We start from the raw sequence: 72,089 nt of genomic DNA on the forward strand, positions 1-72,089 counted from the left end.
AAAACCATATACTACACCCATTAACCCCTTTACCAAATAAACACCCAAAACAACAAAACATAAACATTCCCCATGTCACACCCTGACCTAACTAAAATAATAAAGAAAACAAAGAATAATAAGGCCAGGGCGTGACAGGAAACACATTGAAGGTTGTGTAAATGTGAAAGTAATGTAGGAGAATATAACACATTAGATCTGGTAATACATTAATGCAAAGAAAAAACATGAATAGGCGCAATTCAGATTTTGGCCAGCAGTGTATGTGCAAAGTTTTAGACTTATCCAATGAACCATTGCGTTTCTGTTCAAAATGTTGTGTCAAGTCTGCCCAAATGTGCTTAATTGATTTATTAATACATTTTTCAAGTTCATAACTGTGCACTCTCCTCAAACAATAGCATCGTGTTCCTTCACTGTAATAGCTACTGTGAATTGAACAGCGCAGTTAGATTAACAAGAATTTAAGCTTTTCTGCCAATATCAGATATGTCTATGTCCTGGGAAATGTTCTTGTTACTTACAACCTCATGCTAATCACATTAGCGCACATTAGCTCAACCGTCCCACGGGGGAGGACACCGATCCAGTAACTGAGGAGGGGCTTCCGTTTGGCCACTCTACCATAAAGGCCTGATCGGTGGAGTGCTGCAGAGATGATTGTCCTTCTGGAAGGTTCTCCCATCTCCACAGAGGAACTCTGGAGCTTCTTCGTTATCTCCCTGACCGAGGCCTTTCTCCTCCGAATGCTCAGTTTGGCCGGGCGGTCAGCTCTAGGAAGAGTCTTGGTGGTTCCAAACTTCTTCCATTTAAGAATGATGGAGGCCACTGTGTTCTTGGGGACCTTCAAAGCTGCAGAAATATTTTGGTACCCTTCCCCAGATCTGTGCCTCGACACAATCTTGTCTCGGGGGGCTCCATGGACAATTCCTTCAACCTCATGGCTTGGTTTTTGCTCTGACATGCACTGTCAACTGTGGGACTTTATATAGACAGGTGTGTGCTTTTCCAAATCACGTCCAATCAATTGAATTTACCACAGGTGGACTCCAATCAAGTTGTAGAAACATTCTTAAGGATGATCAATGGAAACAGGATGCACTTGAGCTCAATTTCGAGTCTCATGGAAAAGGGTCTGAATACTAATTTAAATAAGATATTTCTGTTTTTTATTTTAAAACATTTGATAAAATGTCTAAAATCTTTGTCATTATGGGTTATTGTGTGTAGATTGACGAGGAAAACATTTAATTTAATCCATTTTAGAATAAGTCTGGAACATAACAAAATGTGGAAAAAGGGAAGGGGTCTGAATTTTCCGAATACACTGTAGATCAAATTTGTTTAACAACTTATATGTGATGACTGAGCAACTCCACGAATGTAACCCAGTCATTGGTAGGCCTAGTCCTAGTCCTACTCCCAGTCTCAGTTCAGTGACAACACTTTCCCATGCCGAGCTCCATCGCCACACCGGTGTTAGGGGTTATCCTGAGGTTCTCCCGGTCTCAGAGGAGGTTATATATAAGATGTCATCCCAGCAGACCACTCTTCACTGAGTGCTGCAGCAAAGACATGCTGATGTGCTGCTCCCAATGATGTATATAAACCCGGAATTGCTGATGCTATGCATTGGCCAATGACAGTCTTTGAAACCACCAGTCGGCCATATTGGCACTACCCAGAAGAAGCAGTTCTCTGTAGGATGAATTGAATCCTATTAAATGTTAGGATAAAATGACATGTATTTAACTTTTATTTTATTGTTGTGTACTTTAAAGGCCAATGCAGCAGTTTTTTTTCCTCAATATAAAATTATTTCTGGGCAACAATTAGGTACCTTTAAACAATGTGATTGTTTCAATTCAAATGGTGAAAAATAAACAAAAATGACTATTTCTCAAGCAATAATTTTTCTAACACGGTCTGGTAGTGGTCTGAGTTGGGAGGGGCAAACTGAAAACTAGCTGTTATTGGCAGAGACCCACCTCAGAGGAAGTTGCAGCACCTATTTAGAGTAATTTCTCTCCTAAAGAGGTAATTCTCATTTAGGTTCCACCTCGAAGACTGAAGCAGGCTGCTAATACATATTCATGAATTGGGGGTGGGGAATGATGTGGTGATTTCCAAGGGTATCAAAGAAATAACAACAAATAGAGCACTGACTGACAGCTGTCAGTGTAACAAATTAGCATGCTAAGCTAACCGTAGCCAGCTAATGAAAGTTATTTGACCACCATTTCAATTAAGACAGGCATACCGTAAATCAGGTGAACATTTTTAGTTCAGAAAAAGAATACCTCAGCTGAATCCTGTCTGTAGTAGCTGTTGTCATGTTGAGGGTTGCCGTTTGTCTGACTGTAGTAGCTGTTGTCATGTTGAGGGTTGCCGTTTGTCTGACTCTGTAGTAGCTGTTGTCATGTTGAGGGTTGCCGTTTGTCTGACTCTGTAGTAGCTGTTGTCATGTTGAGGGTTGCCGTTTGTCTGACTGTAGTAGCTGTTGTCATGTTGAGGGTTGCCGTTTGTCTGACTCTGTAGTAGCTGTTGTCATGTTGAGGGTTGCCGTTTGTCTGACTCTGTAGTAGCTGTTGTCATGTTGAGGGTTGCCGTTTGTCTGACTGTAGTAGCTGTTGTCATGTTGAGGGTTGCCGTTTGTCTGACTCTGTAGTAGCTGTTGTCATGTTGAGGGTTGCCGTTTGTCTGACTCTGTAGTAGCTGTTGTCATGTTGAGGGTTGCCGTTTGTCTGACTGCAGTAGCTGTTGTCATGTTGAGGGTTGCCGTTTGTCTGACTCTGTAGTAGCTGTTGTCGTGTTGAGGGTTGCCGTTTGTCTGACTGTAGTAGCTGTTGTCATGTTGAGGGTTAACGTTTGTCTGACTCTGTAGTAGCTGTTGTCATGTTGAGGGTTGCCGTTTGTCTGACTCTGTAGTAGCTGTTGTCGTGTTGAGGGTTAACGTTTGTCTGACTCTGTAGTAGCTGTTGTCATGTTGAGGGTTGCCGTTTGTCTGACTCTGTAGTAGCTGTTGTCATGTTGAGGGTTACCGTTTGTCTGACTGTAGTAGCTGTTGTCATGTTGAGGGTTGCCGTTTGTCTGACTCTGTAGTAGCTGTTGTCATGTTGAGGGTTAACGTTTGTCTGACTGTAGTAGCTGTTGTCATGTTGAGGGTTGCCGTTTGTCTGACTCTGTAGTAGCTGTTGTCATGTTGAGGGTTGCCGTTTGTCTGACTGTAGTAGCTGTTGTCATGTTGAGGGTTGCCGTTTGTCTGACTCTGTAGTAGCTGTTGTCATGTTGAGGGTTAACGTTTGTTTGACTGTAGTAGCTGTTGTCATGTTGAGGGTTGCCGTTTGTCTGACTGTAGTAGCTGTTGTCATGTTGAGGGTTGCCGTTTGTCTGACTCTGTAGTAGCTGTTGTCATGTTGAGGGTTGCCGTTTGTCTGTCTGTAGTAGCTGTTGTCATGTTGAGGGTTGCCGTTTGTCTGACTCTGTAGTAGCTGTTGTCATGTTGAGGGTTGCCGTTTGTCTGACTGTAGTAGCTGTTGTCATGTTGAGGGTTGCCGTTTGTCTGTCTGTAGTAGCTGTTGTCATGTTGAGGGTTGCCGTTTGTCTGACTCTGTAGTAGCTGTTGTCATGTTGAGGGTTGCCGTTTGTCTGACTGTAGTAGCTGTTGTCATGTTGAGGGTTGCCGTTTGTCTGTCTGTAGTAGCTGTTGTCATGTTGAGGGTTGTCGTTTGTCTGTCTGTAGTAGCTGTTGTCATGTTGAGGGTTGTCGTTTGTCTGTCTGTAGTAGCTGTTGTCATGTTGAGGGTTACCGTTTGTCTGACTCTGTAGTAGCTGTTGTCATGTTGAGGGTTGCCGTTTGTCTGACTGTAGTAGCTGTTGTCATGTTGAGGGTTGTCGTTTGTCTGACTCTGTAGTAGCTGTTGTCATGTTGAGGGTTGCCGTTTGTCTGACTGTAGTAGCTGTTGTCATGTTGAGGGTTGCCGTTTGTCTGACTCTTGCCACTTGATAATTCCAGTGAAACCGTGTCGGATTCCAGACATCCTTCATGCACACGGACATTATCAAATGGCTATATTGTTAGTTCTCTCTGTTATAATTTCAGCAAGCTAGATGGCTATACATCACTGCATTACATAGATTACGCAGCGATACATTAATCCATTATCTAAATTGTTCAGTTATATATTAACACTTGATCTAAATTGCAAATCCACCATAGACAGAATGTTGAACGGTTTAGACTGAAACGTATTGAATTACATCGTTGTACAACATCATGGTTCTGGCCATCATCTTTCAGCTCAAAAAAACAGGATTTCTACTTGTGTGGGTGTTTAAGGAAAATGTTTATATATATATTATTATTTATTATTTTTCTTTGTTTAGCTAACATAATTTAACATAATGCATACTTTAAAATTATATTAAGTTGTCTGTAATAGAATAAACATGGAAAAAAACGAATGTAGACATTAATAAATGCATTTCCGTACCTTCCAAAATATTTTTATATGATGTGGGGGAGGGCCAAGATGGAGGCGCGGAGGCTTCAAAACAGCATCCCATGGGTCTCACCTAGCATACATAAATTGTTGGCTGCGTCCATCTCGCCTGGGTGGAGAGTGCTGACACCATATTTTGCGCTTCGGGCTGAAGAATGTGTATAATTGTGAAATTATTGTCTACAAGTCGGAATCCTTAACACTTTGCATTCTACGCCGATATAATATCCTGCAACCTGCGAACAAATATAGAGGGCGTCGCAGTGGTGAAAGTTGCGCGGTCGTAGCAAGTTTTGGTGCTGTCGCAGCAAGTTTTCTGGCTCATGTTTCTCACGCGGTTGGGGACCAAGTGGAGTGAGGGAGGGGGGAGGGGAGGGGGGTGCTAACCCTTCAGTTCGATCGTTTCAACTCACTGGCGCACTTCAACCCACCCGCGCGCATTAACACATTGTTCTCTTTCCATGGGTGTGAAGGACAGGGAATCCTACGACACGACCGCCTGCTGTGCGCAGGCAGTGATAGTCACGGTGAAAAGCTATGATCATGCTCGCTTATAATGATCAGATAACTCTTGCACGTGCTTTCATATCTGGCTGGCTCAGTTCCAACATTAATACAAGATTACGCTTTGCTTAGACTTAAGTGACTTGATAATAAGCAAAACTGACATAGTTTCCTTCTGCACCCTGCCATCAATAGTTGCGGACTCCTCGTAAAATGCAGTTGAAAGGCATATTTTTACTCCTGTCTTTAGGAGCGTTCACCTCTTATTATGTTTACCAGCCCATTCCAGACAAGATAGAGGAGAGATGGAAACTCATGTTGACCGACTGTTTCTTCAGAAGTCTCAGCCACCTGGTAAGAATAATGCAAGAATGGATTTTACAATGCGCTAGAATATTAGTTTTTGATTCAGAAAATATTTGATGCAGACTTATCCTGTTGATGTGTTTAAATATTGTTGTGAAGTTACTATTATAGAGGGATCGTACGCAAAACTGGGTTTCTCGGGTGTGCGTGGGAGTCATGCCTAAAATATCTTTATTGGCATAATTACATGTATGGTTTTAAGATGTTATTGTTTGACTAGAATTACGTGGTTATTGGCCAGTCCTTTGGCACGGTAAATAGACTTGGTAAATAGCCTAGTAGGCTATAGCCTAGTAAATGGATTCCGCTGAGATTGATGTGTACATGCAGACATGCTGAATGACAGTTACACCAGATTATGTCAAACGCTAATCCAGGTATTGTAATCTTACTCACCAGTTCTAATTATAGACCCTATTAAGAAAAGCGCTGGTGTATTTATGAACGGAAGAATACCAAACTGTTTATACCCCAGCATGCATGACACCAGAGGTGTTTATCGATTTAGATATGATATAATTCAACATTGTATTTATTATTTCAAATGATAAAATATAAAAAATGTGTTGAAACCAGGCTAAATTTCTTCTAACTAGAATTATTCATTATTATTGTTTTGTGGAAAAATGCTCAATATCCCCATTGTAACTGCTTATTAAGCAGACAATATTGCACTCAGTTCAGGTTAAGTGAGAGAAGTGAAACAAATGTATTTTGATCATGGGGGGTCAAGGGGTGAACTTCCCCTGGTATTCAGTCACCTATTTGTATTACATTTTGACAACTTAATTATCCACGGTCATACCTGTCTCTGTCCAAGAGCAAGGACCATGCCTTTTCTGGTGCATATTTGTCCGGTGCATGGCACGCATATAAATACAGTACCAACAGGCAGTGGTGGATTTAGGGATAGGCGACATGGGCAGCCGCCCAGGGCGGCACCTTGCCGGGGGGCAGCATGGGGCGCCCGCACAAAAAAATCGTAATGGTGACATTTATGTGATTGGTTTTCTATCACTCATTTGCACGTCAGGTCAATGATATCATGTCACCGTGTGGGACTGTGGGTATATTAACCTTGTTGGAGTGGGCGCCCTGATTCTAGTTTGTGAGCTAGCCAGGCTACTGCCTGGGAAGGTCTCCCACTCAGAAGTACGAGATGGGGAGGGGGGCGGGCGTAGGTTGACCTTGGGTCTCCCCACTGGAAGCCCGATGTAGGGGGAGTGGGGGAATCTATCAAATAGTGTACCTCTAACTTTGTACAATGCAATTTTTACTGATGCAATTAGTAAAAACAGTCACACTACGAAATGCTACCAAATGAACCACAATTCATTCATAATATTGTAAATATATAGTTTCACAGACATAATGTTGCATTTTTTTATGGTTTGTGCGAATAAGAATAATATACACCCAGTCTGCACACCACCAAGGTGAATTGGTTTAGTCTTGACTTGGTTGACGGTGTTGGTGGATGTGTAATGCATTGATGCTCGAGTGCCAAATCAACACAAATTAGTTTCTATTTGTCTTTGCTACTTCTTTTTGATATTTATATTTATATCGTTTTAAATGTTATGATCATTTATTTCTGTTGTTCTAAATGTTTGAATAAAAATTACAGTTACAGTTTTTTTGGGGTGGAGGGGGTGCTGAAGGGGGGGTTCGCCCAGGGAGCCATACAAGCTAGAACCGCCACTGCCAACAGGGAACCTTGACTGAATGGATTTATGAGGAAAAGTAGTATAACAACTCAGATAAGGCAAATGTCATTTGAAATCATCTACCCAGGTTTACTGGGACCTGGTTGCATGGATAGACGCGTAAGACCCTTTCTCCTCCTATACATGCTATAGTGGTCTCAGAGAATAGGTCAGCTCTGAGACCACCGTCTGTCTAGAGAGTTACAACGTTACGCTAGACACGGAGCTAGCAGCTTACCCCTCCCCAAACCCTGATACATAAGGAGGCAACACAACACTTTAAGATCAGTGGATTTAGGGGGCGACATCATCCTACTCTGGGGAGCACAGAGAGTGGATGAGGAGATCTCAGTAGGCAGCTGATTGGCCCCAGTCAACTCCTTGCCATTTTTCTATTGGTATCGGAATCATAAAGAATCCTATAAGACAAAACCATATAGGATAGAATCTCATAGAGTCCAATAGGACTGGTTCCAAAATCTGATAGAACCTTTCTATTGGATTCTAATTGGAATCAAATTGGATTTTTGTTTCGGAATCCTATAGGTTCCTATCAGATGTCAATGTTTTTTTTTTTCTCCTATAGGATTTCTATTAATGTTGTCAATGGGAATCGTATAGATAGATATTTACATTATATTCTACAGGATTTATCTTCTAAACTTGGCTATACATTATAGTTAACTTGGCTGCTTAAAATATGAAAAACCCACCCTCCAAACCTCTTAGACAATTATTCATGAAGGTGAAACTTGAACTATAATAACATCATAAGCAACCAATATTGTACTGCCACCCTTGCAACTTGTAATGGTGACCATATAGTGGGGAACCGCCGGCAATGTCCCCTCTACCCTCCCTCCAAGGTCCAGAGGGGAGACAGGAGGGGAGGGAGACAGGATGGTACAACCCTGGAAGGGAGTGAGGGACAGAGGGGCGGGGGACGGTGTGGTACACTCCTGGAAGGGAGGAAGGGAGTGAGAGACAGAGGGGCGGGGGACGGGGTGGTACACCCCTGGAAGGGAGAAAGGGAGTGGGGGACAAGGCGGAGGCAGGAGGGGAGGGAGGGAGACGGGGTGGTACACCCCTGGAAGGGAGGAAGAGAGTGGGGGACGGAGGGGGAGGAGGCGGGATGGTACAACCCTGGGTATGAAGGAGTGGGGGGGGGGGGTCCATTATCTTTGGGTTTTATTTCCTCTCCCAACATAAAGAGAGTCAAGGTAACATTCTCTGTCCCTCTCCCTACATAAAGAGAATCAAGGTAACATTCTCTGGTCCTCTCCCTACATAAAGAGAATCAAAGTAGCATTCTCTGTTCCTCTCCCTACATAAAGAGAGTCAAGGTTGCATTCTCTGTTCCTCTCCCAACATAAAGAGAGTAAAGGTAGCATTCTCTGGTCCTCTCCCTACATAAAGAGAATCAAGGTAACATTCTCTGGTCCTCTCCCTACATAAAAAGAGTAAAGGTAACATTCTCTGTTCCTCTCCCTACATAAAGAGAGTAAAGGTAGCATTCTCTGTTCCTCTCCCTACATAAAGAGAGTAAAGGTAACATTCTCTGTCCCTCTCCCAACATAAAGATAGTAAAGGTAGCATTCTCTATTCCTCTCCCAACATAAAGGTAACATTCTCTGTTCCTCTCCCAACATAAAAAGAGTTAAGGTAACATTCTCTGTCCCTCTCCCTACTTAAAGAGAATCAAGGTAACATTCTCTGTTCCTCTCCCTACATAAAGAGAATCAAAGTAGCATTCTCTCTTCCTCTCCCTACATAAAGAGAGTAAAGGTAGCATTCTCTGGTCCTTTCCCTACGCGAAGAGAGTAAAGGTAACATTCTCTGTTCCTCTCCCAACATAAAAAGAGTAAAGGTAACATTCTCTGTTCCTCTCCCTACATAAAGAGAGTAAAGGTAACATTCCCTGTCCCTCTCCCTACATAAATAGAGTAAGGTAACATTCTCTGGTCCTCTCCCAACATAAAGGTAACATTCTCTGGTCCTCTCCCTACATAAAAAGAGTAAAGGTAACATTCTCTGTTCCTCTCCCTACATAAAGAGAGTGAAGGTAACATTCTCTGTCCCTCTCCCAACATAAAGATGGTAAAGGTAGCATTCTCTGTTCCTCTCCCTACATAAAAAGAGTAAAGGTAACATTATCTGGCCCTCTCCCAACATAATGATAGTAAAGGTAGCCTTCTCTGTTCCTCTCCCTACATAACAAGAGTAAAGGTAACATTCTCGGTGCCTCTCCCAACATAATGATAGTAAAGGTAGCCTTCTCTGTTCCTCTCCCTACATAACAAGAGTCAGGTAACATTCTCAGTCCCTCTCCCAACATAATGATAGTTAAGGTAGCATTCTCTGGTCCTCTCCCAACCTAAAGAGAGTAAAGGTAACATTCTCAGTGCCTCTCCCAACCCAAAGAGAGTAAAGGTAACATTCCCTGTCCCTCTCCCAACCTAAAGAGAGTAAAGGTAACATTCTCAGTGCCTCTCCCAACCTAAAGAGAGTAAAGCTAACATTCTCTGGTCCTCTCCCAACCTAAAGAGAGTAAAGGTAACATTCTCTGTCCCTCTCCCTACATAAAGAGAATCAAGGTAACATTCTCTGGTCCTCTCCCTACATAAAGAGAATCAAAGTAGCATTCTCTGTTCCTCTCCCTACATAAAGAGAGTCAAGGTTGCATTCTCTGTTCCTCTCCCAACATAAAGAGAGTAAAGGTAGCATTCTCTGGTCCTCTCCCTACATAAAGAGAATCAAGGTAACATTCTCTGGTCCTCTCCCTACATAAAAAGAGTAAAGGTAACATTCTCTGTTCCTCTCCCTACATAAAGAGAGTAAAGGTAGCATTCTCTGTTCCTCTCCCTACATAAAGAGAGTAAAGGTAACATTCTCTGTCCCTCTCCCAACATAAAGATAGTAAAGGTAGCATTCTCTATTCCTCTCCCAACATAAAGGTAACATTCTCTGTTCCTCTCCCAACATAAAAAGAGTTAAGGTAACATTCTCTGTCCCTCTCCCTACTTAAAGAGAATCAAGGTAACATTCTCTGTTCCTCTCCCTACATAAAGAGAATCAAAGTAGCATTCTCTCTTCCTCTCCCTACATAAAGAGAGTAAAGGTAGCATTCTCTGGTCCTTTCCCTACGCGAAGAGAGTAAAGGTAACATTCTCTGTTCCTCTCCCAACATAAAAAGAGTAAAGGTAACATTCTCTGTTCCTCTCCCTACATAAAGAGAGTAAAGGTAACATTCCCTGTCCCTCTCCCTACATAAATAGAGTAAGGTAACATTCTCTGGTCCTCTCCCAACATAAAGGTAACATTCTCTGTTCCTCTCCCTACATAAAAAGAGTAAAGGTAACATTCTCTGTTCCTCTCCCTACATAAAGAGAGTGAAGGTAACATTCTCTGTCCCTCTCCCAACATAAAGATGGTAAAGGTAGCATTCTCTGTTCCTCTCCCTACATAAAAAGAGTAAAGGTAACATTCTCTGGCCCTCTCCCAACATAATGATAGTAAAGGTAGCCTTCTCTGTTCCTCTCCCTACATAACAAGAGTAAAGGTAACATTCTCGGTGCCTCTCCCAACATAATGATAGTAAAGGTAGCCTTCTCTGTTCCTCTCCCTACATAACAAGAGTCAGGTAACATTCTCAGTCCCTCTCCCAACATAATGATAGTTAAGGTAGCATTCTCTGGTCCTCTCCCAACCTAAAGAGAGTAAAGGTAACATTCTCAGTGCCTCTCCCAACCCAAAGAGAGTAAAGGTAACATTCCCTGTCCCTCTCCCAACCTAAAGAGAGTAAAGGTAACATTCTCAGTGCCTCTCCCAACCTAAAGAGAGTAAAGCTAACATTCTCTGGTCCTCTCCCAACCTAAAGAGAGTAAAGGTAACATTCTCAGTGCCTCTCCCAACCTAAAGAGAGTAAAGGTAACATTCTCAGGTCCTCTCCCAACATAAAAAGAGTAAAGGTAACATTCTCTGTCCCTCTCCCAACATAAAGATAGTAAAGGTAGCATTCTCTGTTCCTCTCCCTACATAACAAGAGTAAAGGTAGCCTTCTATGTTCCTCTCCCTACCTAAAGAGAGTAAAGATAACATTTTCTGTCCCTCTCCCAACCTAAAGAGAGTAAAGGTAACATTCTCTGCTCCTCGCCCTACATAAAGAGAATCAAAGTAGCATTCTCTCTTCCTCTCCCTACATAAAGAGAGTAAAGGTAGCATTCTCTGGTCCTTTCCCTACACGAAGAGAGTAAAGGTAACATTCTCTGTTCCTCTCCCAACATAAAAAGAGTAAAGGTAACATTCTCTGTTCCTCTCCCTACATAAAGAGAGTAAAGGTAACATTCCCTGTCCCTCTCCCTACATAAATAGAGTAAGGTAACATTCTCTGGTCCTCTCCCAACATAAAGGTAACATTCTCTGTTCCTCTCCCTACATAAAAAGAGTAAAGGTAACATTCTCTCTTCCTCTCCCTACATAAAGAGAGTGAAGGTAACATTCTCTGTCCCTCTCCCAACATAAAGATGGTAAAGGTAGCATTCTCTGGTCCTCTCCCTACATAAAAAGAGTAAAGGTAACATTCTCTGGCCCTCTCCCAACATAATGATAGTAAAGGTAGCCTTCTCTGTTCCTCTCCCTACATAACAAGAGTAAAGGTAACATTCTCAGTGCCTCTCCCAACATAATGATAGTAAAGGTAGCCTTCTCTGTTCCTCTCCCTACATAACAAGAGTCAGGTAACATTCTCAGTCCCTCTCCCAACATAATGATAGTTAAGGTAGCATTCTCTGGTCCTCTCCCAACCTAAAGAGAGTAAAGGTAACATTCTCAGTGCCTCTCCCAACCCAAAGAGAGTAAAGGTAACATTCCCTGTCCCTCTCCCAACCTAAAGAGAGTAAAGGTAACATTCTCAGTGCCTCTCCCAACCTAAAGAGAGTAAAGCTAACATTCTCTGGTCCTCTCCCAACCTAAAGAGAGAAAAGGTAACATTCTCAGTGCCTCTCCCAACCTAAAGAGAGTAAAGGTAACATTCTCAGGTCCTCTCCCAACATAAAAAGAGTAAAGGTAACATTCTCTGTCCCTCTCCCAACATAAAGATAGTAAAGGTAGCATTCTCTGTTCCTCTCCCTACATAACAAGAGTAAAGGTAGCCTTCTATGTTCCTCTCCCTACCTAAAGAGAGTAAAGATAACATTTTCTGTCCCTCTCCCAACCTAAAGAGAGTAAAGGTAACATTCTCTGCTCCTCGCCCTACATAAAGAGAGTAAAGGTAACATTTCTCTGTTCCTCTCCCTACATAAAGAGAGTAAAGGTAACATTCCCTGTCCCTCTCCCTACATAAAGAGAGTGAAGGTAACATTCTCTGTTCCTCTCCCTACATAAAGAGAATAAAGGTAACATTCTCTGTTCCTCTCCCTACATAAAGAGAGTAAAGGTAACATTCTCTGGTCCTCTCCCTACATAAAGAGAGTAAAGGTAACATTCTCAGTTCCTCTCCCTACATAAAGAGAGTAAAGGTAACATTCTCTGGTCCTCTCCCTACATAAAGAGAGTAAAGGTAACATTCTCTGGTCCTCTCCCTACATAAAGAGAATCAAGGTAACATTCTCTGGTCCTCTCCCTACATAAAGAGAGTAAAGGTAACATTCTCTGTTCCTCTCCCAACATAAAAAGAGTAAAGGTAACATTCTCTGGTCCTCTCCCTACATAAAGAGAGTGAAGGTAACATTCTCTGTTCCTCTCCCTACATAAAGAGAGTAAAGGTAACATTCTATGGTCCTCTCCCTACATAAAGATAGTAAAGGTAGCATTCTCTATTCCTCTCCCAACATAAAGGTAACATTCTCTGTTCCTCTCCCAACATAAAGAGAGTGAAGGTAACATTCTCTGTTCCTCTCCCTACATAAAGAGAATCAAGGTAACATTCTCTCTTCCTCTCCCTACATAAAGAGAGTAAAGGTAACATTCTCTGTCCCTCTCCCTACTTAAAGAGAATCAAGGTAACATTCTCTGGTCCTCTCCCTACATAAAGAGAATCAAAGTAGCATTCTCTCTTCCTCTCCCTACATAAAGAGAGTAAAGGTAGCATTCTCTGGTCCTTTCCCTACACGAAGAGAGTAAAGGTAACATTCTCTGGTCCTCTCCCAACATAAAAAGAGTAAAGGTAACATTCTCTGTACCTCTCCCTACATAAAGAGAGTAAAGGTAACATTCCCTGTCCCTCTCCCTACATAAAGAGAGTAAGGTAACATTCTCTCTTCCTCTCCCTACATAAAAAGAGTAAAGGTAACATTCTCTGTTCCTCTCCCTACATAAAGAGAGTGAAGGTAACATTCTCTGTCCCTCTCCCAACATAAAGATGGTAAAGGTAGCATTCTCTGTTCCTCTCCCTACATAAAAAGAGTAAAGGTAACATTCTCTGGCCCTCTCCCAACATAATGATAGTAAAGGTAGCCTTCTCTGTTCCTCTCCCTACATAACAAGAGTAAAGGTAACATTCTCGGTGCCTCTCCCAACATAATGATAGTAAAGGTAGCCTTCTCTGTTCCTCTCCCTACATAACAAGAGTCAGGTAACATTCTCAGTCCCAATCCCAACATAATGATAGTTAAGGTAGCATTCTCTGGTCCTCTCCCAACCTAAAGAGAGTAAAGGTAACATTCTCAGTGCCTCTCCCAACCTAAAGAGAGTAAAGGTAACATTCTCAGTGCCTCTCCCAACCTAAAGAGAGTAAAGCTAACATTCTCTGGTCCTCTCCCAACCTAAAGAGAGTAAAGGTAACATTCTCAGTGCCTCTCCCAACCTAAAGAGAGTAAAGGTAACATTCTCAGGTCCTCTCCCAACATAAAAAGAGTAAAGGTAACATTCTCTGTCCCTCTCCCAACATAAAGATAGTAAAGGTAGCATTCTCTGTTCCTCTCCCTACATAACAAGAGTAAAGGTAGCCTTCTATGTTCCTCTCCCTACCTAAAGAGAGTAAAGATAACATTTTCTGTCCCTCTCCCAACCTAAAGAGAGTAAAGGTAACATTCTCTGTCCCTCTCCCTACATAACAAGAGTAAAGGTAACATTCTCTGTTCCTCTCCCTACCTAAAGAGAGTAAAGGTAGCATTCTCTGTCCCTCTCCCAACCTAAAGTGAGTAAAGGTAACATTCTCTGTTCCTCTCCCTACATAAAGAGAGTAAAGGTAACATTCTCTGTTCCTCTCCCTACATAAAGAGAGTAAAGGTAACATTCTCTGGTCCTCTCCCTACATAAAGAGAGTAAAGGTAACATTCTCAGTTCCTCTCCCTACATAAAGAGAGTAAAGGTAACATTCCCTGTCCCTCTCCCTACATAAAGAGAGTAAAGGTAACATTCTCTGGTCCTCTCCCTACATAAAGATAGTGAAGGTAACATTCTCTGGTCCTCTCCCTACATAAAGAGAATCAAGGTAACATTCCCTGTCCCTCTCCCTACATAAAGAGAGTGAAGGTAATATTCTCAGGTCCTCTCCCTATTCATCCCCCTCCATTTGTTTTGTACACTGCTGCTACTCACTGTTTATTATCTATGCATAGTCACTAAGGCCCTACCTACATGTACAAATGACCTATAACCTGTACCCCAGCACACTGACTCGGTACCGGTATCCCCTGTATATAGCCTCGTTATTGTTATGTTATTGTTATGTTATTGTTATTATTTTACTTTAGTTCATTTTGTAAATATTTTTTTAACTCTTCTTGAACTGCACTGTTGGTTAAGGGCCTTTAAGTTAGCGTTTCACGGTAAAGTCTACACTTGTTGTATTTGAGCGCATATGACAAATAGCGTTTGATTTGATTATCCTAACATAAAGAGGGTAAAGAGGACATCCTCTTCTTTTCTATGCATAGTTGACTATTATATATTTGTCACGTTCCTGACCTGTTTTCTCTTGTTTTTGTATGTTTTTAGTTGGTCAGGGCGTGAGTTGGGGTGGGCATTCTATGTTTTGTGTTTCTATGTTTAGGTCAGTGGTAATTAGCCTTATATGGTTCTCAATCAGGGACAGGTGTTTGACGTTTCCTCTGATTGAGAACCATATAAAGGTAGGCTGTTCACACTGTTTGTTTGTGGGTGGGTGTCTTCCGTGTTTGTGTCTGTGCACCACACGGGACTGTTTTGTTTGTTCGTTCGTTTGTTGTAGTCTGTACCTGTTCGTGCTTTCTTCGTGTTTTATGTAAGTTCTCATAGTTCAGGTCTGTCTACGTTCGTTTTGTTATTTTGTAATCATTTCAAGTGTTCTTCGTGTTTCGTCTTTTCTTTAATAAACGTAATTATAGATTCAACATATGCTGCGCTTTGGTCCAATCCCTACTCCTCCTCTTCGGACGAAGAGGAGGAGGACAACCGTTACAATATTAAATGAAATAAATGGCTATATCTTTTTTTTACTGTACCTAAAAACATGTTTAGTTATAGGCAATGTAAAGATGCTGTGCATTCAAAATATTGTGTTATTTTAACATTGATTCCGTTGAGGTTGATGTGTACATGCAGACATGCTGAATGACAGTTACAGCAGATTATGTCAAACGCTAATCCAGGTATTGTAATCCTGCTGATCTGTTCTAATTATAGACCCTATTAAGAAAATCGATGCTGTATTTATGGACGGAAGACCACCAAATTTAGACTGCTGTTTATACGCCAGCATGACACCAGAGATGTTTTATTTATGTGGACACGATATACATTTAACACTTTCTGATGTGACCATCTCATATCGTGTTAAAAAAAAAAATAATACTTTTCAAAGTGTTGATAAACTAGGATGTTGAAGTATGGGGTTGTCAAATAAAAAGCTATGTATTTTCAAAAAGAATGAAACATTTTTATGATAAAACTTTCACTTAGGCAGGCAGGCACTTGGTGAAGGCTACAGGACTGAAAGCCATTTGAATGTAATAATTATGTCTCTGTCACTAGCAAACACAGTCATGGGTGGTACTGGCACCTCTGAAAATGGTGGTACTGGCACCCTTTTAAATACATATGCAAATAAGGCTTTACACGCTACAGTGTTTAACAATACCCCCCAAAAAATCAAATTACTGTGACACCACAGGTGTTAATTCCCTAACACTGAAATCTGCAAGTCACAATATGCTGGCTTGCAAAGTGTTATATAATTCCAATTGGAATCCAGCCAGAGACAGGATAGCCAACAATTTGAACTTTTAATCAACCGCAACTGCAGTTAGAGTGACTGTCAAAGTGGGGAAGGTTGATAAAGGAGACTTCTTAACCATCTAAACTGGAACAACCATTTCAATTACGTGTGGAAAAAGTCCAACCAGTTACAGATAGATTTAGTTTAGAAAAATTTATATTATTTATCATTGTGTAGTATAATATCAATGAATCAATGTGCATGCAGACACCTATATATTAAAACCAACTGTTGTAAAAATCAACCTGCAGCAAAGGATGCTGAGAAATATGATAATGAGGCCCCTCCCCTGTCTTTATCACTCTGAGTTAACAGGAAATGAACTCGACACAGTCGAGTAACAACAACACCACACGGTGGGGATTGTACTGCCATTCAAGTAACACTTCATTTATTCCTCGAAGGTGGTGTAAATTACCATCCAACTGGTATTAATCCAACTAGACTCAACACTCAGATAGTACAGTGGTGTGAACCCCTCTAGACTCAACACTCAGATATAACACTGGTGTTAACCCCTCTAGACTCAACACTCAGATATGACACTGGTGTGACCCCCTCTAGACTCAACACTCAGATATAACACTGGTGTGAACCCCTCTAGACTCAACACTCAGATATGACACTGGTGTGACCCCCTCTAGACTCAACACTCAGATATAACACTGGTTTGAACCCCTCTAGACTCAACACTCAGATAGTACAGTGGTGTGAACCCCACTAGACTCAACACTCAGATATGACACTGGGGTGAGCCCCACTAGACTCAACACTCAGATATGACACTGGTGTGACCCCCTCTAGACTCAACACTCAGATATAACACTGGTTTGAACCCCTCTAGACTCAACACTCAGATAGTACAGTGGTGTGAACCCCACTAGACTCAACACTCAGATAGTACAGTGGTGTGAACCCCACTAGACTCAACACTCAGATAGTACACTGGTGTGACCCCCTCTAGACTCAACACTCAGATATGACACTGGTGTGAATCCAACTAGACTCAACACTCAGATATTACACTGGTTTGACCCCCTCTAGACTCAACACTCAGATATAACACTGGTTTGAACCCCTCTAGACTCAACACTCAGATAGTACACTGGTGTGAACCCCTCTAGACTCAACACTCAGATATTACAGTGGTGTGAACCCCACTAGACTCAACACTCAGATATGACACTGGTGTGAGCCCCACTAGACTCAACACTCAGATATGACACTGGTGTGAACCCAACTAGACTCAACACTCAGCTATGACACTGGTGTGAACCCCTCTAGACTCAACACTCAGATATTACAGTGGTGTGAGCCCCACTAGACTCAACACTCAGATATGACACTGGTGTGAACCCGTCTAGACTCAACACTCAGATATGACACTCATAATACTTTTTATCTCAACACCGAGATTTTAACACCCGCAAATTTGCTTTAGGAGGAGAAAGGGTCTGTGCCACCTGGTTTGGGTAGATGATTTCAAGTTACATTTGTTTTGTTTTTTCTGAGTTCTTGTGCTACCTTTCCAAGCGCTGAGCGATTAACCAACATTTCTGTTATTTTTCATTTTTTTAAACAACTAATTGACCATGTCGGTTCAATTATTTGAATTCCATTTCGTTCTGTTTTTTTCTTTGAGCTCTATACGCTGTTTCTCTAGAGATAAATCGGATCAAGGCCGAACTGTGCAATGTAGTTGGAAGTTGTAGTTTCCAACAGGCCAATATTCTACATAGTTTAGCTCAGAAAATTTGGTGATTAACTACAATGACCATAATCCATTACGCGCCTACTTGTCCGGTCTGTATGCGGTAGACCAGCGAGGGAGATAAGAACTCATGAGTGGGATAGAGAGGAATTGCTTCGCGAGGTATTTCTACCTGAAAATACATGATCTAAGTGACTGATAGTTGGCATTCAGCAGTCATAAAAGTATGTCTTATTTACATTGAAGAACAACAACAAATAGTGGTTTTGTCAGACAGCAGCTCTATAGAGATCAGATGATGACTCAGACAGCATCTCTATAGAGATCAGATGATGACTCAGACAGCAGCTCTATAGAGATCAGATGATGAGACAGCAGCTCTATAGAGATCAGATGACAGGCAGCAGCTCTATAGAGATCAGATGATGACTCAGACAGCAGCTCTATAGAGATCAGATGATGACTCAGACAGCAGCTCTATAGAGATCAGATGACAGGCAGCAGCTCTATAGAGATCAGATGGTGACTCAGACAGCAGCTCTATAGAGATCAGATGATGATTCAGACAGCAGCTCTATAGAGATCAGATGATGATTCAGACAGCAGCTCTATAGAGATCAGATGACAGACAGCAGCTCTATAGAGATCAGATGACAGACAGCAGCTCTATAGAGATCAGACGATGACTTGGAATGAAATAATAAAGTCATCAAATAAAACTAATGTAATATACACAACGCTGAAGTATTTAATTAAAGTGATGTGAATAAAGGAAGGTTAATAAGTGATAAGCAGTTATGGACAGTCCCTACCATCATGGGACTTGTATTAATAGTTTTAGTCTGTGTTGTTACAACATTCAACCCAAATAATTCATAGTGGATTTTATGTCAATAAAAATAAATTCTCTATATTTTTTTTTATAATGGAACCGAAACCGGACCGACCTTCATAAAGCACAAATCATGAACGTTTCTTTCAAAATCAATCCAATCAACATTCTCTGTTGATATTTATATGGGTGCCATTCACCGGCCAAAATGTGTCAGAAAAGGCTTGACCTTCTGCGAGACAGGCATGACCGTGGATAATGAAGTTGTCGAGATTTAATACAAATCGCTGACTGAATACCTGACGAAGTTTACCCCATGCTACACATGATAAAAAATCTATTTAGGTCAATTCTCTCACTCAAACGGGACGGAGTGAAATATTGTCCTGCTTTATACTGTATAATCATTTGGAGATAATATTTGAGTTGATTCTTCTAGACTGGACAACATTTTTATCTGGACCCTGTTCAATGGGGATATTGAGCATTAAACAATTATAATAATGATTAATAATTCTAGTTGCAAGCTTACAGCAGAATAGGTCAGCTCTGAGACCACCGTCTGGCTAGAAAATTACAACGTTACGCTAGACACGGAGCTAGCAGCTTACCCTCCCCAAACCCTGATACATAAGGAGGTAACACAACACTTTAAGATCAGTGGATTTAGGGGGCGACATCATCCTTCTCTGGGGAGCACAGAGAGTGGATGAGGAGATCTCAGTAGGCAGCTGATTGGCCCCAGTCAACTCCTTGCCCAGCCCTGAGCCCAGTTGAATAACACAGCTGAACTGTTTCTCTTAAGGTTTAACCTTAAGGAATAATGATCCCTTACCTAAGAGAATAGCTGAAAGACGTGTTATGCAACTGGGTCCTTAGCCTCCCCACCACAGCATGTTATGACTGGGCCACTGGTGGACAGCTGGGGCCTCTGTTGGACAGCTGGGGCCACTGGTGGACAGCTGGGGCCACTGGTGGACAGCTGGAGGCTTCTGGTGGACAGCTGGAGGCTTCTGGTGGACAGCTGGAACCCTCTGCTGTAGATTCTCTCTGGTGGACAGCTGGAACCCTCTGCCGACAGATTCTCCCTGGTGGACAGCTGGAACCCTCTGCTGTAGATTCTCTCTGGTGGACAGCTGGAACCCTCTGCTGTAGATTCTCTCTGGTGGACAGCTGGAACCCTCTGCTGTAGATTCTCTCTGGTGGACAGCTGGAACCCTCTGCTGTAGATTCTCTGGTGGACAGCTGGAACCCTCTGCTGTAGATTCTCTCTGGTGGACAGCTGGAACCCTCTACTGTAGATTCTCTCTGGTGGACAGCTGGAACCCTCTGCCGACAGATTCTCCCTGGTGGACAGCTGGAACCCTCTGCTGTAGATTATCTCTGGTGGACAGCTGGAACCCTCTGCTGTAGATTCTCTGGTGGACAGCTGGAACCCTCTACTGTAGATTCTCTCTGGTGGACAGCTGGAACCCTCTGCTGTAGATTCTCCCTGGTGGACAGCTGGAACCCTCTGCTGTAGATTCTCTTTGGTGGGCAGCTGGAACCCTTTGCTGTCGATTCTCTCTGGTGGACAGCTGGAACCCTCTACTGTAGATTCTCTCTGGTGGACAGCTGGAACCCTTTGCTGTCGATTCTCTCTGGCGGACAGCTGGAACCCTCTACTGTAGATTCTCTCTGGTGGACAGCTGGAACCCTTTGCTGTAGATTATCCCTGGTGGACAGCTGGAACCCTCTACTGTAGATTCTCTCTGGCGGACAGCTGGAACCCTCTACTGTAGATTCTCTCTGGTGGACAGCTGGAACCCTCTGCTGTAGATTCTCCCTGGTGGACAGCTGGAACCCTCTACTGTAGATTCTCTCTGGTGGACAGCTGGAACCCTCTGCCGACAGATTCTCCCTGGTGGACAGCTGGAACCCTCTGCTGTAGATTATCTCTGATGGACAGCTGGAACCCTCTGCTGTAGATTCTCTGGTGGACAGCTGGAACCCTCTACTGTAGATTCTCTCTGGTGGACAGCTGGAACCCTCTACTGTAGATTCTCTCTGGTGGACAGCTGGAACCCTCTACTGTAGATTCTCTCTGGTGGACAGCTGGAACCCTCTGCTGTAGATTCTCTCTGGTGGATAGCTGGAACCCTCTACTGTAGATTCTCTCTGGTGGACAGCTGGAACCCTCTGCTGTAGATTCCCTCTGGTGGACAGCTGGAACCCTCTACTGTAGATTCCCTCTGGTGGACAGCTGGAACCCTCTACTGTAGATTCTCTCTGGTGGACAGCTGGAACCCTCTACTGTAGATTCTCCCTGGTGGACAGCTGGAACCCTCTGCTGTAGATTCTCCCTGGTGGACAGCTGGAACCCTCTACTGTAGATTCTCCCTGGTGGACAGCTGGAACCCTCTGCTGTAGATTCTCTGGTGGACAGCTGGAACCCTCTACTGTAGATTCTCTCTGGTGGACAGCTGGAACCCTCTACTGTAGATTCTCTCTGGTGGACAGCTGGAACCCTCTACTGTAGATTCTCTCTGGTGGACAGCTGGAACCCTCTGCTGTAGATTCTCTCTGGTGGATAGCTGGAACCCTCTACTGTAGATTCTCTCTGCTGGACAGCTGGAACCCTCTGCTGTAGATTCCCTCTGGTGGACAGCTGGAACCCTCTACTGTAGATTCCCTCTGGTGGACAGCTGGAACCCTCTACTGTAGATTCTCTCTGGTGGACAGCTGGAACCCTCTACTGTAGATTCTCCCTGGTGGACAGCTGGAACCCTCTGCTGTAGATTCTCCCTGGTGGACAGCTGGAACCCTCTACTGTAGATTCTCCCTGGTGGACAGCTGGAACCCTCTACTGTAGATTCTCCCTGGTGGACAGCTGGAACCCTCTGCTGTAGATTCTCCCTGGTGGACAGCTGGAACCCTCTACTGTAGATTCTCCCTGGTGGACAGCTGGAACCCTCTACTGTAGATTCTCCCTGGTGGACAGCTGGAACCCTCTGCTGTAGATTCTCTCTGGTGGACAGCTGGAACCCTCTACTGTAGATTCTCCCTGGTGGACAGCTGGAACCCTCTACTGTAGATTCTCCCTGGTGGACAGCTGGAACCCTCTACTGTAGATTCTCCCTGGTGGACAGCTGGAACCCTCTGCTGTAGATTCTCTCTGAAGCTCACATGACTCAGGGGAAAGCCCTTTAATCCCCTGCTTGTTCTTCTCCTGTTTAGATTGCATGGTTATGTAATGATCATCTGATTCCCTCAGATTTGAAACAGACTCCTTTTTCTTTATTTTTATCGATACAAATCTCTCTTTCTCTCTCTCTCCCTCTGTTTTTGTCCACCCTCACATCATCCCTCATAACTGTATGCCATTTTCTTTCTCTCTATCTCTGCATCTCTCTCTACCTCTCTGCTCCATCATGTCTCTGCATCTCTCTACCTCTCTGCTCCATCATGTCTCTGCATCTCTCTCTATCTCTCTGCTCCATCATGTCTCTGCATCTCTCTACCTCTCTGCTCCAACATGTCTCTGCATCTCTCTACCTCTCTGCTCCATCATGTCTCTGCATCTCTCTCAACCTCTCTGCTCCAACATGCCTCTGCATCTCTCTCTACCTCTCTGCTCCATCATGTCTCTGCATCTCTCTCTACCTCTCTGCTCCATCATGTCTCTGCATCTCTCTACCTCTCTGCTCCAACATGTCTCTGCATCTCTCTACCTCTCTGCTCCTTCATGTCTCTGCATCTCTCTACCTCTCTGCTCCATCATGTCTCTGCATCTCTCTACCTCTCTGCTCCAACATGTCTCTGCATCTCTCTACCTCTCTGCTCCTTCATGTCTCTGCATCTCTCTACCTCTCTGCTCCATCATGTCTCTGCATCTCTCTACCTCTCTGCTCCAACATGTCTCTGCATCTCTCTACCTCTCTGCTCCATCATGTCTCTGCATCTCTCTACCTCTCTGCTCCAACATGTCTCTGCATCTCTCTACCTCTCTGCTCCATCATGTCTCTGCATCTCTCTCTACCTCTCTGCTCCATCATGTCTCTGCATCTCTCTACCTCTCTGCTCCAACATGTCTCTGCATCTCTCTACCTCTCTGCTCCTTCATGTCTCTGCATCTCTCTACCTCTCTGCTCCAACATGCCTCTGCATCTCTCTCTACCTCTCTGCTCCAACATGTCTCTACATCTCTCTACCTCTCTGCTCCATCATGTCTCTGCATCTCTCTCTACCTCTCTGCTCCATCATGTCTCTGCATCTCTCTCTACCTCTCTGCTCCATCATGTCTCTGCATCTCTCTCTACCTCTCTGCTCCATCATGTCTCTGCATCTCTCTCTACCTCTCTGCTCCATCATGTCTCTGCATCTCTCTACCTCTCTGCTCCAACATGTCTCTGCATCTCTCTACCTCTCTGCTCCATCATGTCTCTGCATCTCTCTCAACCTCTCTGCTCCATCATGTCTCTACATCTCTCTCTACCTCTGCTCCATCATGTCTCTGCATCTCTCTCTACCTCTCTGCTCCATCATGTCTCTGCATCTCTCTCTACCTCTCTGCTCCAACATGTCTCTGCATCTCTCTCTACCTCTCTGCTCCAACATGTCTCTGCATCTCTCTCAACCTCTCTGCTCCATCATGTCTCTACATCTCTCTCTACCTCTGCTCCATCATGTCTCTGCATCTCTCTCTACCTCTCTGCTCCAACATGTCTCTGCATCTCTCTACCTCTCTGCTCCATCATGTCTCTGCATCTCTCTACCTCTCTGCTCCATCATGTCTCTGCATCTCTCTACCTCTCTGCTCCATCATGTCTCTGCATCTCTCTCTACCTCTCTGCTCCATCATGTCTCTGCATCTCTCTACCTCTCTGCTCCAACATGTCTCTGCATCTCTCTACCTCTCTGCTCCATCATGTCTCTGCATCTCTCTCAACCTCTCTGCTCCATCATGTCTCTACATCTCTCTCTACCTCTGCTCCATCATGTCTCTGCATCTCTCTCTACCTCTCTGCTCCATCATGTCTCTGCATCTCTCTCTACCTCTCTGCTCCATCATGTCTCTGCATCTCTCTCAACCTCTCTGCTCCATCATGTCTCTACATCTCTCTCTACCTCTGCTCCATCATGTCTCTGCATCTCTCTCTACCTCTCTGCTCCATCATGTCTCTGCATCTCTCTCTACCTCTCTGCTCCAACATGTCTCTGCATCTCTCTCTACCTCTCTGCTCCAACATGTCTCTGCATCTCTCTCTACCTCTCTGCTCCAACATGTCTCTGCATCTCTCTCTACCTCTCTGCTCCAACATGTCTCTGCATCTCTCTCTACCTCTCTGCTCCATCATGTCTCTACATCTCTCTCTACCTCTCTGCTCCAACATGTCTCTGCATCTCTCTACCTCTCTGCTCCATCATGTCTCTGCATCTCTCTACCTCTCTGCTCCAACATGTCTCTACATCTCTCTCTACCTCTCTGCTCCAACATGTCTCTGCATCTCTCTCTATCTCTCTGCTCCATCATGTCTCTACATCTCTCTCTACCTCTCTGCTCCAACATGTCTCTACATCTCTCTCTACCTCTCTGCTCCAACATGTCTCTGCATCTCTCTCTACATCTCTGCTCCAACATGTCTCTGCATCTCTCTCTACCTCTCTGCTCCATCATGTCTCTGCATCTCTCTCTATCTCTCTGCTCCAACATGTCTCTGTATCTCTCTACCTCTCTGCTCCAACATGTCTCTGCATCTCTCTCTATCTCTCTGCTCCAACATGTCTCTGCATCTCTCTCTGCAGGCAGACTTCAGTGAGCTGCTGGGGTTGAAGGACTACATGGGGGTGATGATGTTCATCACGTTCGCTGAGCGGGTGTTGCCCGTGTCAGACCAACGTGTGCACGTTACAGAGGAGCTGTTCGATGGGGTGGAGGTGGTGGTGTACCAGCCCAAACGGCAGGGTGGCGACACCGAGCTGAGGAGAGCAGTCATATACCTGCACGGAGGAGGATGGTGCCTGGGCAGTGCCAGTGAGTAGCCATTAGGTTCTTGGTAATTCATCCATCTACCAAGCAAGCAATTAGTCAAGGCGTATATCTATACAGTATATCCATCCATCCACTGATCCATTCACCCACATCCATCCATCCACTCATTGCTGCGGGTGATTCTTTGATCCACCTCTACGCAGACGACACCATTCTGTATACATCTGGCCCTTCTTTGGACACTGTGTTAACTAACCTCCAAACAAGCTTCAATGCCATCCAACACTCCTTCCGTGGCCTCCAACTGCTCTTAAATGCAAGTAAAACTAAATGCATGCTCTTCAACCGTTTGCTGCCCGCACCCCCCCACTTGCCCGCCTAGCATCACCTCTCAGGACGGTTCTGACTTAGAGTATGTCTACAACTACAAATACCAAGGTGTCTGGCTAGACGGCAAACTCTCCTTCCAGACTCATATTAAGCATCTCCAATCCAAAATGAAATATAGGATCGGCTTCCTATTTCGTAACAAAGCCTTCTTCACTCATGCTGCCAAATATACCCTCGTAAAACGGACTATCCTACCGATCCTTGACCTCGGCAATGTAATTTACAAAATAGCCTCCAACAATCTACTCAGCAAATTGGATTCAGTCTATCACAGTGCCATCTGTTTTGTCACCAAAGCCCCATATACTACCCACCACTGCGACCCACCACTGTGACCTGTATGCTCTCGTTGGCTGGCCCTTGCTTCATATTCGTTGCCAGACCCACTGGCTCCAGGTCATCTATAAGTCTTTGTTAGGTAAAGCTCCGCCTTATCTCAGCTCACTGGTCACCATAGCAACACCCACCCGTAGCACACGCTCCAGCAGGTATATTTCACTGGTCTTCCCCAAAGCAAACACATCTCCTTTGGCCGCCTTTCCTTCCAGTTCTCTGCTGCCAATGACTGGAACGAAATGCAAAAATCATTGAAGTTGGAGACTTATATCTCCCTCACTATCTTTAAGTATCAGCTGTCAGAGCAGCTTACCGATCACTGCAGCTGTACACAGCCCATCTGTAAATAGCCCATCCAATCTACCTACTTCATCCCCATATTGTTTTTATTTACTTTTCTGCTCTTTTGCACCCCAGTATCTCTACTTGCACATCATCATCTGCACATCTATCACTCCAGTGTTAATTTGATAAATTGTAATTACTTCGCTACTATGGCCTATTTATTGCCTTACCTTCTCTAGCCATTTGTACACACTGTATACAGATGTTTCTATTGTTTTATTGACAGTACGCTTGTTTACTCCATGTGTAACCCTGTTGTTTTGGTCGCACTGCTTTGCTTTATCTTGGCCAGGTCGCAGTTGTAAATGAGAACTTGTCCTCAACTGGCCTACCTGGTTAAATAAAAGTGAAATAAAACTATGAATTCATCCATGCACCCACCCGTCCACAATGTAATGTCGGAGAGGTTCATTGGGCTGATTGTCAGCACTGGGTATCCAGACAAGAAATAACCAGAGGCCCAAGCGATATGGGGGAAGGGAATGGGCCGGGTATATGCAAATTAAAGCTGCAATATGTCACTTTTTGCGCGACCTGACCAAATTCAGATAGAAATGTACGTTATAGATCTGTCATTCTTATTGAAAGCAAGTCTAATAAGCGGTACATCTGTCCTATGTGCTCTATTAGCACCACGTCTGTAGCCATGGAGTGCTTTGAAAGGCGGGTCATGGCTCACATCAACACCATCATCCCGGAAGCCCTAGACTCACTCGAATTCGCATACCGCACCAACAGATCCACAGATGACGGAATCTCAATTGCACTCCTCACTGCTCACCTGGACAAGAGGAACACCCACAGTATGTATAGAATGCTATTCATTGACTACAGATCAGCGTTCAACACCATAGTGCCCTCAAAGCTCATCACTAAGCTAAGGACCCTGGGACTAAACACCTCCCTCTGCAACTGGATCCGGGACTTCCTGACGGGCCGCCCCCAGGTGGTGAGGGTAGGCAACAACACATCTGCCAAGCTGATCCTCAACACGGGGGCCCCTTAGGGGTGTGTGCTCAGTCTCCTCCTGTACTCCCTGTTCACCCATGACTGCATGGCCAAGCAAAACTCCAACACCATCATTAAGTTTGCTGAGGACACAACAGTGGTAGTCCTGATCACCGACAACGATGAGACAGCCTATAGGGAGGAGGTCAGAGACCTGGCAGTGTGGGGCCAGGACAACAACCTCTCCCTCAACGTCAGCAAGACAAAGGAGTTGATCGTGGACTACAGGAAAAGATGGACCGAATAGGCCCCCATTCACATCAATCAATCAATCAAGTTTATTTTATATAGCCCTTCGTACATCAGCTAATGTCTCGAAGTGCTGTACAGAGACCCAGCCTAAAACCCCAAACAGCTAGATTGCAGGTGTAGCACGGTGGCTAGGAAAAACTCCCTAGAAAGGCCAAAAACTAGGAAGAAACCTAGAGAGGAACCAGGCTATGAGGGGTGGCCAGTCCTTTTCTGGCTGTGCCGGGTGGAGATTATAACACAACTATGCCAAGATGTTCAAAAATGTTCATAAGTGACAAGCATGGTCAAATAATAATCATGAATAATATTCAATTGGCTTTTCATAGCCGATCATTAAGAGTTGAAAAACAACAGGTCTGGGACAGGTGGCGGTTCCATAACCGCAGGCAGAACAGCAGCAAGGCCAGGCGGACTGGGGACAGCAAGGAGCCACCACGCCCGGCAGCCCCGACGTATGGTCCCAGGGCTCAGGTCCTCCGAGAGAAAGAAAGAGAGAAGAAGAAAATTAGAGAGAGCCAAGATTTTCAAAATGTTCATAAATGACAAGCATGGTCAAATAATAATCAGGAATAAATCTGTTGGCATCAACAGGGCTGTAGTAGAGCGGGTTGAGAGATTCAAGTTCCTTGGTGTCCACATCACCAACAAACTATCATGATCCAAACACACCAAGACAGTCGTGAAGAGGGCACGCCAACACCTTTTCCCCCTCAGGAGACTGAAAATATTTTGCATGGGTCCCATGATCCTCAAAAGGTTTTACAGCTGCACCATCGAGAGCATCCTGACAGGTTGCATCACTGCCTAGTATGGCAACTGCAAGGCATCTGACCGGAATGCTCTACAGAGGGTAGTAATACAATATTTTTACCTACAGTACCGGTCAAGTTTTAGAACACGTACTTATTCAAGGGTTTTTCTATATTTTTACTATTTTCTACATTGTAGATTAATAGTGAAGACATCAACACTATGAAATAACACATGGAATCATGTAGTAACCAAAAAAGTGTTAAACAAAATATATTTTATATTTGAGATTCTTCAAATAGTCACCCTTTGCCTTGATGATAGCTTTGTACACTCTTGGCATTCTCTCAACCAGCTTCAACTGGAATGCCTTTTCAGAAGTCTTGAAGGAGTTCCCACACTTGTTGGCTGCTTTTTCTTCACTCTGCAGTCCAACTCATCCCTAACCATCTCAATTGAGTTGAGGTCAGGTGATTGTGGAAGCCTGGTCATCTGATGCAGCACTCCATCATTCTCCTTCTTGGTCAAATAGCCCTTACACAGCCTGGAGGTGTGTTTTGGGTCATTGTCCTGTTGAAAAACAAATGATAGTCCCACTAAGCGCAAACCAGAAGGGATCATGCCGGCAGTATATACGTTATATCATTATTTCACAATGGTACAATGGTTCTCTACACTTTACTTGCTTGTTTTGTCACATAAACTGAAATTAGGCTAACTATTCACATTTTAGCAACCGGGAAATGGCAAAGCGATTTCTGCATAGTCCATCTTTAAATACTGTAGTATATACTATAGTTAAAAAATATATTTTTGCCCGACATTACTGTAGTATTTACAACAGTGTATTTTGTTGCAGATAGCACGATAGTATTTACTGTAGTAGTCTACAGTTTACTGTCGAATTCATATACACTCTGTTCACCCTTCACCTCTCCTGAGGAACACACACTCTGTTCACCCTTCACCTCTCCTGAGGAACACACACTCTGTTCACCCGTCACCTCTCCTGAGGAACACACACTCTGTTCACCCGTCACCTCTCCTGAGGAACAAACACTCTGTTCACCCTTCACCTCTCCTGAGGAACAAACACTCTGTTCACCCTTCACCTCTCCTGAGGAACACACACTCTGTTCACCCTTCACCTCTCCTGAGGAACACACACTCTGTTCACCCTTCACCTCTCCTGAGGAACACACACTCTGTTCACCCTTCACCTCTCCTGAGGAACTTACACTCTGTTCACCCTTCACCTCACCTCAGGAACACACACTCTGTTCACCCTTCACCTCTCCTGAGGAACAAACACTCTGTTCACCCTTCACCTCTCCTGAGGAACACACACTCTGTTCACCCTTCACCTCTCCTGAGGAACACACACTCTGTTCACCCTTCACCTCTCCTGAGGAACTTACACTCTGTTCACCCGTCACCTCTCCTGAGGAACACACACTCTGTTCACCCTTCACCTCTCCTGAGGAACAAACACTCTGTTCACCCTTCACCTCTCCTGAGGAACACACACTCTGTTCACCCTTCACCTCTCCTGAGGAACACACACTCTGTTCACCCTTCACCTCTCCTGAGGAACTTACACTCTGTTCACCCTTCACCTCTCCTGAGGAACACACACTCTGTTCACCCGTCACCTCTCCTGAGGAACAAACACTCTGTTCACCCTTCACCTCTCCTGAGGAACTTACACTCTGTTCACCCTTCACCTCTCCTGAGGAACAAACACTCTGTTCACCCTTCACCTCTCCTGAGGAACAAACACTCTGTTCACCCTTCACCTCTCCTGAGGAACTTACACTCTGTTCACCCTTCACCTCTCCTGAGGAACTTACACTCTGTTCACCCTTCACCTCTCCTGAGGAACTTACACTCTGTTCACCCTTCACCTCTCCTGAGGAACTTACACTCTGTTCACCCTTCACCTCTCCTGAGGAACTTACACTCTGTTCACCCTTCACCTCTCCTGAGGAACTCACACTCTGTTCACCCTTCACCTCTCCTGAGGAACACACACTCTGTTCACCCTTCACCTCTCCTGAGGAACACACACTCTGTTCACCCTTCACCTCTCCTGAGGAACACACACTCTGTTCACCCTTCACCTCTCCTGAGGAACAAACACTCTGTTCACCCGTCACCTCTCCTGAGGAACACACACTCTGTTCACCCTTCACCTCTCCTGAGGAACACACACTCTGTTCACCCTTCACCTCTCCTGAGGAACACACACTCTGTTCACCCTTCACCTCTCCCGAGGAACATACACTCTGTTCAAGCTGTTCAACACAGACACCGTGGTAACCCCCTGGTAACTAAAGGCAATTATTTGACATGCGACAAGTGTCATGTTGTGCCTGCAATCTGCTGTGTGTGTGTGTGTGTGTGTGTGTGTGTGTGTGTGTGTGTGTGTGTGTGTGTGTGTGTGTGTGTGTGTGTGTGTGTGTGTGTGTGTGTGTGTGTGTGTGTGTGTGTGTGTGTGTGTGTGTGTGTGACTTGCCATAACTACAAGCCTATTGAGCATGAGATGCGCAAGATACTATTGAGTACTTTGTAGCTGTTGACGATGTAAGATGCTGTTAGATAATATTGTCTCTGACGACTCTCTCTTCTCTCTCCTCTCGTTGTGTAGGAATGGGACCATACGACCTCCTAGCTAGGCAGATGGTCAATGATCTTACCTCTGTGGTCGTGTCTGTAGAGTGAGTATATATTTGATGTACTGTATATCTGTCTGGTATCAGTGTTCCATATGTTATACTGTATATCTGTCTGGTATCAGTGTTCCATATGTTATACTGTATATCTGTCTGGTATCAGTGTTCCATATGTTATACTGTATATCTGTCTGGTATCAGTGTTCCATATGTTATACTGTATATCCGTCTGGTATCAGTGTTCCATATGTTATACTGTATATCTGTCTGGTATCAGTGTTCCATATGTTATACTGTATATCTGTCTGGTATCAGTGTTCCATATGTTATACTGTATATCTGTCTGGTATCAGTGTTCCATATGTTATACTGTATATCTGTCTGGTATCAGTGTTCCATATGTTATACTGTATATCTGTCTGGTATCAGTGTTCCATATGTTATACTGTATATCTTGTCTAACAGGCTGCTGTGAAAGGACAGATAGGCAGAAGATGAACATCTGGTTGTTTACATTTGTAAAAGTGTGAAAAAGGCAGGTCTCTTTTCATTTGGAACACATACAGAGCCTTCAGAAAGTATTCATACTCCTTGACTTATTCCACATTTTATTGTGTTACATCCTGAATTCAACATGGTCTCTCACCCATCTACACACAATACCCCATAATACCCCCTGAATTCATCTACACACAATACCCCATAATACCCCCTGAATTCAACTACACACAATACCCCATAATACCCCCTGAATTCATCTACACACAATACCCCATAATACCCCCTGAATTCATCTACACACAATACCCCATAATACCCCCTGAATTCAACTACACACAATACCCCATAATACCCCCTGAATTCAACTACACACAATACCCCATAATACCCCCTGAATTCAACTACACACAATACCCCATAATACCCCCTGAATTCAACTACACACAATACCCCATAATACCCCCTGAATTCATCTACACACAATACCCCATAATACCCCCTGAATTCAACTACACACAATACCCCATAATACCCCCTGAATTCAACTACACACAATACCCCATAATACCCCCTGAATTCATCTACACACAATACCCCATAATACCCCCTGAATTCAACTACACACAATACCCCATAATACCCCCTGAATTCATCTACACACAATACCCCATAATACCCCCTGAATTCATCTACACACAATACCCCATAATACCCCCTGAATTCATCTACACACAATACCCCATAATACCCCCTGAATTCAACTACACACAATACCCCATAATACCCCCTGAATTCAACTACACACAATACCCCATAATACCCCCTGAATTCAACTACACACAATACCCCATAATACCCCCTGAATTCATCTACACACAATACCCCATAATACCCCCTGAATTCAACTACACACAATACCCCATAATACCCCCTGAATTCAACTACACACAATACCCCATAATACCCCCTGAATTCATCTACACACAATACCCCATAATACCCCCTGAATTCAACTACACACAATACCCCATAATACCCCCTGAATTCAACTACACACAATACCCCATAATACCCCCTGAATTCATCTACACACAATACCCCATAATACCCCCTGAATTCATCTACACACAATACCCCATAATACCCCCTGAATTCATCTACACACAATACCCCATAATACCCCCTGATTTCATCTACACACAATACCCCATAATACCCCCTGAATTCAACTACACACAATACCCCATAATACCCCCTGAATTCAACTACACACAATACCCCATAATACCCCCTGAATTCAACTACACACAATACCCCATAATACCCCCTGAATTCATCTACACACAATACCCCATAATACCCCCTGAATTCATCTACACACAATACCCCATAATACCCCCTGAATTCAACTACACACAATACCCCATAATACCCCCTGAATTCATCTACACACAATACCCCATAATACCCCCTGAATTCATCTACACACAATACCCCATAATACCCCCTGAATTCAACTACACACAATACCCCATAATACCCCCTGAATTCATCTACACACAATACCCCATAATACCCCCTGAATTCATCTACACACAATACCCCATAATACCCCCTGAATTCAACTACACACAATACCCCATAATACCCCCTGAATTCAACTACACACAATACCCCATAATACCCCCTGAATTCAACTACACACAATACCCCATAATACCCCCTGAATTCAACTACACACAATACCCCATAATACCCCCTGAATTCAACTACACACAATACCCCATAATACCCCCTGAATTCAACTACACACAATACCCCATAATACCCCCTGAATTCATCTACACACAATACCCCATAATACCCCCTGAATTCAACTACACACAATACCCCATAATACCCCCTGAATTCAACTACACACAATACCCCATAATACCCCCTGAATTCATCTACACACAATACCCCATAATACCCCCTGAATTCAACTACACACAATACCCCATAATACCCCCTGAATTCATCTACACACAATACCCCATAATACCCCCTGAATTCATCTACACACAATACCCCATAATACCCCCTGAATTCATCTACACACAATACCCCATAATACCCCCTGAATTCAACTACACACAATACCCCATAATACCCCCTGAATTCAACTACACACAATACCCCATAATACCCCCTGAATTCAACTACACACAATACCCCATAATACCCCCTGAATTCATCTACACACAATACCCCATAATACCCCCTGAATTCAACTACACACAATACCCCATAATACCCCCTGAATTCAACTACACACAATACCCCATAATACCCCCTGAATTCATCTACACACAATACCCCATAATACCCCCTGAATTCAACTACACACAATACCCCATAATACCCCCTGAATTCAACTACACACAATACCCCATAATACCCCCTGAATTCATCTACACACAATACCCCATAATACCCCCTGAATTCATCTACACACAATACCCCATAATACCCCCTGAATTCATCTACACACAATACCCCATAATACCCCCTGATTTCATCTACACACAATACCCCATAATACCCCCTGAATTCAACTACACACAATACCCCATAATACCCCCTGAATTCAACTACACACAATACCCCATAATACCCCCTGAATTCAACTACACACAATACCCCATAATACCCCCTGAATTCATCTACACACAATACCCCATAATACCCCCTGAATTCATCTACACACAATACCCCATAATACCCCCTGAATTCAACTACACACAATACCCCATAATACCCCCTGAATTCATCTACACACAATACCCCATAATACCCCCTGAATTCATCTACACACAATACCCCATAATACCCCCTGAATTCAACTACACACAATACCCCATAATACCCCCTGAATTCATCTACACACAATACCCCATAATACCCCCTGAATTCATCTACACACAATACCCCATAATACCCCCTGAATTCATCTACACACAATACCCCATAATACCCCCTGAATTCAACTACACACAATACCCCATAATACCCCCTGAATTCAACTACACACAATACCCCATAATACCCCCTGAATTCAACTACACACAATACCCCATAATACCCCCTGAATTCAACTACACACAATACCCCATAATACCCCCTGAATTCAACTACACACAATACCCCATAATACCCCCTGAATTCAACTACACACAATACCCCATAATACCCCCTGAATTCAACTACACACAATACCCCATAATACCCCCTGAATTCAACTACACACAATACCCCATAATACCCCCTGAATTCAACTACACACAATACCCCATAATACCCCCTGAATTCATCTACACACAATACCCCATAATACCCCCTGAATTCAACTACACACAATACCCCATAATACCCCCTGAATTCATCTACACACAATACCCCATAATACCCCCTGAATTCAACTACACACAATACCCCATAATACCCCCTGAATTCATCTACACACAATACCCCATAATACCCCCTGAATTCAACTACACACAATACCCCATAATACCCCCTGAATTCAACTACACACAATACCCCATAATACCCCCTGAATTCATCTACACACAATACCCCATAATACCCCCTGAATTCAACTACACACAATACCCCATAATACCCCCTGAATTCAACTACACACAATACCCCATAATACCCCCTGAATTCATCTACACACAATACCCCATAATACCCCCTGAATTCAACTACACACAATACCCCATAATACCTCCTGAATTCAACTACACACAATACCCCATAATACCCCCTGAATTCAACTACACACAATACCCCATAATACCCCCTGAATTCAACTACACACAATACCCCATAATACCCCCTGAATTCATCTACACACAATACCCCATAATACCCCCTGAATTCAACTACACACAATACCCCATAATACCCCCTGAATTCATCTACACACAATACCCCATAATACCCCCTGAATTCAACTACACACAATACCCCATAATACCCCCTGAATTCAACTACACACAATACCCCATAATACCCCCTGAATTCAACTACACACAATACCCCATAATACCCCCTGAATTCAACTACACACAATACCCCATAATACCCCCTGAATTCAACTACACACAATACCCCATAATACCCCCTGAATTCAACTACACACAATACCCCATAATACCCCCTGAATTCAACTACACACAATACCCCATAATACCCCCTGAATTCAACTACACACAATACCCCATAATACCCCCTGAATTCAACTACACACAATACCCCATAATACCCCCTGAATTCAACTACACACAATACCCCATAATACCCCCTGAATTCAACTACACACAATACCCCATAATACCCCCTGAATTCATCTACACACAATACCCCATAATACCCCCTGAATTCAACTACACACAATACCCCATAATACCCCCTGAATTCTTCTACACACAATACCCCATAATACCCCCTGAATTCAACTACACACAATACCCCATAATACCCCCTGAATTCATCTACACACAATACCCCATAATACCCCCTGAATTCAACTACACACAATACCCCATAATACCCCCTGAATTCAACTACACACAATACCCCATAATACCCCCTGAATTCATCTACACACAATACCCCATAATACCCCCTGAATTCAACTACACACAATACCCCATAATACCCCCTGAATTCATCTACACACAATACCCCATAATACCCCCTGAATTCATCTACACACAATACCCCATAATACCCCCTGAATTCAACTACACACAATACCCCATAATACCCCCTGAATTCATCTACACACAATACCCCATAATACCCCCTGAATTCAACTACACACAATACCCCATAATACCCCCTGAATTCATCTACACACAATACCCCATAATACCCCCTGAATTCAACTACACACAATACCCCATAATACCCCCTGAATTCATCTACACACAATACCCCATAATACCCCCTGAATTCAACTACACACAATACCCCATAATACCCCCTGAATTCATCTACACACAATACCCCATAATACCCCCTGAATTCATCTACACACAATACCCCATAATACCCCCTGAATTCAACTACACACAATACCCCATAATACCCCCTGAATTCAACTACACACAATACCCCATAATACCCCCTGAATTCAACTACACACAATACCCCATAATACCCCCTGAATTCAACTACACACAATACCCCATAATACATGCTGAATTCAACTACACACAATACCCCATAATACCGCCTGAATTCAACTACACACAATACCCCATAATACCCCCTGAATTCAACTACACACAATACCCCATAATACCCCCTGAATTCAACTACACACAATACCCCATAATACCCCCTGAATTCAACTACACACAATACCCCATAATACCCCCTGAATTCATCTACACACAATACCCCATAATACCCCCTGAATTCAACTACACACAATACCCCATAATACCCCCTGAATTCATCTACACACAATACCCCATAATACCCCCTGAATTCAACTACACACAATACCCCATAATACCCCCTGAATTCATCTACACACAATACCCCATAATACCCCCTGAATTCATCTACACACAATACCCCATAATACCCCCTGAATTCAACTACACACAATACCCCATAATACCCCCTGAATTCAACTACACACAATACCCCATAATACCCCCTGAATTCATCTACACACAATACCCCATAATACCCCCTGAATTCAACTACACACAATACCCCATAATACCTCCTGAATTCAACTACACACAATACCCCATAATACCCCCTGAATTCAACTACACACAATACCCCATAATACCCCCTGAATTCATCTACACACAATACCCCATAATACCCCCTGAATTCAACTACACACAATACCCCATAATACCCCCTGAATTCATCTACACACAATACCCCATAATACCCCCTGAATTCAACTACACACAATACCCCATAATACCCCCTGAATTCAACTACACACAATACCCCATAATGACAAAGTGAAAACATGTTTTTTTTTTATACATATTTGCAAATTCATTGAAAATGAAATAGAGAAATATCTCATTTACACAAGTATTCACACCCGAGTCCATACTTTCTACCAGCATTCTTCAGTCTCTGTCAAGTTGATTGTTGATCATTGCTAGACAGACGTTTTCAAGTCTTGCCATAGGCCACTCAAGAACATTCAATGTCGTCTTGGTAAGCAACTCAAGTGTAGATTTGGCCTTGTGTTTTAGGTTATTGTCCTGCTGGAAGGTGAATTAGTCTCCCAGTGTCCCTTGTAAAGCAGACTGAACCAGGTTTTCCTCTAGGATAATGTCTGTGCTTATAGCTGTATTCCGTTTCTCTTTATCCCACAAAATACAACTGAATGTATTCAACTGAAATGTGTCTTCCGCATTTAAGCCAACCCCTCTGAATCAGAGAGGTGCGGGGGGCTGCCATTATCGGCATCCACGTCCACGGCGCCCGGGGAACAGTGGGTTAACCGCCTTGCTCAGGGGTAGACGACAGATTTTTACTTTGTCAGTTCGGAGATTCGATCCAGCAACCTTTCAGTTACTGGCCCAACGCTCTAACCTCTGAAGAGTTGTACTCAGTGATGTGTTGGATGTGGCCCAGACATTACGTTTTGTACAAGCATTTCGCTTCATCCGCGATAACATCTGCTAAATATGTGTATGTGACAATACAATTTGATTTGATCAAATTTAATTTGATCTGATTTTTATTCAGGACAAAAGTTTATTTCTTTGCCACATTTTTGGCAGTATTACTTAAGTGCCTTGTTGCAAACAGGATGCATATTAGGGAATATTTCTATTTCTGTATAGGCTTCCTTATTTTCACTCTGTCAATCAGGTTAGTATTATTGTGGAGTAACTACACTGTTGTTGCGCCATCCTCAGTTTTCTCATATCACAACCATTAAACTCTGTAACTGTTTTAAAATCACCATTGACCTGAGCAGCACTAGCGGTTCTGGGGGGGGGGGGGGTGCAGTGCCCCTGTGACAACAATTTTGGACCCCCTTGTGGCCCCCCTAACTGTGGAGTATGAAATAATTTTTACATAACAAATTTTTGCTGTCGTTCTTTTTTTACATCCGTTATTAGACCGTGGCAACGATGATGATTATGAACAAGGTATTTTGCCTGCTAATGCAGTGAAGAAAACAATATGACAATAATAACGTCTAATGTAACTGGCCCCTCTAACAGTACAACTGGCCCCTCTGACAGTACAACTGGCCCCTCTAACAGTACAACTGGCCCCTCTAACAGTACAACTGGCCCCTCTAACAGTACAACTGGCCCCTCTGACAGTACAACTGGCCCCTCTGACAGTTCAACTGGCCCCTCTAACAGTTCAACTGGCCCCTCTGACAGTACAACTGGCCCCTCTGACAGTACAACTGGCCCCTCTAACAGTACAACTGGCCCCTCTGACAGTACAACTGGCCCCTCTGACAGTTCAACTGGCCCCTCTAACAGTTCAACTGGCCCCTCTGACAGTACAACTGGCCCCTCTAACAGTACAACTGGCCCCAGCTTGCCCCCCCCCAGTTGAAATGGTCTAGAACCGCCACTGCTGAGCAGTTGCCTTCCTCTCCAGCAACTGAGTCAGGAAGGATGCCTGTGTCTTTGTAGTGGCTGGGTGTATTGACACACCATCTAATGTGTATTAGTCTTTCCATCCAAAGCCTAATTAATAACTTCACCATCCTCAAAGGGATACTCAGCATCTGCTCTTTATTTTATTTACACCATCGGTACCCTTCTTTGTGAAGCATTGAAAAGCTTTCCTGGTCGTTGTGCTTGAAATTCACTACTTGATTGAGGGACCTTACAATTTTATATATTACTGTCTCACCAGGCTTTTATTACTGTCTCACCAGGCTTTTATTACTGTCTCACCAGGCTTTTAAAAATATATAAAAATGTTACCTTTACTTAACCAGGCAAGTGAGTTTAAAACAAATTCTTATTTTCAATGACGGCCTAAGAACAGTGGGTTAACTGCCTTGTTCAGGGGCAGAATGACAGATTTTTACCTAATCCTCAGGGATTTGATTTTGCAACCTTTCGGTTACTATTCCAACGCTCTAACCACTAGGCTACCTGCCGCTTATTACTGTCTCACCAGGCTTTTATTGCTGTCTCACCAGGCTTTTATTGCTGTCTTACCAGGCTTTTATTGCTGTCTCACCAGGCTTTTATTACTGTCTCACCAGACTTTTATTGCTGTCTCACCAGGCTTTTATTACTGTCTCACCAGGCTTTTATTGCTGTCTCACCAGGCTTTTATTACTGTCTCACCAGGCTTTTATTACTGTCTCACCAGGCTTTTATTACTGTCTCACCAGGCTTTTATTACTGTCTCACCAGGCTTTTATTGCTGTCTCACCAGGCTTTTATTGCTGTCTCACCAGGCTTTTATTGCTGTCTCACCAGGCTTTTATTGCTGTCTCACCAGGCTTTTATTACTGTCTCACCAGGCTTTTATTACTGTCTCACCAGGCTTTTATTACTGTCTCACCAGGCTTTTATTGCTGTCTCACCAGCATTTTATTGCTGTCTCACCAGGCTTTTATTGCTGTCTCACCAGGCTTTTATTGCTGTCTCACCAGGCTTTTATTGCTGTCTCACCAGGCTTTTATTGCTGTCTCACCAGGCTTTTATTGCTGTCTCACCAGGCTTTTATTGCTGTCTCACCAGGCTTTTATTACTGTCTCACCAGGCTTTTATTACTGTCTCACCAGGCTTTTATTACTGTCTCACCAGGCTTTTATTACTGTCTTACCAGGCTTTTATTGCTGTCTTACCAGGCTTTTATTGCTGTCTCACCAGGCTTTTATTACTGTCTCACCAGGCTTTTATTACTGTCTCACCAGGCTTTTATTACTGTCTCACCAGGCTTTTATTACTGTCTTACCAGGCTTTTATTGCTGTCTTACCAGGCTTTTATTGCTGTCTCAGCAGGCTTTTATTGTTGTCTCACCAGGCTTTTATTACTGTCTCACCAGGCTTTTATTACTGTCTCACCAGGCTTTTATTACTGTCTCACCAGGCTTTTATTACTGTCTCACCAGGCTTTTATTACTGTCTCACCAGGCTTTTATTACTGTCTCACCAGGCTTTTATTGCTGTCTTACCAGGCTTTTATTGCTGTCTCACCAGGCTTTTATTGCTGTCTCACCAGGCTTTTATTACTGTCTCACCAGGCTTTTATTGCTGTCTCACCAGGCTTTTATTGCTGTCTCACCAGGCTTTTATTGCTGTCTCACCAGGCTTTTATTGCTGTCTCACTAGGCTTTTATTACTGTCTCACCAGGCTTTTATTACTGTCTCACCAGGCTTTTATTACTGTCTCACCAGGCTTTTATTGCTGTCTCACCAGCATTTTATTGCTGTCTCACCAGGCTTTTATTGCTGTCTCACCAGGCTTTTATTGCTGTCTCACCAGGCTTTTATTGCTGTCTCACCAGGCTTTTATTGCTGTCTCACCAGGCTTTTATTGCTGTCTCACCAGGCTTTTATTGCTGTCTCACCAGGCTTTTATTACTGTCTCACCAGGCTTTTATTGCTGTCTCACCAGGCTTTTATTGCTGTCTCACCAGGCTTTTATTGCTGTCTCACCAGGCTTTTATTGCTGTCTCACCAGGCTTTTATTGCTGTCTCACCAGGCTTTTATTGCTGTCTCACCAGGCTTTTATTGCTGTCTCACCAGGCTTTTATTACTGTCTCACCAGGCTTTTATTACTGTCTCACCAGGCTTTTATTACTGTCTCACCAGGCTTTTATTACTGTCTTACCAGGCTTTTATTGCTGTCTTACCAGGCTTTTATTGCTGTCTCAGCAGGCTTTTATTACTGTCTCACCAGGCTTTTATTGCTGTCTCACCAGGCTTTTATTGCTGTCTCACCAGGCTTTTATTACTGTCTCACCAGGCTTTTATTACTGTCTCACCAGGCTTTTATTACTGTCTTACCAGGCTTTTATTGCTGTCTTACCAGGCTTTTATTGCTGTCTCAGCAGGCTTTTATTGCTGTCTCACCAGGCTTTTATTACTGTCTCACCAGGCTTTTATTACTGTCTCACCAGGCTTTTATTACTGTCTCACCAGGCTTTTATTACTGTCTCACCAGGCTTTTATTGCTGTCTCACCAGGCTTTTATTGCTGTCTCACCAGGCTTTTATTGCTGTCTCACCAGGCTTTTATTACTGTCTCACCAGGCTTTTATTGCTGTCTCACCAGGCTTTTATTGCTGTCTCACCAGGCTTTTATTGCTGTCTCACCAGGCTTTTATTGCTGTCTCACCAGGCTTTTATTGCTGTCTCACCAGGCTTTTATTGCTGTCTCACCAGGCTTTTATTGCTGTCTCACCAGGCTTTTATTGCTGTCTCACCAGGCTTTTATTGCTGTCTCACCAGGCTTTTATTACTGTCTCACCAGGCTTTTATTACTGTCTCACCAGGCTTTTATTACTGTCTCACCAGGCTTTTATTACTGTCTTACCAGGCTTTTATTGCTGTCTTACCAGGCTTTTATTGCTGTCTCAGCAGGCTTTTATTGCTGTCTCACCAGGCTTTTATTACTGTCTCACCAGGCTTTTATTACTGTCTCACCAGGCTTTTATTGCTGTCTCACCAGGCTTTTATTGCTGTCTCACCAGGCTTTTATTGCTGTCTCACTGGGCTTTTATTACTGTCTCACCAGGCTTTTATTACTGTCTCACCAGGCTTTTATTACTGTCTCACCAGGCTTTTATTGCTGTCTCACCAGGCTTTTATTGCTGTCTCACCAGGCTTTTATTGCTGTCTTACCAGGCTTTTATTGCTGTCTCACTAGGCTTTTATTACTGTCTCACCAGGCTTTTATTACTGTCTCACCAGGCTTTTATTGCTGTCTCACCAGGCTTTTATTGCTGTCTCACCAGGCTTTTATTGCTGTCTCACCAGGCTTTTATTGCTGTCTCACCAGGCTTTTATTACTGTCTCACCAGGCTTTTATTACTGTCTCACCAGGCTTTTATTGCTGTCTCACCAGGCTTTTATTACTGTCTCACTAGGCTTTTATTACTGTCTCACTAGGCTTTTATTAACGTCTCACCAGGCTTTTATTACTGTCTCACCAGGCTTTTATTGCTGTCTCACTAGGCTTTTATTAACGTCTCACCATGCTTTTATTACTGTCTCACCAGGCTTTTATTAACGTCTCACCAGGCTTTTATTAACGTCTCACCAGGCTTTTATTACTGTCTCACCAGGCTTTTATTAACGTCTCACTAGGCTTTTATTACTGTCTCACCAGGCTGTCAAATTAACATCTTCACCTACAGTAGCAGCACTGTCACATCTTTATTTCTCCATCTCGCTCTCATCTAACCCCTATTTCTCTTTCATAACCTTTTACTCTCCCTTTTATCTTTTTTCAAGCACCTCTCTCGCTCTCTCGCTTTCTCAAAATGAGAGAGAAGAAGCACTTTGTACACCACATTACATCTGTGATTCCCTCTGTGAGAGTATGGCTGCATGTGTGTGGGGGGTACTGTATGTGTGCAAACTGCAAGCCAAATTCCTACCAACAATGTGTCGATGTTCCAATCTTGAAATGTGTTAGGCTCCAAACTCTTTTCATTTATTTCTTTGATATACGTTAATGTGCTGAGTCATTTGACTGTATTATGCAGTATCATTATATGACTTACCTTTCATCTCTAAACCCTGATTAGATAGATCCCATACAGTACACTGATCATACCGGATTAGGATGTTTTGCTTTAGTAATGTAGTGTACATAGTGTACATGACATTTATAGATTTGCATATTGTTATCATTTAACTGTAGCTACCTCAGCAGGTACAGACACTAGTTCTCAGGTAAGAGGACCTGAATTCTAACTGAGTTGACCTCTGACCCCCTCCCCTTGTGTCCACCCAGGTACCGCCTGGCCCCAGAGCACCACTTCCCTGTCCCGTATGAGGACGTGTACCGGGTAGTGAAGCACTTCCTCCAGAGGGGGGTCCTGGCCCAGTACTCTGTAGACCCAGGACGCATCGCTGTATCTGGGGACAGCGCCGGGGGAAACCTAGCTGCAGCCGTGTCCCAGCAGGTTAGATGATAGTGTGTGTGTCCCAGCAGGTTAGATGATAGTGTGTGTGTGTGTGTCCCAGCAGGTTAGATGTTAGTGTGTGTGTGTGTGTGTGTGTGTGTGTCCCAGCAGGTTAGATGTTAGTGTGTGTGTGTGTGTCCCAGCAGGTTAGATGTTAGTGTGTGTGTGTGTGTCCCAGCAGGTTAGATGTTAGTGTGTGTGTGTGTGTGTCCCAGCAGGTTAGATGTTAGTGTGTGTGTGTGTGTCCCAGCAGGTTAGATGTTAGTGTGTGTGTGTGTGTCCCAGCAGGTTAGATGTTAGTGTGTGTGTGTGTGTGTGTCCCAGCAGGTTAGATGTTAGTGTGTGTGTGTGTGTCCCAGAAGGTTAGATGATAGTGTGTGTGTGTGTGTCCCAGCAGGTTAGATGTTAGTGTGTGTGTGTGTGTGTGTGTGTGTGTGTGTGTCCCAGCAGGTTAGATGTTAGTGTGTGTGTGTGTGTCCCTGCAGGTTAGATGTTAGTGTGTGTGTGTGTGTGTGTGTGTGTGTGTGTGTGTGTGTGTGTGTGTGTGTGTGTGTGTGTGTGTGTGTGTGTGTGTGTGTGTCCCAGCAGGTTAGATGTTTGTGTGTGTGTGTTAGTGGCAATATTATCTATCCGCTGTTGTTTTAATTAGCTGAGATTAGGAGGAGCCATCCAAGACTGCAGTACAGTACAGAACAGTAAGTCTTATGGTCCTGTGTGTGTGTGTGTGTGTGTGTGTGTGTGTGTGTGTGTGTGTGTGTGTGTGTGTGTGTGTGTGTGTGTGTGTCTCTACAGCTGCAGCAGGATCCAGAACAGCAGCTGCAGCTGAAGGTCCAGGCCCTGCTCTACCCTGTGCTGCAGGCTCTGGACCTCAATACCCCGTCCTACCAGCAGAACCAGAACATGCCTATCCTACCCCGCACCCTTATGGTGCGCTTCTGGAGCGAGTACTTCACCAGCGACAAGACCTTCTTCAGGGCCATGATGACCAACACTCACAACAGCCCGGAGTCCGCTGCTCTGCTCAAATTCGTCAACTGGAGTGCCTTCCTGCCAGAGTCCTACCGGGGGACGTATAACTACAGCGTTCCGGTCGTGGCGTTTTCGGCGGGAGGGTCGGACGGGCCATCGCGCTCCATCGCTGACCCCCGGGCCTCGCCCCTGCTGGTCCCAGACGCTGCTTTACGCTCGCTACCCAAGGCCTACGTTCTGACGTGTGAGTATGACGTGTTGCGAGACGACGGGGTGATGTATGCTTCGCGCCTGCGTCGCGCCGGAGTCGAGGTGACGCACGAACACTACGCCAGCGGTTTCCACGGCGCCCTCATGTTCACGGTGTGGCCAACCGACTTCCTGATTGGACGCACGATGACGGAAAACTTCATCAAATGGCTGCAGCATAACTTGTAGAAAGCAGAAGAAAAGTTTTTCAATGTTCATTCCTGTTTCCCCTAGCAACTCAATAGCTGTTGTTTAGGTGCTGCTTAGATTCTTGTCTGTTTGGTTGTTTATTCAGTGACAGACAGTGTTTTTGTTTATGCTTGCAAACTGAGGGGTTTTCCACTCTATGGCACTGTGTCCCAACAACAACACCAGATACCAGTCAAAAACAGGTTTGTATTGATTTTCTAATCACCAAGGCAACCAATGAGGCAGAACATGAGGCAAAGCAACTGATACCAGATACAAGACATTTGATGAAGCCAAGTGTTCTACATTTGATTTCTGACATATCCATCTGATACTGCAGCTGAATCTCATCACATTAACTTCCTGGTTTTGTCATTAACTTCCTGGTTTTGTCATTAACTTCCTGGTGGCATGATGCTTGCAACACCAGGGTTGAGTGTTTGATTCCCATGGGGGACCAGTATGAAAATGTATGTGTTCATTACTTACTGTAAGTTGCTCTGGATAAAAGCATCTGCTAGAATTATATAAAACATTTTTAAAAAACGTACATCTTAAGGCTAGGTCGTTAACTCCTAAGGTTAAGGATAGACTTAAAACAAAAATCTCAAAAACAACTATCTATCACTGGATTCAAAGTTGCAACCTTTGGAATCAGAGGCAGATGCTTACGCCCATCTGCAGTCCCTGTCCACAACACTCTAGCAAAACTGTAACCTACTTGAAGGTAACAGTGCTCAATGTTGCCCCTAGTGGCCGGTGTCCGGTTTCCACGAATACTGACTTGTATCACTTGTTATTTAGTTGTGTAAAGTACTTCAGTAAAAATGGTCTAAAGTACTATTTAAGTAGGTTTTTTTCCCACATCTTTTACTTTTACTTCACTACATTCCTAAGGAAAATAATGTACTTTTTACTCCATACATTTTCCCTGACACCCAAAAGTACTCGTTACATTTTGAATGATTAGCAGGACAGGAAAATGGTCCAATTCACACACTTATCAAGAGAACATCCCTGGTCACCCCTACTGCTTCTGATCTGGCGTATTCACTTAAACACAAATGCATCGTTTGTAAATGATGTCTGAATGTTGGAGTGGTCTCCTGGCTATCCGTAAATAAATAAAAATACAATAAAATTGTGCTGTCTTCTTTGCTTAATAAAATAGTAAAAAAGTACTTGAGAAAAAGTCTAAAAGTATTTGGTTTTAAATATACTTAAGTATAAAATGTAAATGTAATGCTAAAATATACTTAAGTATCAAAAGTAAAAGTATAAATAATTTAAATGTCCAAAAAAATGTATACTTTAACTTTTGATACTAAACTATATTTTAGCAATACTTTTACGTTTTCTACTTAAGTATATTTAAAACAAAATACTTTTAGACTTTTTCTCAAGTACTTTTTTACTATTTTACTTTCACTTTTAATTGAGTAATTTTCCAGTAAGGTATCTTTACTTTTACTCATACTTTAAGTATGAGATTTGGGTACTTTTTTCACCGCTGCTGTTATTGAGGACCAGTAAAGAGTACTTGAGTTCTTCAGTTTAGTTCTCATCCCATACAGGCGCTGTAGGCCCAGTTGTCATGTGAGGTGTACTGAGCCTCTTCACGTGTCTCCCCACCCCACCCAACCTTTCTGTCTTTCTATCTCTCTTTCTTTCTCTCTCTCTTTTTCTTTCTCTCTCTCTTTCTCTCTGTCTAACTGGGTCTCAATCCTCCTGCCTTGTGACATGGAAGGAGCAACATGAGAAGGGGAGGGACACGGGGTAAAACCCCTACAGTAAGTCAGGCTTGGAGTGTTTCTAGTCTGAGCGTGTAGCTGTTATTTTCCGGCTTTGAGGTTTAACAGAGCTGCAGTCAATTGAATGCAGTTTAAAGTAGTAGCTTTGATCTTACTGTAGAGCTAACGGTCTCCCTGCCGGTCTCCCTGACGGTCTCCCTACCGGTCTCCCTAGGCTTCCTCAGAAAGCCTCCTCAGCTCAGCTGACACTCCTCACCAACATTTGCAGATATGTTACAGAATAATGTTGTTGGGAAACATAGCTCAGTGTTCATTATCATGGGATTAGCGTTTTTCAGAGAACGTGTTCTGATGACCGATTACCTAATCTCATTTCATTTTGTTTCAGTATTCTCCTTACAAATCCTTGTAAATATCATGATAATCTAATCTCATTTTGTTTCAGGATTCTCCTTACAAATCCTTGTAAATATCATGATAATCTAATCTCATTTTGTTTCAGTATTCTCCTTACAAATCCTTGTAAATATCATGATAATCTAATCTCATTTCATTTTGTTTCAGGATTCTCCTTACAAATCCTTGTAAATATCATGATAACCTAATCTCATTTTGTTTCAGTATTCTCCTTACAAATCCTTGTAAATATCATGATAATCTAATCTCATTTTGTTTCAGTATTCTCCTTACAAATCCTTGTAAATATCATGATAATCTAATCTCATTTCATTTTGTTTCAGGATTCTCCTTACAAATCCTTGTAAATATCATGATAATCTAATCTCATTTCATTTTGTTTCAGGATTCTCCTTACAAATCCTTGTAAATATCATGATAATCTAATCTCATTTTGTTTCAGTATTCTCCTTACAAATCCTTGTAAATATCATGATAACCTAATCTCATTTCATTTTGTTTCAGTATTCTCCTTACAAATCCTTGTAAATATCATGATAATCTAATCTCATTTTGTTTCAGTATTCTCCTTACAAATCCTTGTAAATATCATGACAATCTAATCTCATTTTGTTTCAGTATTCTCCTTACAAATCCTTGTAAATATCATGATAACCTAATCTCATTTCATTTTGTTTCAGGATTCTCCTTACAAATCCTTGTAAATATCATGATAATCTAATCTCGTTTTGTTTCAGTATTCTCCTTACAAATCCTTGTAAATATCATGATAACCTAATCTCATTTCATTTTGTTTCAGGATTCTCCTTACAAATCCTTGTAAATATCATGATAATCTAATCTCGTTTTGTTTCAGTATTCTCCTTACAAATCCTTGTAAATATCATGATAACCTAATCTAATCTCATTTTGTTTCAGTATTCTCCTTACAAATCCTTGTAAATATCATGATAATCTAATCTCATTTTGTTTCAGTATTCTCCTTACAAATCCTTGTAAATATCATGATAATCTAATCTCATTTTGTTTCAGTATTCTCCTTACAAATCCTTGTAAATATCATGATAACCTAATCTCATTTCATTTTGTTTCAGGATTCTCCTTACAAATCCTTGTAAATATCATGATAATCTAGTCTCGTTTTGTTTCAGTATTCTCCTTACAAATCCTTGTAAATATCATGATAATCTAATCTCATTTTGTTTCAGTATTCTCCTTACAAATCCTTGTAAATATCATGATAATCTAATCTCATTTTGTTTCAGTATTCTCCTTACAAATCCTTGTAAATATCACGACTTGTTGTTTTTCATGTGAAATACAGAGAATTGAAGACATGCGTCATTTTGTTATGTTTTCTCACAATAAAATGAACTCACCTTTGACAGTCTGCTGACCATTCTGTCCCAGATAATGACTGTCTGGATAGTGTGTGTGTGTGTGTTTGTGTGTGCTTCTTGTAACAGTGATTTGTCACATTAATCCTGAAAGATTGAGAGAGGCAAAGATAGTGAGAAGTATAGAGGGAAAGAGAGAGATAGATGGAGAGAGAGATATTGCTTCTGAGAAGTCATAACTGCTTGACTGAAGCATTTCCTGTGGGATCAGTAGTTATGGGGTCAGAGAGAGCAGGAGGGAGAGAAGGAGAGAGAAGGCAGGAGGGAGAGAAGGAGAGAGAATGCAGGTGGGAGAGAAGGAGAGAGAATGCAGGAGGGAGAGAAGGAGAGAGAATGCAGAAGGGAGAGAAGGAGAGAGAATGCAGGAGGGAGAGAAGGAGAGAGAATGCAGGTGGGAGGGGAGAGGAGAGAGAATGCAGGTGGGAGGGGAGAGGAGAGAGGAGAAAGAGAGAGCACGTCGTCTGCCCACATGTTCTCGCACACCCCGAGAGCTTCTGGTCAGCGGGGTGGTGGCACTGGGATCCTCATCTCTCCCAAGTGGACATTCTCTCTTTCTCCCCTGACCCATCTGTCTATCGCCTCCTTTGAATTCCATGCTGTCACAGTTACCAGCCCTTTCAAGCTTAACATCCTTATCGTTTATCGCCCTCCAGGTTCCCTTGGAGAGTTCATCAATGAGCTTGACGCCTTGATAAGTTCCTTTCCTGAGGATGGCTCACCTCTCACAGTTCTGGGTGACTTTAACCTCCCCACGTCTACCTTTGACTCATTCCTCTCTGCCTCCTTCTTTCCACTCCTCTCCTCTTTTGACCTCACCCTCTCACCTTCCCCCCCTCACAAGGCAGGCAATACGCTTGACCTCATCTTTACTAGATGCTGTTCTTCCACTAATCTCATTGCAACTCCCCTCCAAGTCTCCGACCACTACCTTGTATCCTTTTCCCTCTCGCTCTCATCCAACACTTCCCACTCTGCCCCTACTCGGATGGTACCGCGCCGTCCCAACCTTCGCTCTCTCCCCCGCTACTCTCTCCTCTTCCATCCTATCATCTCTTCTCTCTGCTCAAACCTTCTCCAACCTATCTCCTGATTCTGCCTCCTCAACCCTCCTCTCCTCCCTTTCTGCATCCTTTGACTCTCTATGTCCCCTATCCTCCAGGCCGGCTCGGTCCTCCCCTCCTGCTCCGTGGCTCGACGACTCATTGCGAGCTCACAGAACAGGGCTCCGGGCAGCCGAGCGGAAATGAGGGGAACTCGCCTCCCTGCGGACCTGGCATCCTTTCACTCCCTCTCTACATTTTCCTCTTCTGTCTCTGCTGCTAAAGCCACTTTCTACCACTCTAAATTCCAAGCATCTGCCTCTAACCCTAGGAAGCTCTTTGCCACCTTCTCCTCCCTCCTGAATCCTCCCCCCCCCCCCCCCCCTCCTCCCTCTCTGCAGATGACTTCGTCAACCATTTTGAAAAGAAGGTCGACGACATCCGATCCTCGTTTGCTAAGTCAAACAACACCGCTGGTTCTGCTCACACCGCCCTACCCTGTGCTCTGACCTCTTTCTCCCCTCTCTCTCCAGATGAAATCTCGCGTCTTGTGACGGCCGGCCGCCCAACAACCTGCCCGCTTGACCCTATCCCCTCCTCTCTTCTCCAGACCATTTCCGGAGACCTTCTCCCGTACCTCACCTCGCTCATCAACTCATCCTTGACCGCTGGCTACGTCCCTTCCATCTTCAAGAGAGCGAGAGTTGCACCCCTTCTGAAAAAACCTACACTCGATCCCTCCGATGTCAACAACTACAGACCAGTATCCCTTCTTTCTTTTCTCTCCAAAACTCTTGAACGTGCCGTCCTTGGCCAGCTCTCCTGCTATCTTTCTCAGAATGACCTTCTTGATCCAAATCAGTCAGGTTTCAAGACTAGTCATTCAACTGAGACTGCTCTTCTCTGTGTCACGGAGGCGCTCCGCACTGCTAAAGCTAACTCTCTCTCCTCTGCTCTCATCCTTCTAGACCTATTGGCTGCCTTTGATACTGTGAACCATCAGATCCTCCTCTCCACCCTCTCCGAGTTGGGCATCTCCGGCGCGGCCCACGCTTGGATTGCGTTCTACCTGACAGGTCGCTCCTACCAGGTGGCGTGGCGAGAATCTGTCTCCGCACCACGTGCTCTCACCACTGGTGTCCCCCAGGGCTCTGTTCTAGGCCCTCTCCTATTCTCGCTATACACCAAGTCACTTGGCTTTGTCATATCCTCACATGGTCTCTCCTATCATTGCTATGCAGACGACACACAGTTAATCTTCTCCTTTCCCCCTTCTGATAACCAGGTGGCGAATTGCATCTCTGCATGTCTGGCAGACATATCAGTGTGGATTACGGATCACCACCTCAAGCTGAACCTTGCCAAGACAGAGCTGCTCTTCCTCCCGGGGAAGGACTGCCCGTTCCATGATCTCGCCATCACGGTTGACAACTCCATTGTGTCCTCCTCCCAGAGCGCTAAGAACCTTGGCGTGATCCTGGACAACACCCTGTCGTTCTCAACTAACATCAAGGCGGTGGCCCGTTCCTGTAGGTTCATGCTCTACAACATTCGCAGAGTACGACCCTGCCTCACACAGGAAGCGGCGCAGGTCCTAATCCAGGCATTTGTCATCTCCCGTCTGGATTACTGCAACTCGCTGTTGGCTGGGCTCCCTGCCTGTGCCATTAAACCCCTACAACTCATCCAGAACGCCGCAGCCCGTCTGGTGTTCAACCTTCCCAAGTTCTCTCATGTCACCCCGCTCCTCCGCTCTCTCCACTGGCTTCCAGTTGAAGCTCGCATCCGCTACAAGACCATGGTGCTTGCCTACGGAGCTGTGAGGGGAACGGCACCTCCGTACCTTCAGGCTCTGATCAGGCCCTACACCCAAACAAGGGCACTGCGTTCATCCACCTCTGGCCTGCTCGCCTCCCTACCTCTGAGGAAGTACAGTTCCCGCTCAGCCCAGTCAAAACTGTTCACTGCTCTGGCACCCCAATGGTGGAACAAACTCCCTCACGACGCCAGGTCAGCGGAGTCAATCACCACCTTCCAGAGACACCTGAAACCCCACCTCTTTAAGGAATACCTAGGATAGGATAAAGTAATCCTTCTAACCCCCTCCCCCCCTTAAAAGATTTAGATGCACTATTGTAAAGTGTCTGTTCCACTGGATATTAGGTAAATGCACCAATTTGTAAGTCGCTCTGGATAAGAGCGTCTGCTAAATGACCTAAATGTAAATGTAAATGTAAAAGGAGAGAGAAAGCAGGTGGGAGTGGAGAGGAGAAAGAGAGAGCAGGAGGGAGAGAATGAGAGAGAATGCAGGTGGGAGGGGAGAGGAGAAAGAGAGCGCAGGAGGGAGAGATGGAGAGAGAAAGCAAGAGGGAGAGAGGAGAGAGGCGAGAGAGAAAGCAGGAGGGAGAGAAGGAGAGAAGAGAGAGAGCTGGAGAAAGAGAAGGAGATGGGCGAGAGAGAAAGCAGGAGGCAGAGGAGAGAGAGCAGAAGGGAAAGCTGGAGGGAGAGAAGGGAAGAGGAGAGAAAGAAAGCAGGAGGGGGAGAAGGAGAGAGAGAGCAGGAGGGGGAGAAGGAGATAGAGAGCAGAAGGGAGATAGCAGGAGGCCAGAAGGAGAGAGAGTGTGTGCATGCGTGTGTGCGTGAAAACCATAGTGATTTTTGATTAGAAGCCAAAAGAAAAACTCAAATAATGTGTCAAATAATGTGCCAAGTAATGTGTCAATGTGGAACGCATTACCAAATGAAACACCTGTTGAGATTCATATTAACAGGCCAGAGATTCAAGGTGTTCCTATTTTCCTGTAAATCACAGCAAACTGCTCCAGACAACCAGCAGAGAGGCTGATTCATTACTTCACACCCGTCACATTTACGGAATGTCTCCTTCGACCTCCATTTTCAGAGAAATGGGTCATGTCCCTAAGGGACTTCCAGAATGCAGCCCAGCCTCGACCATGTCCTCCTGGGCATAGCATGGACTACTTTCTCTCACCTTGGAGAGGTAAAGGTCTCACAAAACAGAATTTGTCCACCTGGTTCTTTCCCCTGCTGACTATGACCACTAAAACACTCGGACCCGGCGGGCAGCGGCTCGGAATAAACTAGTCCATTCAGTGGTAGGTGTGTGTGTGTGTGTGTGTGTGTGTGTGTGTGTGTGTGTGTGTGTGTGTGTGTGTGTGTGTGTGTGTGTGTGTGTGTGTGTGTGTGTGTGTGTGTGTGTGTGTGTGTGTGTGTGTGTGTGTGTGTGTGTGTGTGTGTTGCACAAGTTCTTTGCCAGACATTTTCCTCTGTTACTGCACATCAACACCAATCCCTTAAGAGAACTTGTTCCGAGATTGTTCCCATTTTATGGATAGATAATGAAAGCAATGTGATTTGGAAAATGCTTGATAAACTCTGGGATTTTCAGAGAATGAATCATAGACAAACACCCCTAAGCCAGTGTACTCACATACAGTACACACACACACACACACAAACACACAGGCCAGTGTATTGCATTTTACAGAGAGGAGAAAGATGGCCTTTGTCTGGAAAAAACTTGTCTGAAAAGGCTTTTGTCATGTGCAGTACACAATTATGCAGACAGTGCATTTTAATCACAGATAAAGACAGTAGGTTACTGAAGACAAACAATGGGGGTGAGGTTGGTCGGGGTGGTCACATGAAGTAACCGTCTAGCAGCCCAAACGTTGTGTGTTCGAATCACGTCATGGACAACTTTATCATTTTAACAACTTAGCGACAACTTCCTATGTTTGAACTACTTTGCTAGCTATAATCCAAACCTTAAAACCCTTTATCAACTTACTTAGTATGTTAGCTATTATGTTACCTAACCTTAGCTATAACCTTAACCCCTAGCCCCCGAAACCTAACGCTAACCTTAAGCCCTAACCCTAACCTTAACCTTTAGCCTAGCTAACTTTAGCCACCTAGCAAGCCTGACTAACTTTGGCCGCCTAGCTCACCTAGCTAACGTTACCCACAATAAATTGGAATTTGTGTAATCTAGGTTATGAAGAAAGAAAACCATGAAATACACACAAAATGAGAGAGCTTCAAGTTCGTCTGTGTCCACATCACTAAGGACCTATCCTGGTCCAAACACACCAACACAGTGGTGAAGAGGGAAGAACAATGCCTCAAGGAGGCTGAAAGGATTTGGACTTGGTCCTCAGATCCTTAAAAAGTTATACAGCTGCACCATCGAGAGCACCTTGACTGGCTACATCATCGCTTGGTATGGCAAATGCTTGGCAGACTGTAAGGCACTACAGAGTGTGGTGCATTCAACCCAGTACATCACTGGGGTTGAGCTACCTGCCATCCGGGTCCTCTATACCAGGCGGTGTCAGAGGAAGAATCCCAATATTGTCAAAGACTCCAGCCACCCAAGTCATTGACTGTCCTTTCTTTTTGTAGCCCATTTTCTCTTACTTTTTAACTCTGCATTGTTGGAATGGGGCTCACAAGTAAGAATTTCACGGTAAAGTCTACATCTGTTGTATTTGGCGCATGTGACACATTAAATTGGATTCGATTGATTTGAAATGCATAATGAATACATTTATTTTTTGTGTGTCTGTCACGATTTTCAAATATATCGTTTGTTTCTACTGTATTTCACAATGAGCTGTGATAGTGTGTTGAGACGGGAACAGCTGAATAGGGAAACAGCTTGAGTCGTATAAAATAGAATATACAGTGGTTCCTGAATTAAACATTTTGAGCGTATGCCGCAAGTTTTTGGTAGACGGTAGCAGATGGTGGTAAATTGCATCATTCTGTCATTGTGCCACACTATCACAAGGGGGAGTTATAACGTTGATCTATCGGTAGTCTAAACTGTGGCACAAATTGGGGGATTTTTCACACCTAAGCCAGCTATTAGACTACCCATTTGTAAATGAATGGAGGTGTGAATGTTTCAGTCCGAGAGTCTCTCTCCTCTTGCACTAGAGTCCTACATCAGGCAACAACAACAAAAAAATCAGCTGGCAGATGGTCCGGGAATTGAGAGAGAACTTGGTTAAATTCAATGGAACAATTACACTTGACATGTGGACTGACCATTTTCGAAAAATAGGATAATTGTGCCTTACAGTCCATTACATAAAGGGAGAGTGGGTGTTATCCACTGCTGAGTGGAACAGTGCAGCTCAAAACTACAGATAACATCAGGCCAGCTTCTGTCTGTAATTTATTTAGAATTCAAGGCACAATAACCAGCATGGGTACCACAGCATTCTGCAGTAATACACCATCCCATCTGTTTTGTTCCTTAGTGGGACTATATATATATTTTTCAACAGGACAATGACTCAAAATACATCTCCAGGCTTTGTAAGGGCTATTTGACCAAGAAGGAGAGTGATGGAGTGCTGCATCAGATGACCTGGCCTCCACAATCACCCGACCTCAACCCAATTGAGATGGTGTGGGATGAGTTGGCCCGCAGAGTGAAGAAAAAGCAGCCAACGTGTACTCAGCATATGTGGGAACTCCTTCAAGACTGTTGGAAAATAATTACAGGTGAAGCTGGATGAGAGAATGCCAAGAGTGTGCAAATATGTCATCAAGGCAAAGGGTGCCTACTTTGAAGAATCTAAAATGTAAAACATATTTTTATTTGTTTAACAATTTTTTGGTTACTACATGATTCTATGTGTTATTTCATAGTTCTGATGTCTTCACTATTATTCTACAATGTAGTAAATAGTAAAAAATAAAGAAAAACCTTTGAATGAGTAGGTGTGTCCAAACTTTTGACTTGTACTGTATATCACTGAATGACAAAAATATTGGATTAAAGTAGGCTGCTGCAAAAATATTGGATTAAAGTAGGCTGCTGCAAAAATATTGGATTAAAGTAGGCTACTGCAGAAATATTGGATTAAAGTAGACTACTGCAGAAATATTGGATTAAAGTAGACTACTGCAAAAATATTGGATTAAAGTAGACTACTGCAGAAATATTGGATTAAAGTAGACAACTGCAGAAATATTGGATTAAAGTAGACTACTGCAAAAATATTGGATTAAAGTAGGCTACTGCAGAAATATTGGATTAAAGTAGACTACTGCAAAAATATTGGATTAAAGTAGACTACTGCAGAAATATTGGATTAAAGTAGACTACTGCAAAAATATTGGATTAAAGTAGGCTACTGCAGAAATATTGGATTAAAGTAGACTACTGCAAAAATATTGGATTAAAGTAGGCTACTGCAGAAATATTGGATTAAAGTAGACTACTGCAAAAATATTGGATTAAAGTAGGCTACTGCAGAAATATTGGATTAAAGTAGACTACTGCAAAAATATTGGATTAAAGTAGGCTACTGCAGAAATATTGGATTAAAGTAGGCTACTGCAGAAATATTGGATTAAAGTAGACTACTGCAAAAATATTGGATTAAAGTAGGCTACTGCAGAAATATTGGATTAAAGTAGGCTGCTGCAATTGAAGGTATCCAAGTGAAACACCGAAAGTCATCCAACTGTTATAATAGGATTTGAGACAAGCATTGTAAATCAATCAGATTTTTATTTTCACTGGATCTCCGTTTAGATATTGGTTAGCCTACAATTAGGCTGCGCAATTGTTATGATTATTTTGCTCTTCACTTGCAGTCGCTTAGTAGCCTAGGCCCACTCCCGACCGGTCACGTTGTACAGCGCCATATTTTCCTAATGGAAACCCCGAGTCCTAATTAGGATACTGTAAAATGCATTTGAGTTTTTCGTGGAATAGAAACACCATGATATTAATCAATTTAATGAAGCTCCATTTCTAACAGTACAAACAGCACAACAAATACAATAATTATTTACAGACAAATTACAATGAATCCCATATAGTCTCTAGTACAGCTAATGTTAAAAACCGTCAAATGCATTTGTGAATTCAATAGTTTAGGCTTACAGCTCCATGTCATTTCAATAACTTAATTTCAATAAAAACCATGAACCCACCAGTCCCTGACTTTTCCTATATATCTGTATTTTACACTCTAGCAGTAGGCCTACATGAAGATACTTATCATAAAATACTTTTCTGAGCATTTCATCCTCAAAGCATCATGTGCTATAATAGCTGAAGCTTTGGCTACGCCATTGTCAATGAAATGAACTTGTTCATTGTTGCAGACATCACATGCTTATATTTCCCAGCCTTTTACAATATGAATATGATGGAATATAACAGAATACAATGGAAAGGATATTTTTCCCCAGATGGCTATTTGTTCATTGTCGTTAGTAGACATGGAGCTGTGGTTATTCTAGGAAAACATATTTTGAAAGAGAGACCATCTGTAAAATGTTTTCTGTCTGACAGTAGGTTCATTAAAAACCTTGGAATATGCTATTTTGTATAGGGTATAGCAATCTAAACGTCTAACCTGCATGGGACTCTAGGATTATTTGGAAAAGTAAGCAAGCACCAACAAGCTTCATAAAGATGCCCTCAAAGATGCCCTCTGGTGGTCAAAACTAGCATTAAATGCAACAATGGCTCACAGTAAAATACCATGACATCATGCACTCAAACATGCCATAACATTACGCAGCATCCCACAAGCTGTGCTGCAGTATGACTCTACTTTAAATGACTACTTTAAAATGACTCTACTTTAAAATGACTCTACTTTAAAATGGTCTCTACTTTAAATTACCCACTGTAATTTTGCCGATTAAGTTATAAATTATACAATTTCATGTGTATAACATATTAAGGTCTGCATCACCACACTGAGGGTGTTTCTGTCTCTAAAAGGACGGGGTGTTTATGGAGCGTTTGTTTAGGTTCTCAGAGCCCCCGTACTGCACAATGAGGATGAAGGAAGTGCATAGAGATTTTGTTGTAAAAAAAAAGCTAACTTGAAGATAGCTAGGTAACACAACCACCTCAGGCAGCCGTTGGCACCTTCACTGGGGAGGACGGGCTCATAGTAATGGCTGGAACTGAATCAATGGAATTGTACAGAAAAGATCAAACGTATGTTTTCCATGCGTTTCATACCATTCCATTTACTCCATTTCAGCCATTGTTATGAGCCGTCCTCCCCTCAGCAGCCTCCTGTGACAGCCACATTTCACAGTCAAAGTTTTTTTTCCCCTGACCCTGAGGAGGGGTTGAACAGGAAGATGGTGGATGGTCCGCTGAGATCACCATCAGGGCCAAGGAGACTGGTGTTATACAGCAGACAGTGTAGGATAGTCCAATGTTTTTCAGAAATGTCTTCGGGGACCCTCAGATGTTTCACACTTTTGAATTAGCTCACCTGAATTAGCTCAATTAGCTCGCTTGATGATTAATTGACAAGCTGAATCAGGTGTGCTATCTCAGGAAGAGTTGAAATACATGGAACGGCCAGGGGTCCCTGAGGAGATGGAACGGCCAGGGGTCCCTGAGGAGATGGAACGGCCAGGGGTCCCCGAGGAGATGGAACGGCCAGGGGTCCCCGAGGAGATGGAACGGCCAGGGGTCCCCGAGGAGATGGAACGGCCAGGGGTCCCTGAAGAGATGGAACGGCCAGGGGTCCCCGAGGAGATGGAACGGCCAGGGGTCCTTGAGGAGATGGAACGGCCAGGGGTCCCTGAGGAGATGGAACGGCCAGGGGTCCCTGAGGAGATGGAACGGCCAGGGGTCCCTCAGGAGATGGAACGGCCAGGCGTCCCTGAGGAGATGGAACGGCCAGGGGTCCCTGAGGAGATGGAACGGCCAGGGGTCCTCGAGGAGATGGAACGTCCAGGGGTCCTCGAGGAGATGAGACGGCCAGGGGTCCTCGAGGAGATGGAACGGCCAGGGGTCCCCGAGGAGATGGAACGGCCAGGGGTCCTCGAGGAGATGGAACGGCCAGGGGTCCCTGAGGAGATGGAACGGCCAGGGGTCCTCGAGGAGAGGTTTGGAAGCCCTTGGTATAGGACATGAATTCCACCTCAGGACCCATAGTTCTAACATGAGAGAGAGGATCCATACTGAGTTCTGTCTCACTCTCCATCTCTCCCTCTGACTTTGATTATACCACCACAGCCAAAACCGACACAGTAACTTAACTCATCATGGGCTTTGTCAACACAACACAGGAGTTCATCCTTCCAACTTTCTGGTTATGGAGGGATGATAATTTTAAGCTAAATCATGATTAGACAAGGTGTTGTGAATGAAGATTGATTTGTCACGGCTGTGTGGGAGGATACTGGTACAGTTCTATAACCGGCAGTTGTGTTGACAGTTGTTGGCAGGGCTGAGTGAATGTGTCAAGGGGTCAGTATGCAATTAGAGAACATTATGATGCATTCAGTTGGGCTAGGTAGTGAAGTATAAACCCAGGAAGGGTGGCATTTTGTCACGCACCTAGAATTGATTTGAAGTAAAAGATGAATTCTAACAATGACCCTACAGAATGGCTGTTTCTTAATCTTCTAAACCTTGTTTGTTTGTTTTTTGTTAACGTTTTACTGCAGTGGCCTAAATCAGGGTCACACAGAGGTTCTTTAACGTTTTACTGCAGTGGCCTAAATCAGGGTCACACAGAGGTTCTTTAACATTTTACTGCAGTGGCCTAAATCAGGGTCACACAGAGGTTCTTTAACGTTTTACTGCAGTGGCCTAAATCAGGGTCACACAGAGGTTCTTTAACGTTTTACTGCTGTGGCCTAAATCAGGGTCACACAGAGGTTCTTTAACGTTTTACAGCAGTGGCCTAAATCAGGGTCACACAGAGGTTCTTTAACGTTTTACAGCAGTGGCCTAAATCAGGGTCACACAGAGGTTCTTTAACGTTTTACTGCAGTGGCCTAAATCAGGGTCACACAGAGGTTCTTTAACATTTTACTGCAGTGGCCTAAATCAGGGCCACACAGAGGTTCTTTAACGTTTTACTGCAGTGGCCTAAATCAGGGTCACACAGAGGTTCTTTAACGTTTTACAGCAGTGGCCTAAATCAGGGTCACACAGAGGTTCTTTAACGTTTTACTGCAGTGGCCTAAATCAGGGTCACACAGAGGTTCTTTAACGTTTTACTGCAGTGGCCTAAATCAGGGTCACACAGAGGTTCTTTAACGTTTTACTGCAGTGGCCTAAATCAGGGTCACACAGAGGTTCTTTAACGTTTTACTGCAGTGGCCTAAATCAGGGTCACACAGAGGTTCTTTAACGTTTTACAGCAGTGGCTTAAATCAGGGTCACCCAGAGGTTCTTTAATGTTTTACTGCAGTGGCCTAAATCAGGGTCACACAGAGGTTCTTTAACGTTTTACTGCAGTGGCCTAAATCAGGGTCACACAGAGGTTCTTTAACGTTTTACAGCAGTGGCCTAAATCAGGGTCACACAGAGGTTCTTTAACGTTTTACTGCAGTGGCCTAAATCAGGGTCACACAGAGGTTCTTTAACGTTTTACTGCAGTGGCCTAAATCAGGGTCACACAGAGGTTCTTTAACGTTTTACTGCAGTGGCCTAAATCAGGGTCACACAGAGGTTCTTTAACGTTTTACAGCAGTGGCCTAAATCAGGGTCACACAGAGGTTCTTTAACGTTTTACTGCAGTGGCCTAAATCAGGGTCACACAGAGGTTCTTTAACGTTTTACTGCAGTGGCCTAAATCAGGGTCACACAGAGGTTCTTTAACGTTTTACTGAAGTGGCCTAAATCAGGGTCACACAGAGGTTCTTTAACGTTTTACTGCAGTGGCCTAAATCAGGGTCACACAGAGGTTCTTTAACGTTTTACTGCAGTGGCCTAAATCAGGGTCACACAGAGGTTCTTTAACGTTTTACTGCAGTGGCCTAAATCAGGGTCACACAGAAGTTCTTTAACGTTTTACTGCAGTGGCCTAAATCAGGGTCACACAGAGGTTCTTTAACGTTTTACTGCAGTGGCCTAAATCAGGGTCACACAGAGGTTCTTTAACGTTTTACTGCAGTGGCCTAAATCAGGGTCACACAGAGGTTCTTTAACGTTTTACTGCAGTGGCCTAAATCAGGGTCACACAGAGGTTCTTTAACGTTTTACTGCAGTGGCCTAAATCAGGGTCACACAGAGGTTCTTTAACATTTTACAGCAGTGGCCTAAATCAGGGTCACACAGAGTGGTAGTATTAAACAAATCTACTTTGAAACCAAAGTCTACACCCCACACACATGGTTATGGCCTTAAAGGAAATAAGACACCTGTAGCATTTCAGATATAGAGTTGAAATGTATTACATTTTGAGTTTGCATCCCAATATTACACTTTATATATATTACTAAAAATGTTAATAACATTTAACTAATGAGGCCACTAGGGAGCGCTTTGGTCTTTCGACTGCAGGAAAGCGGTATGAGCATTGCTTGCCAGCTACACTGTGAAAAGTATTAACAAAATTGAATTGCACTGTAAAGTCATCATCCCAGCGATTGATGTGTTTCACTGCACCATCATTTAGGCCAACTGCATTTTCTCTAATGGGGAAATAGCCTGGAGAGGGCTGAAACCAAGCAGGAATGTTGGGCTGTGAGGGAATAGCCTGGAGAGGGCTGAAACCAAGCAGGAATGCTGGGCTGTGGGGGAATAGCCTGGAGAGGGCTGAAACCAAGCAGGAATGTTGGGCTGTGGGGGAATAGCCTGGAAAGGGCTGAAACCAAGCAGGAATGCTGGGCTGTGGGGGAATAGTCTGGAGAGGGCTGAAACCAAGTAGGAATGCTGGGCTGTGGGGGAATAGCCTGGAAAGGGCTCAAACCAAGTGTGACAGGTTAAAGGAAATACTAATAGCCTGTTATACATTAAAAAGTATTAGTAAATTCATAGTATGTGAGGATCTTAAAACATCTAAGGTTAAGAAGATCATGCATTCAGTATTAGTTGATAGATTGATAACATTTATATAATAAATGTTAAAATCCGTCAAGCATACAAAGGGTACGAATTGTGAGAGGAATGTGTAAACGTTATGTTGATTACTTTATGTTGTCGTGGATAAAAGTGTTAATCTGTGATCTACTAAATGCTCTTAATCTATGAGCCTGAGATCGATTGCTCTGGTCTCCACTCAAGTTCACGCAGAATTCGCGGTCTTTTTTCTCATTGCACTAAACGTTCCATGAGTAAACATTCCGTATCACGCTCTCGTGATTCTTTCTACCCTTTTTCAGGGGTGTAACATTTTTGGAGGCTCCGCTGAGATAGCTGCTCAGATGTCCAGTTTCCACATCCTGGTCGCTGAATTCCGAGCCAGCTAAATCCCCACATAATAACTCAGGCAGGCTGCAGTGAGGAAAGTGTTGCTGTTCGAGGAGAGCTGGAAGTTGGTGGTTAAGTACGTGTCAACTGAGGCCATTGATTGACCATCAGAGACAGTAAGGACCATCTAATTCAGAGTCAACTCCTGCACAGTAAAAGTTCCTCCTGTTCTGTCAACATGACAACCGCCTTGGAAGAACTACAGGAAGAGGTAGTAGGAGAATTGCACACCCTGACTAAAGACAAGTTACTAGAGATATGTGATTTCCTTGACATATCAGGCGAACAGAGAAGAGATGTTCAAGACAAATCCCGCATATCATTGATGACTCACATTATGAGGTTCCTTGAAAGAGAGGAAGTTGCAGAGTTAGAAGATGGCGGCATGTCGGAATTGTTGCTACTTAAAGAGACAATGACAGAGATGATAGGTGGCATAGATAACAAAACATGGCAAACTGACCATGATATTGAAACAGCCGGAACACATCACAGAATAGAGGAACTGAGAACTGTAACCCCACAACAAAGGGTGGGAACTGAGCAGATTACTGCAGCCAAAGCCAGTGATTCTCTGCGTCAGCCCCAACCCCATGCCAATCTTCAGGGGAGCGTGCCGCTCTCACCCAATGCACAGCCCAGCTCATACTGGCGCAAAGAGTTTAAAATATCTGGCCAGATAGGTGAACCGGGCCAGAAAGATAAACTGATTTTTCCCAGCCTTGCCCATCAGATCGAGAGTGGACTTAACAGAGGCTATCCTGAGGTAGAAATAGTAGACGCAGTAGTCAGGGCTATTTCTCCAGGCTCACAGCTACGCAGTTACTTGGAAGGTAAACCCCAGCTAACTCTTCCCACACTTAGATGTATCCTGCGTTCCCACTTCCAAGAGAAGAGTGCTACAGAGCTTTACAAACAGCTAGCTTCAGAAGCACAGCATAGCAAGGAGACCCCTCAAAGCTTCCTGATGCGTGTTTTAGATTTGAGGCAAAAAGTACTGTTTGCATCCCAGGAGTCAGAATCAGGGCTTAAGTATGACCCTGCTCTAGTCCAGCGCATGTGTTTACACACAGTCCTTACAGGTCTCCAGAGTGACAGTATCAGGATAGACATGCAGCCTCTCCTGCTAGATAGCGAAACATCAGATGAGGTTTTGCTAGAGAAGCTTAACATTGCTTGTGCTAATGAGATAGAAAGACGAAACAAAAAGCGGTTTCATGCCCCACAGCCTGCTACAACTGTAAGTGTAGTCCAGTTAGACGATACGCCATCCACAAAGTGTCCTGTGAAGGAAGCCAAAGTCAAGATACCAGTAGAACTGTTAACAGAGTTAGCTGAACTTAAGACAGGTGTAGCTTCTCTAAAAGGTCTCAGTGCAGAGATTGCTCAGATTAAGGAGACATTACAGCAGCCTATGTTTCAGTCACCGCCTTGTGCCTATGCCCCACCTCCAGTTAGGAGGCCAGATTGGGGCCCCCAGCCACCTGTTTCCCAGCAGCAGTATTACAGCAACTACAGTCAGTCCCAAGCACCTGACCCTGCGCAGCATCAATATGCACCTAACCGGTATGCCAACCGCTCTGCTCAAGCTCCAAGGAGGTGTTTTGTCTGCCAGCAGGCCAGAACAGATGCACGCTGCACACACTGCTTCCGATGTGGGAGTGGAGAACATTTTCAAGCTGGATGTAAAATCCGGGGAGTCAGACCATCAAGGGAGGGCCATTTAAACGGGGAAAGGTTACCGCTGAGGGACGAGTGTTAACCATAGCTACCAAAAAGTTCCAGAAATGTGCAAATTGTGCCAGAGAAGATTCATTTGAGAACCTGAAACAATGTTCATCATGTAAAGAGACACTGTACTGTTCCAAAGTATGTCAAAATCAACATTGGATTAAACATAAGGAAAAATGCACTCACCTGAAAAGTAACTCTACCAGTGGAAGGTTTTCCTGCACAGAGGAAAATGCCCACTCCTTACCATCCCTAGCTCAAGGTCGCCACCCCCGTAAGGTCACCTCGCTAGTCGGCAGACAGTGCCTTATTGAGTGTCACCTGAATCGCCACCACCTCCAAGCTCTATGGGACACAGGCTCTCAGGTATCGGTCATTGATGAACGATGGAAAGAGGAATCTCTCCCAAACGCAAGGCTGAGGGATGTTTCAGAAATCCTGGACTCACCTGCTGATCTCAGGTTGACTGCAGCAAATGGGACTGAAATGCCGTACCTGGGATGGATTGAAACAACTTTTCGGCTAGCCTCTGAAACTGACGAAACAAAGGAACTGATCATCCCAGTGCTGGTAATGAAAGGCTGTCACCTATCTCATCCCATTATAGGTTTCAATGTTATCGAGCACATCCTGACAATGACCGAAAAGACTAAACGATACAGTACAATAAGAACAGCTTTCCCAAGCCTCAAAAGAAACAAGGTGAGTGCTTTTATACAGGCTGTTAGCGCAGAACAGACAGATGAATATGCAGTGAAAACCAAGAAAGAGAAGGTTGCTATCCCAAAACACAGTAGCATTCAGATTGAGTGCCGCGTAGCTTCCCAGCCTTTCAAAGAGGACATGACAATGCTTTTCCAGCCAGACCTGAACCCGCAGTGGCCAGACGACCTTGAGTTCTTTGACACACTAGTCAGAGTCAGGAAAGGTGTTTTTCCAGTTATCAGGCTTGATGTCTCTAACCCTACTGACCACGACATTGCCCTGCTAGGACGCACAATAATCGGTACAGTACAAACCATTATGACTGTGTTACCTGCCCAAGTCTTTGAAAAAACTGTTACCCCAGCCACAGTGAATCACACCAGCGTTCGAACCCCATGTACTGCTACTGAACAGTGGGATCCACCAGTAGGTTTAACTCACCTAACTGAAGAGCAGAGAGAGGTTGTTAGGCAAATGCTTAGAGAAGAGTGTCACTCCTTCTCCAGGTCAGACAATGACATTGGCTGCATTGAACGATTGAAAATGACTATTTCTCTAAAGGACTCTGAACCAGTCAAGCGCACATACATGTCAGTGCCCAGGCCACTGTATCAGGAGATGAAGGGTTACCTTTATGACCTCATAGCCCAGGGCTGGGTTAGGAAGTCAAACTCTTCATATTCTTCACCTGTCGTGTGCGTTCGTAAGAAGGATGGGACCCTCCGGTTGTGTATAGATTACAGAGACCTGAACAGAAAGACACATCCCGACCGCCAGCCCATCCCTCGGGTCCAAGACATCATGGACAGTTTAGGTGGTAATTCCTGGTTCTCCCTCTTAGATCAGGGAAAAGCTTATCACCAGGGGTTCATCTCTGAAGAAAGCAGACCACTGACAGCATTTGTGACTCCGTGGGGACTCTATGAGTGGATACGGATGCCATTCGGCCTCATGAACGCTCCTGCAGCTTTTCAGCGGTGTATGGAGGAGTGTTTGGAAGGGCTCCGGGATGACATCTGCATTCCTTATCTGGACGACACGCTTGTTTTCAGTAAAACTTTCGACAGCCATGTGAATGATGTGCGAAAAGTTTTGAGGCGCCTCAGAGAGTATGGCATTAAACTCAAACCAAGTAAGTGTGATCTCTTTAAACCCCAGGTCCGTTATTTGGGCAGAGTAGTGTCTGCAGAGGGCAGCCGAGTTGACCCAGCCGATTTTGAAGCAGTAAGAGCATTGAAAGAAATCAGACCAGGGACTGTGGGCCAGCTCAGACAAATGCTTGGGTTACTCACTTACTACAGACAGTACATCAAAGACTTTTCTAGGAGGGCCAGCTGCCTGTATGACCTCCTGAAAGCAGACTCAGAGAAATTACCTGACCACCCATGGAAAACAAAAACAAAGAAACTAAGTCATGTGGTGCCCTCAAACAAGCCAATCCTGTGGACTGACCAGCATCAACAGGCACTTGAACAGCTGATTGAGTGTTTGCTTCACCCACCAGTCTTAGGTTTCCCTGATTTCACTCAGCCATTTGTTGTACACACTGATGCGTCACACCAAGGCTTGGGAGCAGTTCTCTATCAAAAGCAAGATGGGAAGCTTAGGGTCATTGCTTATGGCTCTCGAACCTTAACAACAGCTGAGAAGAACTATCACTATCACTCAAGCAAGCTAGAATTTCTAGCTCTAAAATGGGCAATCACTGATAAGTTCCATGATTATTTGTACTATGCTCCGTCCTTCACTGTATACAGCGATAACAACCCGCTCAGCTACATTCTGTCTACTGCGAAACTGAACGCAACCACTTCCAGGTGGGTCTCAGAATTGGCTGATTTCCACTTCACAATAAAGTACAGGCCAGGCAGAGAGAACGGTGATGCAGATGCGTTGTCAAGGATGCCACTGGATGTAGAGTCACTGATGAGAGAATGTTCTGAGGAGCTTCCACCAGACACCATTGCCGCCACGATACAAGCAGTCGAGGTTCAGAAAGAGGCTGTTGTACCTTGGTCACTTTCAGCTGCAGCTATGTCAGTGTCAGCTGAAGGTGAGACAACCACTGCAACAACCAGCTCGATCCCAAAAGATAGGATAAGAGAAGCACAAGAATCTGATCCGGTCATCCGTCCTGTGCTCAATTTCAAACTGTCGGGTTTCAAACCGCCAGTTAAAGAGCAAAAGGAATTCAGTCCAAAGACAAAATGCCTATTCAGAGAATGGGACAAATTGACAATAGACAGTGATGGCATTCTGTACAGAATCACTACAGCCCGCAAGCAGTTAGTTCTACCAGAGCAGTACAAAGGTAAAGTGATGGAAGAGTTGCACAGTAACATGGGACACCAAGGTACTGACCGCACTGTATCACTAGTACGTGACCGCTTCTTCTGGCCATATATACAATCTGACATCGAGCACTATGTGACTAAAACTTGTAGCTGTGTCAAGCAGAAAAAGCCAGCCCATGAAGCAAGAGCTCCTCTGACAAACATTGTGACAACACAGCCATTTGAACTGGTATGTATAGACTTCCTTCATCTCGACAGATGCAAAGGGGGATATGAGTACATCCTCGTGATTGTTGATCATTTTACACGTTTCACTCAAGCCTACGCCACCACATCAAAGTCAGGTAAAACTGCTGCAAATCTCATCTTCAATGACTTTGCCCTGAAATTTGGGTTCCCGTCCCGCATCCACCATGACCAAGGGGGAGAATTTGAAAATCAGTTGTTCATCAGTTAAAGAAACTCAGTGGCATGGCGGGGTCCAGAACAACACCCTACCACCCGATGGGGAATGGTCAAGTGGAACGCATGAACAGAACATTGTTGCAAATGTTAAAGACACTAACTGAGACACAAAAGTCAAATTGGAAGGAGTCTCTGAACAAACTGGTTTATGCCTATAACTGCACCCGTTGCGAAGTGACTGGCTATTCACCATTTTATCTTCTGTTTGGGAGATCACCCAGGCTTCCAGTTGATATGCTCTTTGGATTGTGCACAGAGGCAGGTTCCAGTAACCATCGAGACTACGTGGAGAACTGGAAACGAGGGATGGAAGAAGCATACGCAATTGCAAATGAAAATGCTCAGAAAGCTGCTGAAAGAAGTAAGAAGTATTATGACACTAAAGTTAGGAGTTCAGTGCTACAGCCTGGCGAGCGAGTTCTGATTAAAAACCTGACACCAAGAGGAGGACCAGGCAAACTCCGTAACTATTGGGAAGATACAATTCACACAGTAGTGAGACAAATGGGTTCAGACCTGCCGATTTATGAATTGAGACCAGAAAAGGGTAGGGGACGCTCCAGGGTCCTGCACAGAAACCTGCTCATGTCCTGTGACCACTTACCTTTTGAGACACAACCAGAAATGACCAAAGATGACAAAAGTCTGAAAAAAAGGAGACATCAGCCTGCATCACATCCTCTAGATTCTGATGACAGCGGGGATGAATATGACCTTCATCATGAGCCGCTACAGGTTCCCACATCTCCTACAGTACCTGAGGAGAGGAATGCTGAACCAGCGAGAGAGTGGGAACACAGGCCCCCACCAGTGAAACAGACAGTTGCGGTGCCAGTCCCTGATACGCTACCAGCACAGCCTCTTGTTGAAAAGCGGCTGGAGGAGACAACAACAGTTCAAGACCTGCCTGCTGAGGAGATGAACTTGCCTGCTGAAAATTTGCCTGATGATCGTCCACCAAGTGCCTTTCCTTCCTTAACTGATGCTGCTGAACCTGAGGAACCAGCCTACCAGCTGCCACAAAGAGAGAGACAGCCTCCAAGACGTATCACCTATGATCAGCTTGGTATCTCTTCCTGCTACAGAATCCAGCCACAGTTGTTCCCTGTCTACTCTGCACCAGGACTGGTTCCATGGCTGCCATCACTACAGCAATGTTACTTTCAGCCACCTTACATGTATGGGCTTCAGCAAACATGAGGCTACAGAGTTGACATGTTTGACCATGGACTACTGACTGATTTCACAGACTGTCACGAGACAATTTGCAGACTATGCATTTAGATCATTAAAATTGATGGACTGTTGATCAATAGTATGAGAAAGGACTGTTTATGTTATACAGCTTGGTCAACAGATATGGACTGTGAATAACTTGTTACTTATATTTGAACTGTGACCCTTGACCTCTGCTCAAGTACTACCTTACAGAAGAGGATTTTCTAGGTCCAGTGCATACAGACTGTTGAAGAAGACAATGTTGGTAATGTTGGGACAACATTTATTTTGTCGGGGAGAGTGTGACAGGTTAAAGGAAATACTAATAGCCTGTTATACATTAAAAAGTATTAGTAAATTCATAGTATGTGAGGATCTTAAAACATCTAAGGTTAAGAAGATCATGCATTCAGTATTAGTTGATAGATTGATAACATTTATATAATAAATGTTAAAATCCGTCAAGCATACAAAGGGTACGAATTGTGAGAGGAATGTGTAAACGTTATGTTGATTACTTTATGTTGTCGTGGATAAAAGTGTTAATCTGTGATCTACTAAATGCTCTTAATCTATGAGCCTGAGATCGATTGCTCTGGTCTCCACTCAAGTTCACGCAGAATTCGCGGTCTTTTTTCTCATTGCACTAAACGTTCCATGAGTAAACATTCCGTATCACGCTCTCGTGATTCTTTCTACCCTTTTTCAGGTACGTTATTGATGATTAAAAAGAGTAATTTAAATGTAATAACTTGCTAACATGTCAAGAGTGTTTAAGGTTTGTTTTAGTAACATATTGAGGAAGTTAGTTAAGTTTGCAGAGTAATATGAGCCGTGCTCGGTTGCAGCTAGCTACGCACTGCTAGGTACTGCTACGTAGCTGCCATTTTATGTCGATTGTGAATGAACCTGTGCATTGTTAATAAGATATTTTGCGGTGATATTTGTGTAATGGTTTTTCAAACACTTTATTGCCTGTTGATAAATTGTGTTTTGGTTTACTGAGTTAAAGCTTTGCTTGACAGTTATATTGAAAATAGTATTTGTTTCAGTGATGTACAGTGTATACTGTTATGATTTGAATAAGCCTTGTACCCTACAAAACTCTATTTCCTGTAGATCTGTTATTCTGTAAAATGTGTTATTTGTAAAATGATTGCACTAAACGTTCCATGAGTAAACATTCCGTATCACGCTCTCGTGATTCTTTCTACCCTTTTTCAGGGGTGTAACACAAGCAGGAATGTTGGGCTGTGGGGGAATAGCCTGGAGAGGGCTGAGGCCAAGCAGGAATGCTGGGCTGTGGGGGAATAGCCTGGAGAGGGCTGAAACCAAGCAGGAATGCTGGGCTGTGGGGGAATTGCCTGGAGAGGGTTGAAACCAAGCAGGAATGTTGGGCTGTGAGGGAATAGCCTGGAGAGGGCTGAAACCAAGTAGGAATGTTGGGCTGTGGGGGAATAGCCTGGAGAGGGCTGAAACCAAGCAGGAATGTTGGGCTGTGAGGGAATAGCCTGGAGAGGGCTGAGGCCAAGCAGGAATGCTGGGCTGTGGGGGAATAGTCTGGAGAGGGCTGAAACCAAGTAGGAATGCTGGGCTGTGGGGGAATAGCCTGGAAAGGGCTCAAACCAAACAGGAATGTTGGGCTGTGGGGGAATAGCCTGGAGAGGGCTGAGGCCAAGCAGGAATGCTGGGCTGTGGGGGAATAGCCTGGAGAGGGCTGAAACCAAGCAGGAATGCTGGGCTGTGGGCGAATAGCCTGGAGAGGGCTGAAACCAAGCAGGAATGTTGGGCTGTGAGGGAATAGCCTGGAGAGGGCTGAAACCAAGTAGGAATGTTGGGCTGTGGGGGAATAGCCTGGAGAGGGCTGAAACCAAGCAGGAATGTTGGGCTGTGAGGGAATAGCCTGGAGAGGGCTGAGGCCAAGCAGGAATGCTGGGCTGTGGGGGAATAGCCTGGAGAGGGCTGAAACCAAGTAGGAATGCTGGGCTGTGGGGGAATAGCCTGGAGAGGGCTGAAACCAAGCAGGAATGTTTGGCTTTGGGGGAATAGCCTGGAAAGGGCTGAAACCAAGCAGGAATGCTGGGCTGTGGGGGAATAGTCTGGAGAGGGCTGAAACCAAGTAGGAATGCTGGGCTGTGGGGGAATAGCCTGGAAAGGGCTGAAACCAAGCAGGAATGCTGGGCTGTGGGGGAATAGCCTGGAGAGGGCTGAAACCAAGCAGGAATGCTGGGCTGTGGGGAAATAGCCTGGAGAGGGCTGAAACCAAGCAGGAATGTTGGGCTGTGAGGGAATAGCCTGGAGAGGGCTGAAACCAAGTAGGAATGTTGGGCTGTGGGGGAATAGCCTGGAGAGGGCTGAAACCAAGCAGGAATGTTGGGCTGTGAGGGAATAGCCTGGAGAGGGCTGAGGCCAAGCAGGAATGCTGGGCTGTGGGGGAATAGCCTGGAGAGGGCTGAAACCAAGTAGGAATGCTGGGCTGTGGGGGAATAGCCTGGAGAGGGCTGAAACCAAGCAGGAATGTTTGGCTTTGGGGGAATAGCCTGGAAAGGGCTGAAACCAAGCAGGAATGCTGGGCTGTGGGGGAATAGTCTGGAGAGGGCTGAAACCAAGTAGGAATGCTGGGCTGTGGGGGAATAGCCTGGAAAGGGCTGAAACCAAGCAGGAATGCTGGGCTGTGGGGGAATAGCCTGGAGAGGGCTGAAACCAAGCAGGAATGCTGGGCTGTGGGGAAATAGCCTGGAGAGGGCTGAAACCAAGCAGGAATGTTGGGCTGTGAGGGAATAGCCTGGAGAGGGCTGAAACCAAGTAGGAATGTTGGGCTGTGGGGGAATAGCCTGGAAAGGGCTGAAACCAAGCAGGAATGCTGGGCTGTGGGGGAATAGTCTGGAGAGGGCTGAAACCAAGTAGGAATGCTGGGCTGTGGGGGAATAGCCTGTAGAGGGCTGAAACAAAGCAGGAATGTTGGGCTGTGGGGGAATAGCCTGGAGAGGGCTGAAACCAAGCAGGAATGTTGGGCTGTGGTGGAATAGCCTGGAGAGGGCTGAAACCAAGCAGGAATGCTGGGCTGTGGGGGAATAGCCTGGAGAGGGCTGAAATCAAGTAGGAATGCTGGGCTGTGAGGGAATAGCCTGGAGAGGGCTGAGGCCAAGCAAGAATGCTGGGCTGTGGGGCAATAGCCTGGAGAGGGCTGAAACCAAGCAGGAATGCTGGGCTGTGAGGGAGAGATCTGGTTAATAATAATGCTATTAGCTGTCTAGGGATGGGCTTGTGTTTCAATACCCTTCAAAACAGAAAACAGTGGAAAAACAGAGCGATGAAGGACACAATAAGTGTGTGTGTGTGAGTGTGTGTTTGTGTGTGAGTGTGTTTGTGTGAGAAAATAACATAATTATTTAACCAGGGTTGCAATCTGAGCCCTCTACTCTGCAATATTTACATCAACGAATTGGCCACTATTCTAGAAAAATCCTCAACCCCGGGTGTTAGTGTTACGCACGCCTCTGAGAAGAGGGAACGCAACTCCCTGCTACAACTCAACTCTCTGAAGTGCAAGAGGTATGGACTGTAGGTGCGAGTAAGGATGACACAAAAGCAGATTTTACCATTTACTTGGATTTATTTTCTTACACGGTAATATGGGGAAAAGGGGCTGGACGGAACCAAAGCAAAGAAAGTAAATATCAAAGTTCCCCCTCTCCTATCTAACCTGCCTACCCACTTAACTTACCTAACTTAGCACCGTCTGGTGCCCTAACCAAAATACAAGGGGGTGGTCCGCCCAGGTCTTTCCTAGTGTGCCTAGACAGTAAATATACTACGGGTATATGTATGCCCGCGGGCCTCTTGCCTAAGCACTCCCAAAGTGCCTTCTCCTTCCCCCCTGGGAACAAATGAAACAGAGTAATTATTACTGATTTCACAAACACAGGACATAGAAAAACTGCTACCAACAACAACAGTACATACCACACTTTCTGATACACAACATATCACAATCTAATTTCTCTCCCTCTCTCAATCTCAATCTCCAAATCTCTACTCCTTCTCTCATCTCTCTCCTCTCTCTACTCCAAATCTCTCCTCTCTCAATCTTCAAATCTCTACTCCAAATCTCATCTCCTCTCTCCCTCTTGGGCAGAACACTGGCTTTTATCTTCAGGTGGCAATGGTGATTAGAGTCAGATGCTTCTTGACGAGGGGGCGGGGTCAGCTCCAATCACCAATTAG

General features: G+C 44.1%; 1 protein-coding gene across 1 annotated transcript; it reads left to right on the forward strand.

Moving 5' to 3' along the window:
• Positions 1-4,871: 4,871 nt before the first annotated feature.
• On the forward strand, positions 4,872-45,759 carry LOC129822415 (arylacetamide deacetylase-like). Its single transcript, XM_055880683.1, has 5 exons — positions 4,872-5,360; positions 24,602-24,830; positions 30,517-30,586; positions 43,037-43,208; positions 44,001-45,759. The coding sequence occupies exons 1-5, from the start codon at positions 5,220-5,222 to the stop codon at positions 44,613-44,615; spliced, it is 1,227 nt and encodes a 408-aa protein (XP_055736658.1). The 5' UTR covers positions 4,872-5,219; the 3' UTR covers positions 44,616-45,759.
• The last annotated feature ends 26,330 nt before the right edge of the window (positions 45,760-72,089 follow it).

This window comes from Salvelinus fontinalis, chromosome 24 (assembly GCF_029448725.1).
Source record: "Salvelinus fontinalis isolate EN_2023a chromosome 24, ASM2944872v1, whole genome shotgun sequence".
Classification (NCBI taxonomy): Eukaryota; Metazoa; Chordata; class Actinopteri; order Salmoniformes; family Salmonidae; genus Salvelinus; species Salvelinus fontinalis.

Coding starts and splice junctions, on each gene's coding strand:
- LOC129822415 (XM_055880683.1), top strand. CDS start 5,220: ATGCAGTTGAAAGGCATATTTTTACTCCTGTCTTTAGGAGCGTTCACC. Junction 5,361..24,601: donor TCAGAAGTCTCAGCCACCTG/GTAAGAATAATG, acceptor CTCTCTCTGCAG/GCAGACTTCAGTGAGCTGCT. Junction 30,587..43,036: donor TCTGTGGTCGTGTCTGTAGA/GTGAGTATATAT, acceptor GTGTCCACCCAG/GTACCGCCTGGCCCCAGAGC.